This window comes from Pseudonaja textilis, chromosome 2 (assembly GCF_049901715.1).
Source record: "Pseudonaja textilis isolate UNSWEBS1 chromosome 2, rPseTex1.2, whole genome shotgun sequence".
Classification (NCBI taxonomy): Eukaryota; Metazoa; Chordata; class Lepidosauria; order Squamata; family Elapidae; genus Pseudonaja; species Pseudonaja textilis.
The window spans coordinates 171,323,464-171,395,552 of NC_141991.1; the positions used below are offsets into that span (position 1 = coordinate 171,323,464).

Sequence of the window (72,089 nt, forward strand, 5' to 3'; positions counted from 1 at the left end):
TTTGGGCTTTTTGCAAAACCCAAGCGTTCAGGTTTTCTCCTAAGTGTCCTGGATTTGAAGGAACCCTTGTGTTTTGGAACAAAGCATCGCACTGCTGGTTCCACCTATTCCCACTTGGGAGTAAGTAGGGAAGAAGATGGCAGCATGAAAAGAATCTCCCAGGAGATGTGGAATAAGCTGCCAAGATCAGCCACATTAGTGCTGACACGCGCCAGACAAAGGAGCCCAGATTCTATAAATGAGACAGCAGGCTAGGATTGGCATTTGGCTGGATTGTCAGGAAAGAGGCTCTGGCGATTTGAAGCTGAGAGACCTGAGGGCTACGAAGTGGAGAGGCTTGCTGACTTCAGCTGCTGTGAATATTTCACTACAGCCAGCCTGTGTTTGTTTGGAAAAGGTAAGTTGCAAACTGTTTGTATTTTTCCCACCTTTTTTTCTTCAGTATTTGGGGAATTTTGTCTTCTGAAAGCTTCCCTAAATAAAGACGTGCTCAGGGTTTTCAGGTTCACCACAGGTTGCAGCATTTCATGTTTTCCTGGAAATGCCCTTTGCCCTCACTGCATGTTTGTTTTTTGTTTTTTTTAAAGCGAGGACTCTGGTTTTCCCTATGTTGACATGTGTGATACAAAACCCCAGTGTGATCTTGCTGAGGCAATGTATGAAATGCCTCTGCTTAACTGATGATTGCCTGCCTCAATTATTTTTCAGATTGTTGTTGTAAATGCTGTAATTACAGAGTTAACTAGTTATAGGTCTGACTAACGTCCCATAAATGGGTACATAAAGATAAAAGAGCAACTTTAGGAAATCACATTCTTAAGCTTAAACGGTATAAGAAACCTCTTAAGATTTTGTCATTCATTGCATAAAAAATGAACAAACAAGCCACTAAATGGGGAAGCAATATATATATATTTGTGGATTCAGTATAATATGAAAGGTGTATTCCTCTTATTCACAGTTTACTAATTATTTTATGAGCCTATTTTTTTAAGATGAAACCCTTTTTTACATTTTATTATGAAATCTTGTTAGTTCATGTCTGTATATTTACAGTATTTCACCTAACCTTTAAATTATTCCAAGAGATAGAATATAAATTTGTAATGTGGCATTTCATGTAAATTCCTATGAAGCTGTCCTGTTAAAACCACTGTAATAATGACTCTGTATGAAATTAAAGCTATTGAATGCTACTGAAACAATGCTTATTCTTTTGAAGCATATTTCTTTATTAAAAGAATTGTGCCCTTCTGATTAGAATAATAATTTTAAAAAATCAATATCTATTCCATCAACAATATCTATTCCATCAATCAAATTTAAAAAGTAAGTTAACAGCCCCCAAGCTATTAAAAATGTACCAATGACAACCAAACAAAGCTATATTTGGAATTTTGCCTCACAACATAAAAGCAATCAAACAAAATCCATATTTACTCAAAAGCCATTTTGGTATTATAGCCAAAAAATGGCAGTGCAGAGGTGCTAATATAATCACCAACAGCTTATTTTAATGGAAAAGCATGTCAAAATATTTGCCTTATAGCAATATGTTATTACAGGCGCATAGGAATTTGCTGAATATATGCCACATAGTTTATCTAACCAAGAGGCATGATGATTTCAGTAAGTATGATTTAAGCCCATCTTTAATTCTCTCCCTGAAATCGATGGACATGAACAAGAAATTTAATATGGCAGAATCTTCTCAACACCTTTCCCTAAATATCTTAGACTGGCTTTGCTCATCAGAATTCTAAAACCTAAGCCTGACCTATTCACAAAAATACCACTTCTAGAAGTATATCTAACTGAAACCTGGTGCAACTGGCAGATTATGAAGGTTTGTAATCCAGACACTGCAGGACACCACATAAAAGCACTCCTGCTGCTCATTGCTTTGCTAAGGAGAACCAATGTTAGGCGACAGAATAGTAATTTTTATGAAGAAAAGCATGAATGAGGAAAGGATTAAATTCTACCTCCTATATCCTGATCTTGATATGAATCTCTTCCACTATACACATACCTGAAGCTGAAATTTACAAAACTCTTAAAGGAAATATTATTGTATCTTCGTAGTCATAGTTTTTGTCTGATTATACCTGAGTTGAATTTACATATGATTGTGGTATGTGTTTCTTTGAGGTCAAAGATAGCCTAGTTTCAAATTCTGCTGTTGGAGACAGAGGTAATTGTTCCCTGGAACTACTGTATATAAATAGCTTCTGGGGATGATTTGGTTAGAAAAAAGGAAGAAAGTTAAACTACTTTTCCTCTACATTGGAAGCAAGAAGGGGGCTATATTTCACCTTGGTTAGTTATTCTCCTACTCTTCTTTGTTCAGAAAAACTTTCTTCTGCATAATCAACATTATTTTGAGGAGGACTGCATGCTAATTTTGATCAGTTTTGTACTTTTATATGGATCAAATAATAAATTTACAAAAAACAAAAAACAAAAACCCAACCCCTGATGGAAACAGTGAAGACATTATTTTTGAATAGAATGGATTTTCAAAGGAACATTTCTTCTAAACACTACCAAATGACTGGTTTCTCTTTTCTTATAGAGTGAATGCTATTTTTTAAAAAAAAAAATTCAGCTTGTTTTGCCAGGTTTTAATTGGTATGTTTCTGGTAATTCAGATAAAAGCAGGCCATTAGGTGAATTTAAGTATCACTTTGAATGCAGTCCCATTAATTTCAGTAGCATTTAATTGCTGCATGAGGACCCTAATCCAAAATTCTGCAAGCTTTTCTTTTTTTAGTATACCATGGTTCGAAGTTGAGGTACAAATTCTGAAGCCTTTGACTTGAAGAAAACATATTTCTTTTTTATTTTTGTTTTAGATTTTACAATGTAACTGCTTAAAAATCTATTCTTATAATTTGTACCTTATTTTTATTATTTGTTTCTAATTAAAATATAAATTCAGTTAGATTTCTATGTTTCCAAATCAAGATAAAATAGGAATGTAACTAAAAAAGAAGCATGCCTCAAGAGCTGACCCTACGAAGAACAGCTAAGACTGAAGTTGTGGTTGGATCTTACGTAACCAGCATTCTCAGTGATATGGGCCCAGTTTGACAGTGTTTTACCGACAGAAGAGAAGATATGTAGCTCAGAGCTTATCTGTGGAGTCCTTGGTACTCTCTGAGATGGCAGTTTGGCTACTGACTTTTCATTATCCAACTAGGTAATATCTTCAGTGTTGGAAGGGAATGGCGGCGGGGGGTTGTCTCCTCTTTGTTTATATACAATAGCTTGCCCTGTCAGATTTAGTGTGGGTGTTGTTTTCTTGATGGATGTGTTGTGTTCTATTTCCATTCTCCATGAGGATAAACAGGGGAACGTTTAGTGGTGGCTTCTCCAAGGACTTTCAGAGGAGACACAGGTGCAGACCATCCTTCTGGGTAATCCCAGGCATGGCTCAACATTTTTGTTCTCAATCAGATCATATGCTGACTCCATGGGCCAGCTCCTGGGTTGTTATTCAGGCAGAGCAGACATCTCCCTACCTTGGTGTCCCTCTCCTCTCCTAGGGTGCTTGGATTCTCATTTGGGTGGCTCTCCATCTGTTTGCAATCTGCTCAGCTAAGGAGTTCTGTCAGCCTTGCATTTTTGAGCGTAGGGTGCATTCATTGTTGCTGGTAGGCTCCTGTGATGGCGCTGTACGTATGTGTGCAGCATGCCATAAGCTAAATCTTTCCCACCTTCTCCTTAACTCTGGGAACTACTAGGGACCATTAGAGTGTGTTCACATTGATGAAAGTCTGTCACTTGAAAATTCATAAGTAGAGTAACGTCTACATATATGACAGTTACATTTTGTTATACAGTATCAAGTTGGTGTTTATTGTTAAGCAAGTGGATATACATAGATTTTCTCCAGAAGATCTGTCCTTAACCCGGTCCTTCAGGTCTTTTACTAATTAACCCATCATAACTGAAAATGAGTCCATCTACCTTGTTATTGATTGTACTCTCTGTCTCCCCCCGCCCCATTTTTTCCCAGCATTAGAGCCTTCTCCGGAGAGTAAAGTCTTTGTATAATGCATGTGGAGTAGGATAATTTGAGCCTGATGATTTGTGTTTTGAGATAAAACTCTGGGTTGTTTTGTCCATTTGTTTGCTTTCGTGGATGACCATGGTATTCTCAGGTGTCTTTTCCAACATAAAAGTTCAAAATCACCCATACTCATTTTATCTTGCTTCTTTAAAGTCCAGATGTGATTTCCATGGTTTTGATTACATTGTGATTTTAAATTGCTTTCTGCGTTTTAAAAATAGTTGCTTTTAATTGTTTATGGACTGGTTCTCTTGCAAGAAAGCTGTTTTAAGGAAAAGTTCCTGGGATGTATCTTTTAACTAGATATGCCCTCAGTTGCAATTTAATTTTTCGGGCTTCGGTTGTGTTTTGTGTCTGGGAGTTTGCTGTTGGCTATTCAGAACAAAAGAATAAAAACAGTGTTGGGATTTGCTGAGAATAAACAATTCTTCCTCGTTGATGCTGCCCTAAGAATATTCAACACAAGTTCCCTTGATCTGTGTCTTCAGGAAGAAAAGTGGGGAATTCCATAAAATTCATTCCTTCTTTAAGACACACAACTAAACACCCTTTTCTTCCAGGGATTCCCGTATATGTTCTTCCTTGAGTAACCTCTGCTTTAAAATGTATGATAAAATAGGAACAACTTCCCTGGAGGGCCTAAAAGGGTTATGTATGTATATCTGTTGGATCGGTTTCTCCTCCCTGACTGCTTTCATTCCAACAATAATCAAGGACTCCCCAGACTGTTAAAGTGTTCAATTTTTATTTATATTATTACCAAAGATGTTTTCAGAGTTGAATACTTGGCCAGTAGTCAGCTAAATGCTGCTACAATATTTTTACTGAACTGTGAAGCAGAACTTGTTTCACTGTCATATTTTGCTGCGAATATGGCAATCAAAGCAGATAAAGTGTTTTATATACTCTGTGTTTTTTTATAAGGAAAGCAAGGGGCCCTGCCACAAAATAGTGCAATCTGAATATGTTGCTCAGACTTCTAAACAAGTCAGTCTGTATTATCCATGCATTCTGTTTGCCCCAGTTTCTGTAAATGCGTAGCCCATTTTTAATAAAATATGGGTTACATGCATCTAAGCACAGCCATATGCAGTCAAGAACTAAAGAGCCCTAGTGTACAGCTTCAGTATAATGGAAACCACATTCTGGTTCTTGCATGTTTGCTGTGTTAACAAATCTCCACATCATTCTAATAATAAGTCATGTGTTCTCATGAAGGTTAACACTTCAATAATCACATTATTTTGTGGCAGATTTTCAAGAACATAAAACCCAAGGAAAACGAGGAATGAATGTACAGCATGTTAATTTCTGTGACCTTCCATTCAGCTCCATCATTCCCATCTGATCTACAGTTATTTAATTTTTCTATAGTCTCTGACTATGCTCATTTCTCTATGAGTTGTTCTGGGGTGTTTTCTGAATCTGTTCCCTCTGTATGTTATTTATTTATTTATTTGGATATTCAGTATTGTTGTTGTATACCCCACCCCGATAGAGGTTAAGAGAGGTATGGTACTCTTTTGGTTCCTTTGCTATTGAGACCAGAATCAGTTTGGTGAAGTGTTTAAGACACGAGGTTAGAAACCCAGATACAATGGGTTCTAATCCTCCCTTAGGCACAAGTCAGCTCAATGACCTGGTGCCAGTCATTCTCTCTCAGCCCTAGGAAGAAGACAATGGAAAACTATTTCTGAAAACCTTGCAAAGGAAACTGTAGAGACTGGTCCAGGCAGTCTCTCAGAATAAGATATCTTTGAAAGGGATAGAAAAACATGCTATTTCCTCTTAAATAGTTTCAGTGTCCCTCCTCCTTAAATGATATTTTAAGGGGTTTGATGAGCGAACTGGGTAATTGAAGTACAAACTTTATGTAGGCTTTGGATCTGGGTGGTAGTTCTGGAGAACTTCCCTGTCTTTTCTTTTGGCTGCCATATAAACCTTATTGTTTAGTTTACTTTATTGGTTAGCCCTTGGGCCGCATCAAAGAACAGAGTTCCAGATATAAATTATTACTAAAATCTGATAAAAACAATTTAAAATGGAATTGGATAAAGTATAATTTAAAATCAAATTGGAATAAAATACAGTTTAAAATGAAATTAGAATAAAGTACAATATTTTAATATATAGATAAATGAAATATGATAAAATTATATTTTGATGTCACCCCTACAATCTACCCCAATCAGTCCCCCATATGCTGATCTCAACCAAACCATTTTGCTTAAGTACTGTGCTGTGTTAAATGTTATTTTCCGATTCTGGCTGCACATAAGGTAAGTTGTTTTGATATGGGGATCCCAATGGGTCATTTGTTTAGCATATAGACCAAGGTACTTGTCTCTCACCCTCTTATACAGGAAACAATCAAATAGGATATGAGCCATATCTTCTACCACTGCCACTACGCAAATGCAGAGATGTCCATTGTAGGGTATAGAATGGAACCCCCCATATTATAGAGAACTCTTTGAAACCCTTGCCGGATGTCTTTTTTGGAGGGATTCTCCCTAAAAAGAAGACATGGGCCTGAATTGTTGAGATGCTTCTATGCCAGTAAAAAACCCAACCAGACTTCCCAGCCATTCTCTTGGTGTGGAATCTGAACCAATACAAAGAATACATGGGCAACACTTTACTAGAATATATTGCATGCTATTAGCTTTTAATGAATACAGTTAAAGGTAAAGGTTCCCCCGCACACGCGTGCTAGTTGTTTGTAGCTCTAGGGGCGGTGCTTATCTCTGTTTCTAAGCCGAAAAGCTAGCGCTGTCCAAAGATGTCTCTGTGGTCATGTGGCTGGCATGACTAAATGCCGAAGGCGCACAGAACGCTATTACCTTCCCACCAAAGTGGTCCTTATTTTTCTACTTGCATTTTTTACATGCTTTCGAACTGCTAGGTTGGCAGAAACTGGGACAAGGAGCCCACTCCGTTACGTGGTGCTAGGGATTTGAACCGCTGAATTGCCAACCTTCTGATCAACAAGCTCAGTATCTTAGCCATTGAGCTATTGCCTCCCTTACATTTAGATACTGTCCTTCAAATAAATTGCTTTTAGAGTTCATAAGGAGTATTTGTATAGCCCAGCCTATCTCAATCTTATTTTTGTTGATGGGATTCTAAATTGGCCATAATTAATTCTTTTTATGGTGTTTCTCAGGAGTAACATAATTTGAATTCTAAATTTATTACAATTATAATTTTGAAAATCAGCACCACAATAGAACAGGGAAGCAGAATAACAGCATCTGTGGGGATTGCTCAAAAGACCCCCAAATAACCAACCTAGTTTAGACCGTGTTGGAGTCTCAATGTCACTTGAAATTTACTGCATGATTTGGGATATATACTGTCGTTACTCTATGGTTTTCTGATGGGATAGAACAATAAGGCAAACTCACCATTTGTGAGTAGCTCAATCAGGATATGAATAAATGGTTTGGGTTTCATGCCTGGTTGCCATAAAAGTTCTTCTACTCCCATCTTATGAAAGAGCAATCAGGAACAGCTCTTTGTGAAAGATACCCAAGATGGGGAGAGAGAGGGTATTACTGTTTGCCAACCTTGTTCAAATGTCAGAGATACAAGGGTGCATTTTTTAACATGCCTTCTAATGAAGGAAATCACAAAGGCTGCTATTTGCTCACAGGGCTTGTATTGACAAAAGAAGGGCACCAAAGAAAGGAAGCGAGACAGCTCTTGCGGCCCTTCTACAAATAGTACTGCTTATACTGGAGTGCTGTGTTAATGGGAAGTTACAGGCTTTTCATTTACTACAGTATTTTATGTGTTTATGAAGCATATTAACTTGGCCTCTAAGCAAAAGAAGAGGGATACTGGCATTCTGGATTTCAGTTATAATTATTTGTTCATTTGTTTACTTCTCCATTGGAATTTGTGAGCCCAACTGTGCTGCACTGAACTGGTCTTATCCAGTGGTGGGTTTCAAATAATTTAACAACAGGTTCTCTGCCCTAATGATTTCTTCCAACCACCAGTTCACCAAACTGCTCAGAAAGTTAACGACCGGTTCTCCCAAAGTGGTGTGAACTGGCTGAATCCCACCACTGGTCTTATCCTTTCGGGATTAATCATATACATCCGTGTTTCTCTACAGATTGTATAAATCCATGTAACAGAGTCTATTACTGATGTTTTGTTCTATCATCTATCTATCTATCTATCTATCTATCTATCTATCTATCTATCTATCTATCTATCTATCTAATCTAATCTAATCTAATCTAATCTAAAAAAGTGAAGGTGGCAAACAAACCTAATACTTCTGCCTCCTATTTTCCTCTTTAGCAACAATCAGGTATAGCAGGGGTGTCAAACTCACGGTGTCATGTTATCATCACATGATGCATCATGACTTTTCCGCGTTGCTAAACTGGGAGTAGGCGTGGCCAGCGCGTGACACATCTGGCTTGCAGGCTGCGAGTTTGACACCCCTGATATATAGTAATTTGGGCCTGGAGAGACCGATTTGTGCCAAATCATCCAATCATCTTTCCGGCTTAAGGAAGGACTAGAAACCATGGTCTCCCAATTTCTAGGCTTAACCACTGCACCAAACTGGCTCTCAGTACAAACAGCTGTATGAACTGGTTTTTATTTTGTTTTGCTTTGGGGTTTTTTTGTACCGGAGGTGATTCTGAAACAATGCAAGACTGTCATGTTTCTCTAACAAGAGAACGCAGAACATGCAATAGTCTGCAGTGTTCCTCATAATTCAGATAATTTTTAGTAATTTATCACTTCACAAAGATTGGTACATCTTAAATATATTCCATTTCAGCGGCAATTCAGTGTCAGCTGCTATTAAGCAAATATACTTGACTAGTAGAAGCGAGGGACAAACAAGTGACAAACGTGAATGCAGGGCCTACCCATTTTGTTGTTGTTTAAGGTCGGCGACAAATTGTAATTTATACTGTAAGTTGTTAGCAACTGCCTCTTTAGGGACCATTGACAGTGATGACAGTGATGAAGAAGTTATTTTGTGACCAATCCTTGCATTTACAGGTCTGAAAAGCAAAGGAGAGATGAAGTAAAATCATAAGCATAGCAATGGCTTCACTTAACAACTGCTTTGCTTAAAAAAAATGAGCTGCTGGTCCCAACTATGATTGTTAAAAGAGGACTATTTGTACATTTTAAGAATCCTAGGGCACTTGGAGTTATCCCTGAACAACCCTTTGGTGGGGAACACTAGAAACTTCTTATATGTGATGTACCATTTCCATTTAGGAGTTGATCGTGGTTTAAACTTCTGGCTTAGTTTTGTACATCTTTGCATTTCCCTGAATTTTGCCTTATGAAGCATTCTGAGAAATTCTTTATGGATATTTTGCTGAAAACAGAAAGGAAACAAATTAGTGATTTATGGATTTGATTATTAAATAGGGTAAAAGAAGGGAATCATAATGTAACTTAAAGAGGAAGGACCGATAAATTTATTTAGAACTGCTCTGAAGATTGAATGCCATTTCTTTATATTTTTTTCTTCCTTGTTCCTTTACCTATTCACTAATTTTCTTCACTATGTTTCTCATTCTTAAATTTGTACTGCTTTTATTATTGTACAAAATTGTTTCATAAAAATAAATAAATACATCTGGAGAATGCTCATACATCCCTTTATGCATGTTGTTTGGTCTCAATAAAGGGAACCTCATGCTTTTTGGCATAAGGAACACTTTATCAGTTCTATATCTACAACATGCCTATGTGTAAACAGTAATAGAACTCTTTGGTTAGAATCAGATACCTCTGAATACATATGCAAGGATGATACTACATTTGCATCAGGTAGGGTATATCCTGTTGAGGGGGCAGTTATTAAGAAGCTTTCATTTATAACTACTCTTGGAGTCACACCTTCTACCTCATTTGCAGCTTAATGAGCCGTTTTGTCTTTTTATTGTGTCTTTTCTAATGTTCTCTCCCTCATCCTGTCATTCTCTTCCTAGTTCATTCAGTCTTGAGGATGACCAGAAAAATCTTCACCAACAGCAGGGAGAGGTGGAGGCAACAAAATGTCAACAGTGCCTTTGCCAAGCTGAGGAAGCTAATCCCCACCCATCCTCCTGACAAAAAGTTGAGCAAGAATGAGACTCTTCGCTTAGCCATGAGGTACATCAACTTCCTCGTCAAGGTCCTTGGGGAGCAAGGGTTGCCGCAAACAGGTGTGAATCCACGAGAAACGATACTGGGCCTGTTTCAGCAGAATCCACATTTGGAACACATGGAAAAACTGACTCTCCTTGAAGACTCTGAGGTCCCTTCTCCCAACACAAGCAGCAACATCCCAGAATGCTGGTCAGAAACATCATCTCCATAATCAGTCAGTCAGGGTAATCATCCTGATTGCAAATTGATAGTGCCCCTTGATATCGGTTGTGGTAGTTGTTTGTTTCTATACATGTTAATCTATTTATTTATTTATTTGGTCCATCTTGGTCTTTTAAAACTCAAATGTACTTTATGTAAGCATTTCTGAGGAAGAATATGGCTTTCAATAATTAAAAAGAATTCCAATGGTATAATTGGCTATAAAGGGCTTCCATTTTGAGTGCAGGGGACTTTGACTGGACTACTGAAAGTTGCCAATGCATCCCTTGCCCTTTATTGTCACATACAAGTGAAAATTGTCAGGTTCAGTAGCTTGTGGCTGAGTGACACTGTAAGTCTTAAAACAACTGACTAGGAGCTCTGGGAATTTCAGTTCCTGATGATTTGACTGCTGGATTGACAAAGGTTAATTGAAGATCTAAGTCAAACAAATTCTGCACTTGTGCCTCTTCTCCTGTGGTAGAACAAATCCCTTCCCACTTCCTGTAACATACCACAGTGAGCAACTGATTATTTCTTCCCCACTTCCTTTCTTAAGAGAAGAAACCACATAAATTGAGCAGCCACATCTACAATTACAACTGTGAGCATCTCATTGTGTCCCTTTCAAGAGATGTGATAATACTGCCTACTATAAATTGGGCATTTTACAATACTATAAATTGAATATTGTAAAAGAAAATATCTGGAGCTCTGGAGCCAAGGTTACGCATTACAAAAAGGGTTTTTTCCATTTAAGATACATTAATGTCAAAGTTAGTTGAGCATCGCTAAGGTCCTCTTCTTTGCCTGCAATGCCCAGGTCAATGCAATCTTCATGCTAGGATGTGTGCATTTCATTTACTATTTTTCCTCCAGTATATGTCAAAATCTGAGGGAGATACAAATTTAACCAAAACAAAATGCGTAGGGAATACATCTGAGCAGATGGGATCATGTCCACTATGCTTGCTCAGATATAATCAACAGTGGATTTTAGTTATCTCTCAAATATTCAAAGATGCCTACCTTAAAAAAAAATGATTTAACTATTATTTCAACTGGATTTATAATGTGAGGAAAAAAAACTCTTAAATTTGGCTGGAATTACACTTTACAGAACATTTGCACAGATAAAAACAATAAATAATTTCAAAAGCATAGCTTAATAGAAAAACAACTGTTTCATTTGTTGTTAGTGGCATTTTATAAATCAGAGGTGCTATGTAACTGTCTTTAAAATAAATATAGGACCACATGAATCACTTATGGAATTCTTTCTATGAGGCACCTTCTGTATAAACTGTCCCAAACTGGATGTCATTCATTCACTTAATTATCATCATTGGATACAGCTACTCCCAATTTTCTATTTTTTTTTAAAGACTTCATAGTTAAGAGCCAAAAGTCTTCTTGAGTTAAAAAAAACCCACCATTTGAACTCTAACGTTAGCTACCGATATTATGTATTTTCTGTTAAATGACAAAGAAAAACCCTTAAATGGGGAAGGGGGGATGAAACTCTGTGGCACGTGTGTTTCTAGATAAGTGGAGTTTTATTTTATCATTTTCTATTTCTTTCACTGCAACTCTGATATCATTGTCCCTGTCAAGGGCCCCAACCTTCTGTATATACATCATGAAAACTAGAGTTGAGAGGCAGAGGTGAAACTAAGACTTCAAGACACCAGGAAGTTGGGCAAAATTACTTATAAAGGACTTTGCCCCCTACAAAGTCATCTAAAGCCAAATGATAATACATATTCCCTGGCATATTTCTTTCATCTTTCATGCCAAGATTTTATTTGTTCATAGGCCCATTTGCTTTATGAAGGATAAGGATAGAAATGCATTTTTCTCAATAAAGGCATGCAGATTAAATTGTACGTTGTATTAACAGGTAGTATGCCAATAAATGAATTAATGAATTAAAGTTTGGCTAATAAAAAAAAAAAATCACTCCTAATACATTTTAGAACATATGTTCTCAGGCATAACCTTCAATCCCCCTGTAATTGTTTTATTTAAAAAAAAGCGCTTCGGGGTTGGGAAATAAGAGCTATGATAAGCTTAAGCCTAGAACTAAATTAATAGATTAATACTAATTAAGACTGTTCTACCTCACCAGTACTATTGTTACTGCATTCCAGCTGAGCCAAATGAGAGTTTAATTTAGTTTATTAAAATAGTCATAGACTCAATATACAGAAACACATTACAAACACATTACTCTGCATCCAATTAATATAGGGAAAAAAGCTATTCATGCCTGATGATATACATCTAGAAAAACAATCCAATCCAAAAACTTCTGGTTGATAAAGAAGTGTCACAAAATTTGTCTACACTTGTGGAGATTTCCCCATCCTGATTTTAAGTAGGCATGCCAAATTGTCATGTGAAAGCGGTCTAATAGTTTCTAATTAGACTGGAGATTAACTCTGTCGTCCAAAAATGATAGAACATTTCAGAAGCTGGGATAAGACTGACATGGTTAGGTTAGTTTTACACTGCTATCACGTGCTGTTGCTCCAGCAGTCCTGCCCATTATGAGAGGACCCACAGGTTCTGCACCTTTATGTCCTTGGCTGAGCAGGCGATGAGATGAAGCTACCACCTGTAAGATTATGGCTGACTACCAAAGTCCCTGATGTTGGGTGCTCACCAAGTTGCGAAGGCTCTTATAGGGCTGCTGCAATTAAAATAGTTTGCACTGATTATACTATCTGGTCCTTTCCAGCTTCAAGGAATGATTTTACATCATTTCAAAATGGGGCAAAAATTATAGGAGTAATAGCAAGATATAATAGGGGAAAGAGTAATAGCAAGATGTAATGGAAGGTTTCTTTGAAACTCCTCTGGCGCTCAACAGCTAGTGTTCTCTACAAGGAGAGCTCAGTAGACCTTTAACATGGATGTGGGATGAACAGTCATCATGTATTTTCTAACTCATGGCTTATGACTTAGCATTGTGGGCAAAGGAAATAATGATGCCTTCTTTCAACACACTATATATGAATCCTGCCACAGAAATTTCCTTCTTAAATTATTGTTAAAATTGGAAGATAAAAGGTTTAAATTAGTGGAGTGGGATGTGGGAAAAACTGGGAATAGCTTAAGGAACTCCCCTTTTGAGGTTTTCTGGAATTCTGGTCGCTTCAAAAAGGGCCAAGTTGACCAGGGCTCTAGTGCCAAAGTATTTTCTCAGGTTTAAAGCCTTCACCTACACTATTACCAGAACTGTGAGGATCTTAAAACACTGTCCCAGGGGGCCAAGGTCTATCTACAAAGACAGCAGCAATCCTAATGCAGAGGATTTTATTTCAGAGAAAATCCCACTGAATTAGACGTTAAAATTTTTGCATTTGAAGTAGAGATGTACTCCTGAGAATTGAACAGTGACTGCAGAAGTTATTATGACTGCATTTAAAAAAAGAACAAAAGAGGGAAATCTTAGAAACAACATGTCTTTACGTCTAAGAAGGAAGTTTGAGAAGGAAGGACAGCATGGTGGAGGGGGAATAGAATGGAATCATTGGCAACCTATGGAGCCCATCTCTTTCTTCCTTCAAGATGCACTGGTAGCTTTGTCCCAATTTTTCTCTCTGAAGCAGATTCCATTCATTTTGGAAGTTAAATTTTTTTTGTCATTAAAAAAAACAGTGAATACAGTTCAATTTTCGCAGAGTTACCCTACTGATGGATAAAATCTCAACACTTTTATATATTTTTCAGCATTTTCTTGTGTTGGAAATAATTAAAAAGGTTAATATATTATCATTATTACTATTACTATTATTATTATTATTGACTAAATACACTGTAGTCATTTGTGACTATAGTTAAATATGTAGATTTGATGTGTGAAAACCTAACAATAATTCAGGAGATTCTGGTAATTTTAGCAACAATGAAAAATGCAAAGAATTTATGAAGAAATTCTGAAACTGATGCTAGATTTATACATGGTACAACTTATTGGTTAAATGATTTGAATTATGTCTCAAAATATCCATGTTTGTACTGGCATTGTTCATTTTAACTTTTATTTCTGATGATTAAAACTTTCTAAATACACTAAACAAATGAAAAAAAAAATTCTCTTGGCAAAACCATGTTCTGATGAAAATATAAAAGGTAAATATTTCATGTTATAGTGAGAAAAGTAAATGTAGTATTTCCTAAGTATCCTGTCTTATTTCTGTATATCTTCTTGCTATTAATATACGTGTGTTTTTAACTAAATGTCTCTACCAAAGATTTATTTTGTTGGCACTTTTTATGTTTTGTAAGCCCCCTTTTTTTGGCCAAGAATCTTTTATATATTTTCTTGTACATTTCCCTATTTAGTCCTAATATATTAAAAAGATGTGCGAAATCAGTCTTTTTTATATTAAAAATGCAATGTCTTAACTAACATTTTGTTAAGAGCTGAACTGGTTTTCTATTTTCTCTCTGCTATTGGAAACAGCAGGAGCATGTGAATATTAAGTTATCTTTGCAAGGAAAAAAAACACAGGGTGCTTTTGCAATTTTTAAAAAGAAGTATACAGATTCAGTGGATAAGCAAGCAAGAAGACAGCATTAATTTGAAAGCAGCTTTGGTTCTTTGCTTACTTTCCTGGGAATTACTTTTGTCAGGCAGAAACCAATTATCTACACATTTCACATTTCTCCATCCTGTGCAATGAAAACAGATTCTTTTGAATTTGCTAAGCAGTCAAATAGGAACACCATAAAGTAGGCTAGATTAATAAATAATCAGCTTTCTCAAATACAAACTCTGCAGTCCATTCCTACATGAGATTTAAAGAGGGCTAATTTGTATATTCAAATAATGTTTATTAAATAGTGTTAATACTTTACATTACACATTAAATTACATTGAAAACAACCATGGACCCATCTTTATGACTGTATGTACTAGAAATCCACTTTTGAGTATAGTAACCATATTTTCGTGAAAAACATAACGGGCCAATCTGAAAAAAAAAATCAGAAGGATTAAAATGTTATGTTTATAACTTTGCTTCACAAAGGAAAATTCAAGAGCAAAACTAAGATAAACTTTACAAAAATGCATATTCTAATACAAATATCTAAAATTAAACGCTATTATGTAATTAAAAAAAAACCTGAGAGAATTTAGTCTGCATATTTTGCATAGTGGGGACTAGAATTGCTGTCACTAAGCAGAACAGTCGAAGACCAATGTCACGTGAGCAGGTCATTTAGCACTGGCAGTTCTGGTTGTCCCAGTTGCTGTCATTCAGAGAAGGCCACGCAGATCTTGAATTAAGAACCTTATGTGACTCCAATTTCTAATTTCTGCCAGCTTCCTCATTGGCTTTGCTTGTGAGAAGCTAGCAGGGAATCTTGAAAATCATGATGTCATATGACTATGGCTCTTTGCAACAGCTGAAAGTATGAGGACCTGTGATAAGTATCACTTGTTCAGCACTACTGTAAACCTGAATGAACGGTTGTATCCTGAGGACTAGCAGTAAAAGTCTGTCCATTATAATAATAAAAATCATATGGCCCTTGTAACTATAGGCAAACTGGGGAAAATGGATAAACTAGTAAGTATGAGATCTTTATAAAGGTTTGCAGTCACTAGTGCTAGATGAATATACTTTCCCCCCCTCCACTTTACATTACTGTTCTATTTTTAAAAAAATGGAAGTTGATTGCTCATAAGAGAAGTCAATCCATATTTTAGGCCATTTCAGTAATAGCAAGATCTCCAGATCTCTTCAGCAGCAAAATGTTTCAAATATTAGAAAGAGAACGAAAAGGCTCATCTGGTATTGCAATGATGAGGCCTGCAAGAGATAAGAATGTTAAAATGGAGGGTGAAGGGGGATATCGTAGCCGCTCAAATGACACTCTGCCTTGGGGTTGAAGACTGCACCCACATTCTCCCTAGAGCTGCAGGAGTAAAGAAACAAACTACCTTCCCAGGTTTTGAAAATATAAAATCCAGTTGTTAGTCAAACTCTTATGCACCCTGAAAATCAAACATCTCGGTTCCTTTGTAGGTGGCATAAAGGTATGTTTTGTATCTAGTGTATCTGGGAGTCATTTCAGCTGGTGTATTGGAGAGAAAGGTAAATAAAAAAAAGCCATCAAGAGAATTGTTGGAGATGACTAAGCGAGGATAGGAATAAACAGCACATATATCTGATATATTCTTTTATCATGCCACCAGAAGAACACAAGTGAATAGACAGCTTAACTTTTGACTCCCGAGGTCAGAGGTCATTTAAAAGTGACCTTGGGCATCCATAGTAATGATTGTACTTTTAAAACAGCAGCTGCTTAAACTAGAAATGGGAGGAGGAAGGTGAACTTTAATATTTAGATACATCCATCTTTGTATGTGTGTAGGATAGCCGGATTGCAAAGGTCAACTGCTGTATATTTTAACAAGCAACTGCATGGGGTTTTTTTTGCTGCTGCTTAGCAAACAACTATAAAATACTGCATAGGAATGGCATACCTCCGAAGCTGGGGTCTTCTCCCAATCATAGGACTGGAAGGGATCACTAAAAGCCACTGATTTCAATGCAAGTGAAAGCCCAAGAATGGCAAGGCTCCAGGTAAACATAGCTTCTTAAATAATATTTTTTTCACATTTTTTTTCCAGACGTATGCAACATATCCCAATATAACCCAATATTTCCCAATATTCACAGAAAGGTTATCTTCTGCACATGAATCATCAGAACACCTCTCTCTTTCTGCCTTTGTCTAGCTATCTATTAATAACCCTTCGGATACCATACACCCTAGAATAGTAGATGTAAGAATAGCTAATGTAAGCAATTAGATAACAGATTGTCTAACACTGATTACATATGCTATGCTAAGATTCAAATATAACCCATAAAAAGCATTTAAGTTGGCTTTTGTGAGGAAGGCATGAAGAAAGGGCTTACAATATCTGCGGGTGATTTTACCATTTGTGGCGGTTTGGCGATACAATTATTTAAATATGAGGTATATATTGTTGCATCTGGGTAGCTTGCTTTTTGCAACAAGGTTTTACATCTAAAAGAATAAAATGCCACAAAAGCAGAATCACAAAGCAGAGGTTAATCAGAAACTATGATTAGACCACAAATACCATGGCTTTCACATTAATCCCAATGCAGCTTAAAGTGCTGACTATTTCCTTCACTTTGTTTTTAAGGTACATAGTCTCCTGTTTAGGATTCCTCTCTAGGCTGTGCTGTAAGACTGTGAAATAGTGGAGGTGGTATTGCAGCCTTCCTCCCAAAATAACCCCCAACATAGAAGAAATTACACAAAAATACAATCCATTCAATTTTAATACTATCTATTCAGCTCTCTTATTCTATAATATACAGAGGGAGGCAATTTTAGAGGCTTGGAAGCAAGTCTGAAATATTGGAAATCTATTCCTAGTAGTCTCACATAATGGACAAGTAGGATTGTTTTATTTATACATCTCTCTCTCTCTTTCCCTCTCTCTCTCTCACTCACACACACACACACAAACACACACACACAAGAAACTGAGCAATGGTCAAAATAAAAGCACCAAACCAAAACAAATGCATAAACCCCAAATAAAACTACACTGAAGTTCAGTAAAAGCCCAGAATCATTAATCACATACATCTACACAAAGCCCCTATTATTAACATCCCAACTTTGCTGCCTGCGGAAAGAGCCAATCTTCAGAGCCTTGAAAAAAACCAAGTGTTGGGACCATCTGTATTTTGGGTGGGAAGCTGTTCCATGTGGGGGGGCGGGCTCCATCAGAGAGAAGGTACATTTCCTGGGACCCATTACGTGACATTATTTCACCCACCATGCCCTAAACAGATCCACTTTGCTAAATTTAATGGGATATGCAGATACTACCAGGGAAAGACCATTTTTTATTTACAAAATGGTGCCATATCCAGTTACCAAAATAAACTGCAGAATTGTTGCTCTACCAATTTCACCTGCTCTTTAGCATATTTTTGACCATTCCCCCTTATCTTTGTTTTTTCTGCAGCCACTCATTACGCTTATCTTGAAGGAACTTCTGATGACTACATGACTCCCAAAGGCCTTCCTGGGCATACAGGCAATTCTAGAAGTTGATGCTTTGCTTTGCAGCATGAAAACTTACCATGATTCTTTTCTGCACATTATCTAGTTTAGGTATAGAAGAATCGAAGTAAATTTAAATGCAGAAGTTTCGAGTAATAACGCTACTCAACTTTTCAAGAGGGGTTAAGACAATCATTCTTCGTAACAAAACAGAGTCAATCACTCCAAAATTAGCAAGTAATTAGGGCTATTTTGCAGAAACTCTCCAAACATGTTTGACGCCTGAAACCTTTTTGGTATAACTCAAAATATAAATATTTTTTAACACTGAGAAGCTGCTTTCTTTTTATTGGTCTCCTAACATCTGTTGCCTGAAGCAGGCAAGCTTGCCTCTGTAGTCCTCCTCTTTCTTTGGCATTTTAGAAGTTTATTTTTAAGACACAAAAACAAAGCAAGGAAAACAAAGAGCAGGGAAGAAGGAGAAGAAATGATTTTGTCCTGTCTTATGATTTTATTTGGATAATTTCTAAGTTCCTGGCTAGAAGTTTAATTTTCCAATAACACCAATAAAAATGTAATTCTTTTTGTTGTTCTTGATGTTGTGTTATTCCTCGACGAATAAAAATGATTATGGTAATTATAAATAGAAGAATTATTTCAGCTCCGTTTGAAAAAAATCACACCAAAAATGCAGCTCTGAATGTCTACTGGGATTTTGGTATTTCTTATCACTCTGTTGCAGAGGCTCTGAAACTCTTATCTCAATAGACCAGATTACTTGGCTGATCTCCTCTCCATGCTGAGTAGAAATCACACGGCCCGTTTTACCACTGACAGCCATTTGCACATTTTCTATCCCAATAAATCAATTAATGGGATGCAGGCGGATTCATTCAGTCCCTCTTGCATTCAGCCTGTTTTTCTTTTCTTTTCTTTCCCTTCCTCCCTCCCTCCCATGTTTTAATACCATCTAAGGGTCCTTCTTTAGAAGAGGACTTGTTCACCATGCAGGTGCAAAGCATTCAACACTGCAGCCCAACAGCAATAAACCCTTTCTGTCCTCCTTAGGGTTTCCCTTTGTTGAAATACTTTTTTCCTTTTGTTTCTTCCACCCCTCCCCTTGTCCTTTTCAAATGTATAGCTCCATGCAGTTAATCTGATTATGTTAATTTGGACTTCATGATCCCAAAGACTGCGTTGGGATCTGCAGATAGTGCCCCATACCAGGCATAGGTAGATGGTGGTGGCAAGGGAGGACAATGTTGCTGTTAACAAGGAAGCAACTTCTGTCTTGGAAGACAAAGCTTCAGATGACGTTAAGAAGGTTCCAGACAGGCCAGAGTTCAATTTTGTAGGGAAGATGTGATGGTCAGCTCATGATAGGACGTGGGAGGTATAATGTTAACATTGTTTCCTGTTGGCATGTTTTTCCCTCTTTCCTTGGCATAAAAATAATATGAAGTTTATTCCTTGTCAACTTTCAGCATGTGTATCAGTGTGGATCAAAAACCAGATTGAACATTCAATCTTATTTAAAGATGTTCACATGTTTCTCATTGGGATAAAGGGAAGATGGCAACTTTCCCCATCCACAAAGGCTGACATCTTATGAAAGCACAATGTCTTGTGAGTTTTGATAAGGTTTTGTGTAGGAATACTAAAAGTTTGTTTCTGAAAACTACCACCTATATTTTTCCTTGGTGAGGCAGATGATATTAACAGCAAGAACAGTATCCGTTTTATTTGTTCTTCCAATTAGTTTCAATATATAGCAGAGGTGGCATTCAGCAGGTTCTGACCAGTTCTGGAGAACCAGTAGCGGAAATTTTGAGTAGTTGAGAGAACCTGCAAATACCACTTCCGACTGGAGATTTTACAGTATCCTTCCCCTGCCACATCCACCAAGCCACACCCACAGAACTGGTAGTAAAAAAATTTGAATCCCACCGCTGATATATAAACATAAACACACACACACACACACTCAAGGAAGTTTTTAATTTAATAAGTTGCACAACAAAATAAGAGAATATAATAAACAAAAAGAACAGTTGGATGCTAAAACAGAACTGGAACAACCCAGACAAACAATTGATGCCTGAACTACAAGAAACTAAACTAAATCTATCAAAAGAATAATTACTAAAGGAAATAAAATCTACATGCAGAAAAATTTCCAACACTTCTCTTTAAATTGGGTGAATACTTAAATCAAGTGGCAAACACGATCCAATTTAAATCTGTACACTAGGGCAAAACATCCTACGCATACATATACAGGTAGTCCTCAGCTTATGACCACAATTCAGGGATGGGCTGCTATGGGTTTGCCCAGGTTTGGGTGAACCCGTAGCTAATGTTATGGCCACTTTGGTGAAAAGCCAAATCCCACCCCTCCCCGCCCCAGAGTATCTACGCAGCCCATTTTAGATGCAAGGTAAGTGCAGGGCCTGCGCAGAACCTCCGGAGCCCGGGAGAGGCTGTCTTCAACCTCCCAGAGACTCAAGGAAAGCCTCCGGAGCCCAAGGAGAGCAAAAAGCCCCCCCCCACCGCCATGGTGCAGGAGGCCGACTAGGTCACTCTCATCCAGCAACCAGGCAGAGAAACAGGTGCTGAAATTTTTGAAGCCCCTCCTGCCGCAATTGAGCCCAAAATTTCCGTTGTTAAGTGAAACATCTGTTAAGTGAATTTTGCCCGATTTTACAAACTTTCTTGCCACTACAGTTAGTAACATGGCTGTTAAGTGAATTTGACTTCCCATTAACTTTGCTTGTCAGAAGGTCGCAAAAGGTGATCACATGACCCTGGGACTGGTTATAATAAAGCAATGGTTATAAATATGAACCAGTTGGCAAGATTTGAATTTTTATCACATGATCATGGGGATGTTGCAAAGGTCATAACTGTGAGAAATGATCACAAATCACTTTTTTCAGTGCTGTTGTAATTTGAATGGTTACTAAATGAACTATTGCAAGTCATGGGCTACCTGCACAATGATGGGATTAACATGAAAGAAGGGACCTTGGAGCTATATAGTAGGTATCGTATGGAATGTGTGATTCCATGCATGGCTGGAAACTGAAAATGACAAATTTCATGCTAGAATTCATTCATTTTATTCATTCATTCAATTTTTTTATATTAGCATAATCATTAGGAAATGGACTCAAAACTATCAAAGTTGTAATTCCTTATGCATCTGGAACATTGTATGCAGTTCTGGCTACCATATGTGGGGAAAAGGTATATACCACAGTTGGAAAATAAGGGCATCAAACTTAGAGGAACCAAACACAGCTCTTTCAACAGAAACTGAGAGTATTTGGGATTCTTCAGCCTAAAAAAAGACAACTGCTGGTACAAACTTCATTGATTTGTAGAACATCGCATATGACATGAAGAAGCATCTTATTTTATTTTGAAACATTAATTCCAGGAGCCTTCCAATGGAGCTGATTGGAATAAGATCTAGACCAGGTAAAATTATGCATATGGTGCACAATAACCATTAAGAATTCATCACCTCAAGATATGATGTTGGCTGTTTATTTGGATGGCTTTAAAGGAGAATTTTTTAATAAATTATTCATAGAACTCATATCTACTCAGGGCTATTGGTCCTGAAGACTTAACTCACCTTCACATTGGGGCAGCAGGCATTCAGATTCAGGAATGCAGGAGAAAGGTAGCTTTTCACCTACTTGTGAGTACAACATAGGTGTTTGCTTTGCTTTTGTGAACAAAATAAGATGGTCTTTGGCCTGATCCAGCAGGTCTGTTTTTACATTCAGATGATGACTTTTGATTGAACCAAATTAAATTATGTATATTGCCCATGGATATACTATGAGCAAATTACCCTCCTATCTCAACTGCTAGGATAAAGTGTAGTCCATATTTGATTTGATCTCAAGCTAGCAGGGTCCACATCTTTCTTCTTTTTGATCTTCTGCCTCAGCCTTGCTCCATCTGTGAGCAGAAGTTAGATATAATTGGATTTATATTACCTATGTGTACATCTATTGCCACTCAGTGGATGTCCAGCAGAACTGCAAAGAACATGATTTTATGCTTTTATATCTCTGCAAAATTTAATATCTCATATAATTATTCAAAATACACTTTGGAGTTATGGGTCAGGCTGGCATTGCAATTTATCCAATAGAAGGGGAAAGAAAGAATCCTGTTTAACTTTGCTGGGTAAAAATAAGTATAATTAATCAAACTGATTACAGATGAATCTTTCAAATTGACCTATAATCAGTACTCATGAAAATTAAGAGAATCTCCCCTAATAACAAACATAACATTTGACCTACAGTATTTTCTATGTTGATGGTTATTATGGTCATTGACCAATATTTTATTGGGGTTCATATCTTAAAGAGGTAGCTTCAATTTTTATGCAGAAATAGAATTTTAAATATGTGTGTACAAGAAGTTATTATGCTTTTGCCAAATGCTATTTATGCTTTTTAAGAGCATGTTCTGGAAGTACCCAGATTCCAAATTTCAATTGTTCACTTCGACAATAAATTATGTTGTATCTACATATGCAGTTTAGCAATACATTAGGGGTTCAGTGGGACTCACAGCCATTGCACAAATTCCACAATATAGTACTAGTGAAGTGACAAAAATAAGATTGACATATCATTTATAATTTTTATGATCTATTTGTATTCTAGGAGCTCAGTTATGAATGCATCTTTAATAGAGCTCGGACTATCTCTAACTAATCGCTATTGTGTTGGGAAAATGAGAAAAAAGGGGTTTCTGAAGGAATAAAGTACTATAGCACATCTTCCTTGTTGTTTCAGCCCGCCAGCTTCTAATTAAGTGAAAGCTTGTATCAGCAGCTTGTATCTGAGCCAGCATGCTGAGCGTTGTTTTGCATTTGTTAACGCACATCACTTTTTAGGTACTTAACCCTTTATTCATGATAGCCAGTTTGGAGTTGTGGTTGAAATACCAGGCTAAGTCTAGTATTTCAAATTCAAGTTCTGATTTAGGCACAAAGTTAGTGCAGTAGTTGAAATTCTAAGCTAAAAACCCCAAGTTCTAGTCCTACCTTAAACAAAAAGTCATCTGGGTAACCTTGCTCCAGTCCCTCTCACCTCTAGGAAGGAGGCAGTGGCAAACCACTTCACATATTTTGCTAAAAAAAAAAAAACCTGGAGGGACTTGTCCAGGCAGTTGCCAGAAGGCAACACTAATTTGAAGTCATTAAAACAATGACTTTATTCAGTGCTCTGCTGAGCAGCTCTGCTGTAAAAAAGAGTCTGTCTGGACTCAAGTCCCACTTTGCAGGGCAGAATGAATCTTTAGGCACTGCACTGAAAATACCAGCAGAACAGGCTACAGGACAGATGTCAATCTGTCTGTTATTTGTAGCCCAGAACCTGCAAAAGGCGTCAACCTAGTATAGTTAGTCAACTTACAACAGATCATTTAATGACCAAAGTTACGTCACTGAAAAAAGTGACTTATGATCATTTTTCACACTTACAATTTGTTGCAGCATCCCCACAGTCACCTGATCAAAATCCAGATGCTTGACAACTATCTCATATTTATGACAGTTGCAGTGTCCTGGGGTCATCTGATTAGCTTTTGTGACATTCTGACAAGCAAAGTAAAAGGGGAAGCCAGATTCACTTTAACAGCTGTGTTAACTAATTTAACAAATGCAATGATTCACTTAACAACTGTGGCAAGAAAAAGTCATAAAATGGCGCAAATCTCACTTAAATGTTTCATTTTGCAACATAAATCTGGGGCTCAATTGTGGTCGTAGCTTGAGGAATATTTGTAACAGAGTTGGAAAGGGACCTTGAGATCATCTAGTCCAGTGGTTGCCAACCAGTGGGGCACAGCCCACTGGTGGGCCGTGAGAAAATTTTGGTGGGCCACAGAAAAATCTCACCCCCCAGAGCATACCCCCAAAGCAATTAATCCAGGCTGCGCAGAAACACAAGGCTGCGCCATCCACATGGTCCGCAGGACCCCTCCCCACCCACTCACTCCTTACCCGGCAAACTTGCCTGCTAAAATTGCTATTTTTCCTTTTTCTGACCATCAGCTGTTCTGCTGTGCAGGGAGATTTAGATTAGCTAGGAAACAGGAAATGGTTGGATTTCTTGCTTTCTAGCTTTAGATCTTCTGCTCTGCTTTTAAGCACAGCTGAACCTCTCTTAGGATTGAAGTGCAGACTCACAGCAAGCAAATTTGAGAGACTGAGCTAGCCGATGGCAGATAGATAGATCACTGAACGATTCTGTGAGCAACTCAACCTGCCTGCCAGCTTTGCTTGATTTTGGGTAAAAGATGCTCTTTTTTAAATAAAAAAAATCAATATTTACATACATGGTGTGTTGTGAGTTAATTTTATGAGTTTGCTTGCAAGCAAATTTTATGTGACAGACTGAGCTAGCCAATGGCAGATAGATAAGATCCCTGAATGAATCTGTGATTCTGTGAGCAACGTAATCTGCCTGCCTGCTTTGCCTGGTTTTGGGTAAAAGTTGCTCTTTTTTAAATAAAAAAAAAACAATATTTATATAAATATTTATAATATTTACATCCAAGCCATGCCCAGCCAGTCACATGACCACCAAGCCACACCCATAAATTAGGCCATGCCCACAGAACCGGTGAGTGGTCCCTGGGATTTAAAATTACGAGTTTGGTGGTCCCTGAGGTCCAAAAGGTTGGTGACCCCTGATCCTATTCCAGGCAAGTGGTTGTCCAGTCTCTTCTTAAAAGCCTCCAGTGATGGATCACCTATTTTCCTTGCTTTGGACAATAGGTTGACCGGAGTAGTCTGTAATGCCCTGTATAAGGGGGGGTGGGATCTTTTTATACGGTATAAGTACGATTATTATAATTTTCGTTCTCTTAATCTCGAATTGGCGATATTCACTTAATTTCCAAGACGGTGATTGGCTAAACCTAGACCCGGCGGGCTTGCTTTTTCTCAAGGATCTCAACGAGATGCGCTTCCACCGACTACCGTGGCTCAAAATGTGCACTCCCGCTACCGGCAAACCACTAACCCTCGGCATTCCTACGTTCTCGGCACGCCTTACAAGCCTCAGCCAATCGCCTTTCAATCCTGGAGACGTTAGATTCGAGCCGGACCAATCATTCCTCCGCTCGTGGGCGCGCCTTTTTTTTTTTTCCTCCGCCCTCCCTGCTGACGGAGATTTGGCCTAAAGAGAGACGACGGGGCGGAGTTTTAATTTACCACAGCCGCATTCTCGCGCGCGCGGCTATAGGCCGTGAAAGAACGGGGAGGGCGTTAGAGTGCCCTGTAACCCCGCCTTATTTAAAATTTGGCCCCGCCCCCTTCTCGTGCAAGCTTACCTTCGCGTTTTCGCTGGCCGCTCGGCAGAGTTGGCGCCTGCGCACCAGCGTCTGTCGCGATGGAGCTCTTGGGGGATTTACCGCTTCGCTTCGCTCGTTTGCCCATGTTTCCCTTCTTTGACTTAGCGCATTACGCCGCTTCCATCATGTCTTTGAAGGAGCAGCGGGGTGAGTGAGTAAGTAGGCCGAGGCCTGGAGTACAAAACTTGTTTTTAGTCCTAAGGGATTCCGGGAGGAGCAACCATAGCTCCTGAGCATGTCCAGAGTCAACAAGCATTCCTTAGGTGCGACCAAAGGGCTTACAGCTCACCCCTGTTTAATATGAAGGCTACTAGCTTAGGCATTTTCCAGAAAACAAAAATTAAACTTCCTACTTTGGGTATTTGGAGGATTGTTTATAAGGATTGACAAAAATAGCTATTTTTATTTCTGCGCAGCATAATTAACGTATGAAATTGGACTCCATGAGATCGATTGATGAACAATCACTAGAAAACCTCTGTATTTGGTAACTTGCAGTTCTACAAAGGTTCAAATTATAATTGTAATAAAGTTATAATAAAATATTCTTTATAATGCATCAAAACTGCATTCCTATTTTTTTAAAAAAAGGGATCAACTGCTTCGGGAAATAACAAAAGTTTTTGTCTGATGTTGAAAGGATCTCAGCAATATTATGAAAGCAATATAGGCGACTATTTTTCATACACATTTGATGGAAAAAAATCTTTTAATGCCTAGCAGTTAAGTGGCTTAGCTGGAAGGATTTTATTTTGTTGTAAGGTGTCATGTTTTCTTGATAACAAAACTTCACATAGATTTTGCAAGCTATTAATTATTTGAATGTTTTTAAAAAGGAAGGATTAAAAGATCTGCAATGATTAGCCAACAGGTGGAAATTGCGTAGATTCAGTATAAAGTACCCTAAATGGCTTACCAGATGTATTTGGTGTTACTTTTAGAAGCAGAATATTGGGCAAGAGAGATTTTTGGCCCACTCAGTGGAGTTCTTTTTATATAACATCCACTGGGAACTAATCTGTGAGATAATTTTCTATTTTTAATGCATGCAGAGTATTAGCTTCATTTTTTTTAGCAGAATGACAAGGTAACTGTAATATCAGATGATAGCAAATTTGAGGGAGTTATTTCATATGTATAGTCATACATTTGCCTGCTTCATCTCTGAAAAAGGTATATTTGCTTTGATTTGATTCATTTTTGTCATTCTTTACAGCTAGTCCTGAATTTAGGACCACAATTAAGCCCAATATTTCTGTTCCTAAGCGAGACAGTTGTTAATTGCATTTGCTCCATTTTACAATATTTCTTGCTACAGCTGTTAAGCAAACCATTGCAGTTAAGTTAGTAACACTGTTGTTAAGTGAATCTGGCTTCCCCATTGACTTTGCTTGTCAGAAGATGGCAAAAGGTGGTTTATATGACCACAGGACACTGCAACCGTCATAAATATGAGTCAGTTGACAAGCTTTGGAATTTTGATCATGTGACCATGGGGGATGCATCAACGGTTGTAAGTGTAAAAAATGGTAAATTGTAAGTCGAAGACTACCTGTATTGTACTGGATGCATATGCACACACCCCAGGCACAGTTGTTTTTCGGAAGGGCCCTAAAGATGTTTGTGAATGGAGATGGAACTGCCTGATCTGTTGTGTTGTTGCTGCCCTCAGTGAAATTGAGTTTGACACCCCTGACATATAGAATTGAAAAATACAAAAAAAATAATCAGTTATTTCTATTTCACTACCCATCATTTTTTATTTTAAATTTTAAAACTTATAATATTTGAAGTTGCAAGGATATAAAAAGTAACAATTGTTGTACTACTAATTTAAACGTATAATAGTAATGTGACATTTTAATGTCCACCTTAGGCATGAAAGTCAGCTGGATGATTTTGGGCCAGTCATTATCTCTCGGCCCAACTCAAATTCACAGGGTTGTTGTGTAGAAAATAGGACAAGTATTAAGTATGTTCACTACCTTGAGTTATTTATAAAAACAAATGCAGAATAAAAAAATATATTAAAAAATTACAGTTCTGAGTTTTATGAATAGTTTTGATGTGGGCACTAAGCTATCTGAACAATAAAATAGAAACTGAATTTTAAAGATTCAGGTATTGCCATCTGTTGTGGATGCTCTTTTTATGCTAATGTAATTATTGTGAAAAATAATGTTCAGTGGCCTTTCCATTTCAGGTTCTAAAGTGCTCCCAAGTTGCCTAATGGCACGTGCAAATTTTTTGCAAGGGGACAGGACGCTTCTATCTTCTGTTTCATTTTCTAACATTTTTTCCAAATTGATAGAAAATTATTTTAAAAAGAAAGGATAAAATTCTCTCTCTGGAAGCCATCCCAGCACTGTTACACATAAATTTATTGGCAGCTGATAGAGATCCCAAGGCACAAATCTAAAGTTCTTCATAAATAGAAATGTTTCAGTTTTTAGAAGAATAATTTAGCAACATTAAGTTATCTAAACTATAATTTCATTTTAGTAATCCCTGGTTCACCAATATTAATAATCAGTAAGAAACCTGATTATTATTATATCAGGATAATATAGGAGGGCTGTCCAGAGCATTTGCACTAATATTTCTGCTATTCCGGCTATTTACTACATCTCAAGTATAAAAGGATGACAATCAAATTTTTAAACACTATTTCTTTTTTGCTGAATCAACCAGATTTTTAAATCATACAATAAATTATATGTGATATTTCTTTAAATAGTACATTTTTGTCCGAGGTGTTGATTTTCTGATATAGGATAGGCAAATGTACTAATGCAAAGTTTATGTATATTATTTAAATATATTTTTGCAATCTTTTAAAAATAATGTTGAACTATTGGTTTTGTCTCTATGAAAAAAAAATCTGCAAACATTCAAGTTTTTTACATTTCATAGACTGCTAAAGCATTGGGATTAAACAGAGAATTTAATAATTTATACATAGGGTGAGAACTAGCTAGCTTTTTGCCTGCTTTTGATAAATTATATTTGTTTTGTAATTTTTCAAAAGCCTTGAAGGTATTATTATTATTTGTTAACAGATTAAGAGTAATTTATTCCATTATTTCGTTTGTTTTTATTGCAAACTGATCTTGATAGTGAGCCAATTCAGTGGCTCTTAGCTAACTTTTGTATATAATGAAAGGGAAGCAGTTAAACGAAATAAGCATCATTAAAGTATTGAAAGTTACTAAAAAACAAGTTGTTAGAAAACATCCTTATTTTCCCCTATGAAATATTCAGCTGCAACCCTTGGCTTCCCCAACCATTATGGTGATTGTTGAGATTATTGCGATTTAAAAAAAGTGGCCAGTACTAATTGTAAATAGAGGATTTTTGACTTTTTAGTCATAACTAAATATGACTATCCCAAAGTTGCCCAGTTGATTTCCAGGTTTAAAATAAATCCAGAATTCATGGTCTCTTGGCTTCTATCTCTTTTCCTTAACTTCTACTGTACCACACTAGCTCATGTAGGGTGTGTGTGTGTGTGTGTGTGTGTGTGTGTGTGTGTGTGTGTGTATGTGTGTATAAAATACAACTTAACCAAAAAAGAACAAAATCCCTGTGAGACACACACACACACACACACACACACACACACACACAGAGGAGATATGTAAAAATAACATATCAGTGTTTGATATGGGATTATACTGATCAGTCTTTTCATTACATAAGTAGACAATTCAAAGTCTGAGAGTGAATATACCTGTACATTTCTGAATTTTAAATCCAGAGTAGTAGTTTCTTTCCAAAATACAAAAAATATTTTAGCTACTCTAAAATAGCACTCGGGATTGTGCTCTTAAATTGCAGCAAATTTTGCTTTGGAGTTTGTACAGCTTGTAAGTATGGAAATGGAAGTGTTTTGCTGCCATTCCCAACCTGTAGATTCTCCCAAAGGGGAGGGGAAATTATGGCTGTGCTTCTTCCAGTGAGGTCACTAGCTGTCTTCCTCAGCTGTCTACAAGGTTGGGAAGTTAAGCTGCTTCTTCTCAAGGATAACAACTTAATAGTAACTAATAACTGATCTAACTTCATCTTCAAAGGTTTTTATAAATAGAAAATAATCTACTAAGGTATCTTGGTTATAGACATCTCTATTGTATAGAATTTCAATATATTCATGAGTCTTCCAGAACAATGACATTCACTAACAATTTAGCCAGATTTAAACCCTATTTTTCCAGCACAATGACAATTTTTCTCAGCATGCTGGAGAAACGGACCTCAAATCTGGCAAAAATGTTAGCAAACACCATTATTCATATGATTGTTCTCCCCATTGGGGAAAAGGCCTGGGTCTTGTGAGTGTACTTAGAAGCCTGGGCTCCGTCCTTGCCCTACTATACCTGGGAGACCCGAATCCTGTCCCCTGCACTAGGCTTAATGACCTGTGCAATTGTTTATGGACCACCGTCAAGAGAGCCAGGATCATGATCATTGAACAAATCGTCCAACGAGATCGTTGGTCTCATGACATGTCACTTAACAATCGCTTTGCTCAGTGACTGAGATTCTGGTCCCTATTGTTGCAAATGGAGGATTACCTGTAGTAAAGAGGTATAATTTAACTGAGAGTGTCTAGTTCCAGTCCATTTCAATTTGCTAATATGTAATATGTCTTCATTTCATTCTTTACTGCACTGAACTTCCCTACCTTAATGGTTCTTAGGTTCCCTGTACTTATTATAGTTTTGTCTTTGCAGCATTCTTTTCATGATTGATAACATCAACAACTAAATACCTTGAAAATGTTAATCTATTCATGTAGATTTAGTACATTCAGCAGCCTGTCATGAAACCAACATCTGATTTTTCTTTTTTAGATTCTATTAGGCATGGCCTGATCAGTTGCAGTAACTATATCGCACAGTGTAAATATTTTGAAATTCCTCTGAATCATTCTTCTCACCATAAATCCGACAGAATTTACATTTGTCTACAAGAAACCCATTTGTGTTTGTCGAATCCACAAAAGGACTACTTCTGCCTAATCAGTAAAATCCCACCTGTCTATAAGAAATAAATGGGAAAATGATCACTTCCTGTGTTATTGACTTGGAGAACTTCCCAGCCACAATAAGACTGGATACATCTGGAAACAGTTTAATCTAAAGAAGAAAATTTATGCAGAAACAAATCAAACTGAGTGGGGGGGTTCCATTCTTAAAAAGAATCGACTCCAACTTTAAAGTTTTCCAACATTTCCCATCCCTCCTATTTGTTTCCCATCCCTCCTATTTGAGTTATCACTGCCCCATAAAGAGCGATGATGATTGAAATCCCCACATTAAACATCCCTTTGAATTTATCAATGGATGATTCAATCATATATCAAGCAGGAAACAGGAAATATAAACATTTATATGATTTTTTCAAAGGAATTCCCTCTGAAATTTCAGGTTAATCACGTCTGAATTGTTTAAACTTTCCTTCAAGAGAATATGCCCTCCTTCCCACAATGTGCTCTGTCTTTATGAACAACAGCATAATTTCAGGTTCTAAAATGCAAGATTTCCAGTTACTATGTCTCTTGAATACAAATTATATCAGTATGTGTGTTCCTCCTAGCTAAGCTCACCAGACCAAACTGTTCGTAAGTCAAGGTGATGGAAGTGTTTCTACAGACAGGTTTCTTAGTTCCCCCCAAATTTTTGCTGCCTTCAAAACAGCTTATCAAACTTTTTTCTCTAAGTTGTACAATTATTAATTTCCACAGCAAACGCTGCAGTAGTTAGTTTTTATTCAAGGACAAATTGGGATTGGATTTCTTTCCCCTGCAGCCTGAGACATTTAGAGTTATCTCTGGCCCTCTTAGCAGCCCTCACTCCCTGAGTAGCACTATGCTCCCTTTCATAATTGCAGCAAACTGAAGCAAATTGATCACATTGATCAAATTCATGTAAACTACATCTCCCACATTGTGTTGAACTTCATCACACTCCAGCCAAAGATCTCAAGGCAGCATTTAAATAGCATTTAGCATTGATTTATTTATTTTATTAATACACATTATAAACTCCTTTAATGTCTACATTAAAAATGTTGGTTTGTAAGTGAAACCATCCAGTGAGCCATTTTTATTGGATATATATTGGACAAGAAAAACACCTGTATGATGGAGAAATATAAGGTAGCATTAGGCGTATACACTATACACCAGGGGTGTCAAACTCAGTCATGTTGTGGGAGGATTGTGACATTGTGATGTTTTTTGCCTTTGCGGAGCTGGGGTGGGTGTGGCCTCCACAGGCCATTCCAGCCCGCAGGCCACCAGTTTGACAGGCCGGCTTGCTGTACACTATAGTATACATGATAGGAGTATATTATCATTAGTATACACTAAGTCAGGAAGCTTGTGGCTCTCTTGTGTTTCAAAAACAGATCCCCTCCTTACCTTCACTGAATCTAACCCATATCTATTCCACCATTTTTCTTAAGCCATACAGTCCTATGGTTTTGATTACTAACCTGCTCTCTCCATCCAAGGGTTCCCCTTTTTCTGCTTCTTCACCAGAGCTTCCTCCTCTCAGACCCCTTATTTTCCTTAGAACATGCTGCTCTGGTCTGCATAGCAGTATCATTACAGCTTAAGAAACAAGCCATAATTAAACAATATGCAGAGCTAGGTGAAGTGGTTAGAATGTAGTATTGCAGGCTAATTCACTGCTCACTGCCAGGAGTTCGATTCTGACTGACTCAAGGTTAACTCAGCCTTCTATCCTTCCGAGGTCAGTAAAATGACAACCCATGATGCTGAGGGCAATATACTGACTTTGTAAACCACTTAAAGGGCTGTAAAGCCCTGTTAAGCGGTCTGTAAGTCTACATGTTATTGCTATTAGTGTAAGCAATATACTAATGTACTATAGTGTATTAGCAGTAAGCTGATCAGGGAATTTTGCAGCAAATTAAAAACCCAAATTCCTCACAAAGAGCTGTTTGTATCTTGTTTTCAGGAGTAGTTGAAGTCGCCTATGACAGCCCACTTGCATGTTGGTTTAGTGCTATGCTTTACTGTTTTGGTGGGTCCATATTATCTTCACTGATGCTAGCAGAACCTCCAATTGCATTTCTTGCCAACACCACAGGTGTCCTCCTTGCCTCATCCGTCTGGTAAGTAACTTTTAATATATGGTGTATTTTTTGATAACTGATACATATTTTCAAAGTTATGGCTTCAAGCCATGGTATAAAGAGTTCATTTTAAAGTTGTCATCTGGTTAAAGAAATCTGTCAATGAATTTTATGATTGTTAATAGAGTTAATTTGCATAAACATGCTTACAGCTCTATCAGTAATTTGGAACGGAAAAAACCCTTTCCCCCTAGAAAAAGCCTTTTTTTTTCACTGGAAAGAACAAAAAGTCTTCTGATGGATAGATTTGTGGATAATTTAAACAATGTCTGATTTTAAATACAAGGAATTGTCTGGACTTTTAAAATAAATTTAGAGATTACTAATTATTTAATTATTAATTATTTAATTATAAAGTACTAACTATTAATTAGTAATTATTTAACAATTAACTATTAAACATTTTGGATTTCTAGGAAATAAATTAGGAATCTATAAATAGTAAGTGAACATTTGATACACAATGACAGACATAAAATCAACAATTAACAATATATAGTTAACCTCCAGATTGTGAAAATATATTCTGTGAATTTTGCACAGAATTATTATGAGGGAGACTGAAGCATTACATGGGTTGCCCCTCTGGAATGGTCTCCTGTTGGGTGTTTATTTTGGATCTAACAGTATCTGCCTTCTAGAAAAAACGAAAGACTGAACTTTCCCAGAGGGCTTTTGGGGACAAACAGCTATTACTGTATTGCATCTGGTTTTAATTGTCTTAGTATTTTTTTAAATAAATCTCTATCTCTGTCTGTGTCTCTATATCAGACACGCGCGTGTGTGTGTGCATGCATGCATGCATGCAAATTTTGTGAACTTTCAAGAATCCTCTGATTGCATGGCAATATCAATTGGGTTAATAAATGAATAAAATACATGAATAATCCTGATGGGCTGCCATAATCAGTCATCATGGGTGGTCCTCAACTTATGACTGTTGCTTATTAACCATTCTGTCATGCCCTTCTTGGAGTCTGACTCTGAGGGGGAGATTGAGGAGCTGACAGGGAGTGGGAGTATGGCTCTGGTAGCTGTGGAAGAAACGGGGGAAGAGCACAATCCAGAGGAAGACACAGGGCCATCCCCTCTTCATCCTAGGGCACGCAGAGAGGAACGGAGAAGAGAGCAACGTGTCTTATGAAAGAGGAATAGGCCCTGATCCCTTTCATTAGTTGCAGCTGGGAGAACAGGATATAAGTGGGGCATTTTAAATAGCTCTTTGCTGGAAGCAAAGCATGCTTTATCTTGGTCGAGGCTTATCTGGGTTTTGGCATCTTCCCAACTGTGGTTGCTGCATTATCTTGTGGAAGTCTGCAATTTATCATCCTGGTCTGCCATGTTAATGACTACAGTGTGGTTTGTGTTGGTTTTTATTTTATTTCTAATTATCTTTACTTTTGGTTCGCACTGCATTTACTCTCTTTGTAGACTGTTTTTGGAAGACTTTGACATCAAGCCGAGGATAATTGGACATTGGGGCCCAAGTTGGAGGCATTAAAGAGAATTTATTCTACTTTTGTGATTGTGTTATTTTTGTGTCATGCCCTGGGTCATCACACATTCAAAGTTAAGGAGGACTTATCTTGGAGCTACTTAAGATCCAGATTTGAAATTCTGATATTGCCCCCGGCCCACAGTCACATGAACAAAGTTCAGGCGCTGGCAACAGGCTGCATTTATGACCATTTGCATCATCCTGTGGTTACTTGACTGTGTTTTATGACAGTTTTTCTGAAAGCCAAAAACTGGTGTTCTGCTTTTTGGTAAAACTGTACCTATAGTGAACTGGGTTAATGACTATAGTATTTGCTTAATGAGCAAAGGTCATGAAATTGTCATGATTTTTGACAGCGATGGGCAGGCTTCACTGCAGTCATAAGTCAAGGACTACAACAGTCCAATGACAGCAAGACCCTCCCTGTTTCCTTCCTTCCTTCGCTCCATTTCTAGTAACTCAACATTGTTGTGCCAGTATAATTCACCTTTTTTTTAAAAAAAAAAAAGTGTGCACTGAAGGTATTTTGGATGCAGTACTTACTTTCTTTAAAACGGCCTCATGTTTCTAATGGGAGATGGGTCATTTAAGATAAGTTTTCACATGGTTGACGGGTACATCTGTCTATCAGCAAAATGGAGAACAAAAATGCTCAGGAAAAAAAGCATGGTTTTAGATTTTAGAATTTAAAGTGTGTTCATTGATGCTTTTCTTACAGGCTACTTAGGAGGAGCAAGTTCCAATTGAAACTCAGTGGTGTTTATCTTTCCATATTTGAAAATTGGGTCAGTCAGGCTGCCTACACCCATTCTTAGACTAAAAATGGAAGCCAGCAATCTGTTACCTTTATGGCAGTTACCTTTCCTGGGATTGCTTGAAATTTAACATTGAAGGCACAAAGAATAGAGAAAAGATATACCGTGTATTATAAGACGCATTGGACCATAAAACACATCTAGGTTTAGAGAAGGAAAACAAGAAAAATAATAATTTTTGCCCTCCGCACATCCCGCTTTGCCCTCCCTGGCATCCAGAAGCACTCTGCAGCCCCCAAATGGCCCCGTTTTTGGCCTTTTGAACGCTCTGTGTGTCCTGTTTTCAGCCTCCCTGGCGCCGGGGAGGGCAAAAATGGAAGCCATGGAGGCCTCTGGAGTGCTTCTGGACACTGGAGAGGGCAAAAACGGGAGGTACAGAGGGTTTGGGAGACCAAAAACAGGCCCATATTCTCTGTATAAGATGCACAGAATTTTCCACCTACTTTTTTTTTTGGGGGAGAGTGCATCTTATAGTCCAAAAAATACAGTGTGTATCTCTCTGTGTCTCTGTCTCTGTCTGTCTGTCTGTCTCTCTCTCTCTCTGTGTCTGCCTCTCTCTCTTTCCCTCTCTGTCTGTCTCTCTCTCTCTCTCTCTCTCTCTATATATATTTATATTTATTTTTTCTTAAGTTTTCGCGGGTACTTACATGTATGGCATTCAGCTTTGTTCGGGTATTTTCCCACGTCATTGTAGTCGTGCTTTTAAAGTTGTAGCAATGTTTCAGCAGAATCTCATCTGCCATCATCAGGCTTCTGTATAGTGTTCATAGGTGTTTGCCTGGCTTGTGGTGTGGAGATTTTTTTTTTAAACTCTAGCCACTATAGAAAACCCCAGCCACAGAATCATCAGAAAAGCCATAGAGATTGAAAAAAGAGCAGAAAGCATGAATAGAAGAGATGATTCCACCAGACTGTCAATCATTTGGAAGCCTGCATTAACAAACAAAAAAATCTCCACATCACAAGCCAGGCAAACACCTGGGCACAGACAGATCCCCCCTGATACCTCCAGCTCAAACACACCCCAACCAGGCACCCAGATGAAACCTAGCTTCCTAACTAATGATAGCCGTCCATTTACCCGGAGCCAAGCTGCACTAAAGGCCTCCAAGAAAGGAACACAATGTTGCCAGCCAATCAAGATACAAAAAGAGCTAAAAAACAGACAGAAGATATTAGAAACACCAATCAAGCAGAACACAGCAAACTCCCAAGACCAATAAACACAGACCAAGACTCCCAACCAATCAGGATGAAGAAAAAACCATTCTGGCACAGCAATAGGCTGCCCCAAATTTAAATCTGAAACCACTGTAAAAGTCTGACTCACAGATGAACACTATACAGAAGCCTGATGATGGCAAATGAGACATATACATATACATACACATATGCGCTAGTGATACTCCGAGCAAAGATTATGCACACTCCAATGTGAACTTCTTAACAAACAAAGAGACCCAGCAATAGCATTTAGGCTGCTTTGCAATTGACACTGATGTCCTATTACCCGTAAATAGAATACATGCTGTTCTTTTTAGGGCTTCTCATTAAGTAATAAACCTCATTAGCAGCATTGAATGGTGTTGGGATGCTTGAATCTCAGCCTTTTGCAGTTGTTGCAACATAAAACTGCTGAATTAACTTCTTGCTGCCCTCGTTTTGCTGAGTACATTTTGTTTAGTGCGGTTTGCTTTCACCCCAGAAGCTACTCCGCTCAAGAACTAATAATATGGACTAGTACTTAATGGCAGGGAGAGAATATGCTTTGTCTTAAGCAGTTTGGTTTGTGCCCTGACAGACAAAGGTTCTTCTGGGAAACATGTATCTTGACTTTGAAGTTTCCTTCTGTGAACAGTTTCTTTTAATACCATGGGGTTTTCAAATTATGTTCTTCTTTAGCTATCTATATATACACACATTCAGTATGTTCTTGTGGGCTGCCTAGAGATGCTGGGGGATGTCTGTGGGTGGTGGTGATCATGGTAGGAATGAGATAAAGAGGAAATTGCCAGATTTGCCTCCTTCCCATTTTCATAAACAGAAGAACAACTTGGAATCTGAATCTATGGGTTGCTAGTTTTGTCACAAATAATTGACAAGCTTAGATTTATCCCAAGCTGCTGAAGCCGGAATGTAGATACAGCGAGATACGCTTAGAATAGTCTTTGTGTATAAAAGGCTGCTGATTGGAGACTTAAATAATTATGATTCACAATGTTCTAACTTTAGCAATTAGAGACCAAGGTCAGTGGACATCTTCAATCCCTGCCTCTCCGAAATTCATATGTTCACATCCCTCTACAAGGGGAGCATCATAATGTTCACAACAGAATAAGTGAAGATTATGTGGGTTGAAACAACTATAGATAACTGGCTTATGACTTGTCCCTTTATTCTATCTTGGAAAAACTCATTTCCTAATTTTTATCTCTGATGTCAGGGTCTTTTTCTTTCATCCATGTGATCAAGTTTAGAAACAGTGATTGTCTAAAAATTGGATAAATATATAATGAACAAGGGAATAAATGATGGTATGTTGTTACAAGCATTCATTGTAAATAATGTCATTATTCAGGCAAATCATTATCAAGGGAAAAATATTCATGTTGAGTATGGTTTCATACAAAGCAGTTTTTCTAAATTCATATGCATTAATGTTCTTTGGCTTGAATGTTAGCAATTTACACATATTTTGGTTGCCTGATTCGTTTATATGGGATTTAACCTGCTGCCAAGGAAAATAATGAAGTGTGTTTTCTTTTACATACATTGAGGATTATCAGTGTAGTCTTTGCTACACGATATACTAGCACCACTAGATGGCATTCAAGAATCTCCAAATTTCTAGTTTTTGTATTAAATATTGGTCCAGATTCCATGAGTTGTACAAATATTACAAAATCTCACTGTTAGTTAATTAGGTTTCATAAACTCTGGTCTATTTTAAAAAATGAATTGTATAATTCTTTTTGGTATCTCTAACATCAATGAAAATTAAAAAAAAATCCCTTCATCTCAATATGTTGCTGATCCTTGACATAGTTAATCTCTAGAAAATGGCCTGTGAAGCAACTTTTGGTTTGGAACGATTTTGTGTGAATTGAGAAATCAATCCAATTCAGTTTCCATAGATATTGTTGATGCCAATTGATGCATTTTAATTACTTTTAACATGTGCCATTGTGTATACAAGCCAAATGACTTAAGGTTAGCTTGTCTTATTCCATCAAGGGACTAAATCACGTGAACATGAGGAGAAGGAAGAAGAAAGTACATAGAGATTTTCCTAAATATTTGAAATATTAATTTCTCTGTATTGTTGTGTTGAAAGTCCCTGTTCCCTTCATATAGTTAATTATCTTGAGAAGACAGAGCTGCACAAAGCTTTAGGACTTTATGAGGAGCAGCTTTTGCATTGTTAAAGCAACCGTGTGATTTTCTAGGCTGGTGCAGCTGTTTCAAAAGCTTCCCCCAAGTTCTCTCTGCATGCATATAGCACATCCTTTAAAGTAGAGGTGGGGAACGATGTCCCCTTTATGACTTGTTGACTTCAACTCCCAGAATTCCCGAGCCAGCATGGCTGGCTCGGGAATTCTGGGAGTTGAAGTATACAAATCATTAAAAGGGCCATCATTCCCCAAACCTGTTTTAAACAAGAGAAAGAACACTAAAAGTGCACAAGTGGAAAATATTAATTCCATCCTAAGTCTCCACATTTGAAGCTTCTTCAATGACGTGACTCATAAGTGACTTTGTAACTAGTGACATCCAATGGTAAATTCTTAGAACTATCATCTCACAATCAGCAAATGAGTAGTTTTTTTATCTACAGTTTCTTGTATATTAATTAATTAATTAACCACAGTATAAAACTGAATATGCCAGGTCACCTATAAAGCTAGTTTCCAATAAAAGAAACTATAACATGAGTATAGATTGCAACTCTACATTAACATTGATTTTTAAAAGTCACTGTGATAGGCAGGTGAAAATGGAACTGGATGCTCCCTAATTGATCTTGAACAGAGCTGGTTTAAGTGAGAGGGGTTTTCAATATATACAGCTGTATTGGGCTCAGAAAAGAGTGTACTCCTAAACAGAGTAGCCACAGCCAGAGGTTGGCTGTCTGAGAGTAATGTGAATGGTGTAAAAGCAAAAAAGTTATAACTACTTGCTTCTGTGGTGTTGCTTTTGAGAGAACAGTTGGTGTTTGGCTTCAGCACTGGGGTTTTCAGGCAGGTAGGTCCAACCACAGGATAGCTCAAGTCCAGATTAGCCAATGAATCTATTGGACCTGAGGGGACGGTGGGAGGTGGCATGAATTCATAAGCTAATATAGCACCATACTGTATTGACTGGCAGGTAGTTTAAGCTAATGGGCTTTTCAAAAGGGGCATGTCCAGTGTGGGGATTCAAAAGTTCCCGCCACCGGTTCTGTGGATATGGCTTGGTGGGTGTGGCTGCAGGAGAAGGGTCGTGCGACTTGCGTGCACGCACGCACACCAAATGCACGCTTTGTGCATGCGTTAAAACAGTAAAAACTAAGCTACTGTGCCTCTCAGCTGTTTAGCACAGCAATCCGCTCTGCCACGCCAACCAGCTGAGAGGTTAAAAGGGACCTAGGAACAGGGGTGGGCGAGTGGGCCCAACTGCAGAACATCGGAGAGACTCAGAGTGAACCAGTTCTCTGCCAGCTGATCTTCGGCGCTACCAGTACGCTGGAACTGGGCCAAACCAGTAGAATACCACCACTGGGCATGTCCATCTTTAGGGTAACACAACTACCGTTTGTGAATTAATGGGGAAGCCAGGGTTTTAAGCGAGGTTTTATTGTGTGGTGCATTGTATTGTTCAATGGGCAGATCCTTTTGTCAATGCAAAGGCTTATTTCTCCTGAAATGCACTGCCTCCGCCTCCGCCTCTTGCTGCTGCTGCTGCTCCTTCTTCTCTTCCTCTTCTTCCTCTTGCAGCTGCTTCTATCTCGACAGTTACTGTAGAGGAGAGAGCTTGCAAATTTGGTATTGCATTTAGCCCCCAAGCTGGGCCTGAGCCCCAATTAAGTGCATGGGCCACTTTTTAGAAGAGTATTTTATTGCAAGAATTTCAAGCTGAATATGGAAAATAATCACTTAAACCAGCTCAATTTCATTTCGTGACTGTTGAAAAGTTACAATAGCACTGAAAAAGATTTGATCGGTAGACATTTGAAATACATTATTTGTAAGGTTTTTTCAACAGCTTATAAAGATAGTTACAAAGCAGCCCTGCCTTCAAAGTTAGAATCTAAAAATCACAAGAAAAAGGAATTGGGAATAGAGAGGAAAAAAATAACTCTTGGCCATAATGTATAATAGTTGGAAAAAAAGGAGCCAAAAGTCAGTAACTTGTTGGGTAGTTTTTTGTTACTCAAGTGATATCATCTTTCTTCTCTTTCTTTCTTACCTACTTCTTTTCGTTTATGCATCTTGCCACAATCGTATCTTTACAATTAATGCTTTAAATTAGAGGTGGGGAACTATGGGCCCTTTAGGACTTGTGGACTTCAACTCCCAGAATTCCTGAACCAGCTCAGGAATTCTGGAAGTTGAAGTCCACAGGTCATAAAAGGGCCCATAGTTCCCCACCCCTGCTTTAAATGAAAAATAAAAATCTAAAGCTTATTTAATTAGATGATGCTATTCCTGGGTAAAAGGGAATTATTAGCTGGCCCAAATACCAGGATCGTTTGGAAGTTCAAACTTACAGGGGAATGGATTCCAAAATGGGGCAAAACAAAAAGGTGTAGAATTTGCGGAGACCAGTATGGTGGAGGCAGAGAAGAACTGAGTGAGTTTATTGATTACAAATATTAGTGGAGAAGATGGAAGAAAACGGGGGAAATGGCATGAAGTCGTCTAAAAGAAAGATAGTAGAGCTCAATTTCAGAAAGGCAGCAGTTGATATTGTGACATTTGGCTATAATTTTGAATGTACTGAACCTTTCTGCACTGAGGGAAAAGCTGGAGCATTTATGATGTCTCTTCTCCCAACCGTGAATTTTTCCTTAAAACTAATATGCTTTTCCCTCAAGTAGACTTATCAGACTTACCTAATTTTGTTTTATTTGGTAAACTGTTTTACAGTATAGTACAAAATAGTTCCATTCCTTTTCCAGTAAGGAATAAGAGGAATTTTGTGAAGGGCAGCACTTGAAAAATGGAAGCAGAACTGTATTTTGTTTTCTATATTGGATTCCTATTGCTGTTCCTTTCCCTCCCCGCTGAATTGTTTTTATGCATCTGTATGTCCTTTTCCCATTTCTTATTTGTACTTGAATTTTGTGTCCCAAATTCCACATATGACTTGGAGATCTATCTATATCATATACATATTAGTTTTCATATACATATTACTATATACATACTATATTATATACACACATATATGTATGAAGGCTAGGTATCCACTATATAAGTTCCCCAGACATAAAATTTGGAAAGTATGTAGCAAGAGATAAAGCTAACATTTTAAAAAAGCCTATAAGGAGCAGTAATAGTTAAATGAATGTTTAAGTTGCCCGGTATCCTAAGATAACAGATATTGAAACTTAATTTATTGAAAGTGTGACTATACATATTTAAGCAGCCTGTAGCCTCATACTATTATTTCTTATCATTTATGTTTAACAAGTTTTTTAATTTGGGAATTTGTTTCATGCTTGCATAGTTGGCATGCTTTTGCTCTAAGCATCTTTGGGAGACTGAACCTTTTCCTCCTGATTGTTTAGGTATCTTATATTTTATTGCCCGCATGATCTACTCTACCGCAGTTTATGTTTTACACCTATACGACTGATGATTGCAGGAATGAAGGAAGTGACAAGAACATGGAAGATAACAGGTGGAATTGTTCACGCACATAAACGCTTTGCAGATGCCTGGCTAATCATGATAGGAGTCGGTTGGGCCAGAGGTAATACATGAAACTTCTCTGTTCTGAAACTAATTTTTGATCTGTTCTTTACTTGCTTTTATGGAGGGTGTCTGGGACCATTTGGAGAAGAAAGGCTGACTTCATACAAAACTGTTCAGGGTTATTTATTTTTGGCTTCTCAGCCCTCTGAAAATCGCTAATTAGAAATAAATTCCTTTTATAGGAAGCATCAACATGTCCAGAGAAGCAGTGTTAGTTTTATGGTGCTATTTCATAGCCTTTTGATAAAATCTGCTGCAATGGTTAACATTGCTGACCTGTAGAAACAAGTTTTCTGTATCTCAAATCCAGGGTTACAGTTTGCTCCCCCCCCCCCCGTCTTATTTTCCTTTCAGTTATGTTGAAAGTTTCTTTTAATATGATTAAATCCTTTTTCTTAATTTTCTCTTTTTCATATACATTTTACTTCACATTTATATCTCAATATAAATAAGTTGAAGAACTTAAAGCCGAGAACCTTTTCACATATCTGGTGTTATGCCTTTGCATTTAAACTGAATGTTCAGCAGAAAGTTCTGCCTAGTAAATGTGTGTAAAATTAACTGGTATGTGGGCATACTACCTGGGTTAAGCTATTCTTTTAAAGTATTTTTTTTATTATTTTAAAACAAGCAACAGAAAAGTGAGCATAACATATAAATGAAGTTATAATTAAAATAATATATAATATTGTATGTGTGTTTACACAATCTAGCCACACTAGATTCAAAGTTCTTCATTTTATATCTAGTCATTTCTGACGTACTGAGAGGAACTGAGGAAAGCTCTCCAAATATCTGCTACAGCTTCCTGTCTGAAGCAATTTCTATTCATTATTGAATTCTCTAACCAAAAGGGGCCATATAGGATTAGGATACAGGCCAGCCTGGGTAGTTGCATTTGATAAGCTGATCACAGGGAGGATTTTATCCTTTATTGGGTGCAAAATTGGGCTGGGTGGATTATTTTTATACTCTGAAGTCACTTTTTTTTTCATTGAAAATGAAAGCTGGAAAAGAAAGGGTTCATAATGGTGTCCATTGGGAATGGGCTCTGTGACATAAAATAGCCTGTTGACCTGTCTTGCCTATTGGATTATAACAGGGTTGAGAAAAGTTCAGTCCTTCTGTGGCCTCCTTTCAAGTTCTTAATTTGTGCGCATTGGTCTCATGTTATAAGCAATTAGTTCTCCTTATTTGCACCAAGCAAGTTATAGCCCTGTCTTCTTTTAAAGCTTACTGATTTCTTACAGTAAGTATAAGGCCATTACAGATTCTAGACTTCAGAGTGAAGCTGCTGCTTCCTTTTTTTTTCTAATAAAGATTAAACCTTTCCATCTCAGAATAGGATATTTTCTAAAGAGTCTCAATTTGAGGATCCAATTTCAATAACTGTAAAATAGGTCATTTCATTTCTTCCTATAACTTAGAGGGCCCTATCTTGTGCTTCTGAAAGTAATGTGATGGATTTGTAGTTGTCCTAACTGGAAGTGGGATTGAGTGTGTAAGATCTTTTGAACCAATTTAAGCATGTAATAATTTGTATTGAATTACAGGAGCTGGTGGCGGTCTAATATCCAACTTTGAACAGTTGGTGAGAGGTATATGGAAGCCTGAAACTAATGAACTGCTGAAGATGTCATAGTAAGTCAGTGAAAAGCACATAACAATTGGCAGTTCTGGGAACATTTTTTTTCTCTCATTGGAAGATCTGTATAAGTAGCTCTTCAGTAATGTAACTTTAAGCAGTATTATAAAATGATTTTTTTCTATTTTTTTTTCCCTTAGAGAGGATATTTCTCCACACTAATTTGGTATCTGAAAAACCTTTTAAGCACGTGACATTGAAACTTGGCATATTGCAGAACACTGTGATGTCCTTATAACTTTGTAAAAATTGAATAGTGGTGGAGCCAGATAATCCAGGAATCTCGGGGACATCAACAGTGGAGTTTGTGGGGGAGTGTGTATAACTGAATTCTATTAAATCATTTAGTGACAATGAGGTTCTCATTATAACATAAGACTATAAAAATGTGCTCCTTTATTTACTAAATCAAAATCTTGCTGTCATATAAACAGACTGCATCTAGCAACCTAGCAGAATTCTGCATTAACTGGAAAATGGGCAAATTTGAACCCTCAAATAATTATCCCCAAAATCTTTGTACTGCTCTTCAAACAGATATGAATAATGATGATAGCCAGATACTTTGGCCCAGTTCTTGAATTAAGTGGATGTCTTATAATACATTCTTTAGGTTGTATATTGTAGAGATTGTTGGCGCTGGCAAACACATTTTTCCTAGAATATAACAACAGAAGAATAGCTGCAATAGCTAAGATCTGGCAAAGCTCATTTTAGCCCACCCTTTTGGTTCTCATTCTGCCAACCAAATGCCTCTGAAGGGAGCCAGAAAGATATCCCTCTCCCATCATTGCTCTTTTGCAATCTGGAGGCATGCTGTTCCTCCTGTGGGGGCAACATGGAGATTTCAAGATCACCAGCCCTTGAAGGACCTTTCTTTCAAGAATTCCTCTACCCCAGGAGTATCAAATTTTGGCTGGGGAATTCTGGGAGTTGAAGCCCACAAGTCTTAAAGTTGTCAAGGTTGGACACCCCTGCTTTATCTCCTTTTAAAGTCATCCAAATTAATGGTTCTTCCTACATCTTGTGGGCCTGCATTTCCCAGAATTAACTGTGTGGTGTGTAAGTGTCTCCATTCATCTGTTTTAAATCTTCCAATTAACTTTTTGGGTCGCAGTACTGGTCTTTTTAAGAGAAGAAAATAATTTCTCCCTGTCCATTTTTCCCACACTCTGCATGACTGTAAACCTCAAATACATCCCTCATTGATCACCTTTTTCCAAATTGAAGGCTAACATTCTACCCTTGTACTGAAGAAAGTTGTTAAGAGTCCCCTAATCATTTTGATAACATTCCTTTTCACACTTTCCAGCTTCGTTATATTACTGTTTTCATTGTGACGATAGAGCTGTACCCAGACATGCAGGGGATGTTTTTCTTGTGAAATGTATAAAGCTCAAATTCCATCCATGGACAGCTGAATTTAGATAGGTTTTTTTTGCCCCAGTAGGCTTCATTTTAGAATTATGTAAATTAAAGTGATAGGCCATTTAGCTAACCATTTCCCCAATTTAACAAAACATTTCTGAAACTCCTTTTACAGATACTCTTGCTTTTTACCACTCTGAATGGTTTAGTGTCACCTACAAATTTAGACGGTTCACTCTAAATCAAAAACTGTTATGAATAAGTTAAAAATCTTGGAGACTTAACTTATTATCCCCTATTTAGAAATATGTCCATTTTATTGTATTGTTTTGCTCTTCTAAAGTCAGTTTTTAAAAAAACTATTGACAAGGAATTTTGTAAAAAGCCTTTTGAAAATATAAGTACAGTGTCGATCCTGTTGAAAGCTCTTTAATAGGTTGATGAAGCAGGATTTATCCTTGCCAATTCTTTAACAAGGCTTGTTCTTCCATATTCATAGGTTGTTCGTCTTTTTAAAAATTGTACCCATTAGCATAAAATAGATGTTAAACTAATTGGCCTATAATCTGCAGGATGTCCTCTGTCCTGTTACTGTCCTGTTACATATAATTGCTCAAATTTTACATTTGAGTTTTTAACTAGTTCACATTGTTATGCAGTGTAGTCTCTCAAACTGTCCTATAATATTTTCTCTTGTTACTGCAGTTCAGATATTAGGTTGTTTTCTTCTTGAAAAAAGTCAGTCTGCATTCAGATATCTATCTGCCTTTTTACCTCTGTGCTTGCTTATTTTTTATTAGATTTGTCCACTCTTGTAGAATGTGCAGGTCATTGAATTTGCTAGTTTCTTCTGTGCTTTTTTAAAATTCAAAATTAGCCGCTTCTGTACATGCTTCCGTAAATACAGAGACAAAGAATTCATTTAGCTTCTTGGTAATTACTGTCTCTTCTCTGAGGATACATTTCCTTCCTTTATCATTTAATATCTGACTGCCTTCCTGTTTTTTTTTTTTTTTGCTTCAAATATTTCTAAAGATCATCTTATTCCCCCCTTCCCTTTTTTGTCATATATCTTTCAAATGCTTCCTCTTCTTTCTCCTTAGCACGTTGCACATTTTCTGCCAGAATATCTGCTCCAAGTCAATAGAATGTATTAGATGATTTCTCCAACTTGTCTTCCCATCCACCTGTCCACAGCTAATAATTTTCCAGAAGATGAACAGAATGGGTTAAAATGTGCTATGGTGAAAAAAATATATAGCAGAAAAAGAAATTCACTTCAAGATGACCTGGATCCAGCTAGAGATGTGGAGAAATTCTCCTCCAAAATATCCTACTTGGGAGTTGGATAACTGCTTCCTCTTGGTTATGTAATCCAGATCTGAAATTCTATAGTCCATCCCAAAGCAAACATATATAGAAACATGCAGTGTGGTGATCTAAGAGACAGCAGAAACACACACACACACACACACACACACACACACACACACACACACACGGCATCTTGTGACATGGGATAAGTTATAGACATTTCCTATGGCCACTGCTGGTGAAGAAATTGGAAATAACATTCAGAAGCCAATCCTCGCATGTGTCAATGATATCGTGCAGATCGTGGTCACTACTTAGGATTAAGACCTAGGGTTGCTTCTCCTTGGTCAGCTCTGAGGTAATTTATTCTAAGACAGAATTATTTAGGATATATAAAAATCATGACTTGAAAACATAGCCAGTCTGTGTGAAGGAATTCGTCATTATTACAAGAATGTCTCTTATGCATGGCCACCTTATTTATATAAATATCTCAAAATTGTCCTTAGTATTTTGATACCATACCTATGAATCTATCCCTAAATCTAATTTACACTTGAGATCAGATAATTGCCAGACTAGGTCATTGAATGTTTTTTCCTCAGGAATGCTATCTCCAAGGAACAAGTATAAGACTGCAGTTAGAAAACCATCACTATGAACTTTATTTTAACATTGCCTATTTTGCTAAGAAGAGGAGATGATGTGATTGCTTTCTCCAAAAATATTTATACAACTACTACTTTAAAGCTTTAAGATTATAAAATCAGTCCAGCACTGATTACAGTAATAAGAATATTGTAGGCCACGAAGCAGCCCAATTTGAATTTGTGTGGGCAAAATCCAGATAGACAGAGCCTGCTATGAGTAGAACCACTCTCTGTATTCAGCTTATCTTCCGGTCATCCAGTTATCTTTCCCCACAACTATATTACTCCACTTAGAGGGTCATGTCTTCTACTCAATTCTGTTTTTTATTCAATTCTATTTTAATCAAAGCCTGGGGTCTAGACTGCAATGCTAATAAGTACACTGACATTCTTAGAAAGTAGCAAGGAAAAAGTCATAGGCTGGATGTGGTCTTGATCCATACAAGATGATTTAGGGATTTTAGTAGTAACTAAACTTGGAATAGATGGTAGCTTTTTAACCAAGTTCCACTCATTCTGTGTGTGTGTGTAATTTGCAGATCTTTTTCTGCTGTAAGGGCAGTGTTTCTTTTAGCAATAGCTGCTGTTCTTTCTCAGTTTGCAGAACCAGTGACAAGTGCCTTTCTTTTTCTGTTATATATTGAGACAGAGCCAATTTCATCTGGTAGATAAAGTGCTGGATTAGAAGCCATAAGGCTGCGTTCTGATTCTGCCTTAGGCACAGCCTGGTGCCTCTCAATCCTAGAAGAAAGTACTAGCAAGCCACTTCTGAACATGCTGTCAAGAAAAGTGCAGGGGCTTGTCATCAGGAATCAGAGTTTGACTTGATGGATCACAACAGAAATAAACGATTAGTATCAGATCCTGATTAGGAAATTGGATGAAACCACAGTTACTAATTCAGTTATTTTTGAGAATGTATTTCTTCTGTTTCTTGTCCATTCTAGTGAATTCTCAAAGCGGCTAACAAAATTAAAATATAAAATGTTAAAGGCTTAAAATATTAAATATAATTCACTTTATATTGAAGTGGTATCGATTTGATGTTTTAATATGGAAAAAGAGACGCATCTTTAGAAACTTTTTTTTTTTCTGAACACCAAGAGAGTGAGGGCCAGACACAATTCCCACAAAAGCTCTACAAGAGAAGTACTACACAGCCTCTGCTGTCTACCAGGTCTCTCAGAAGAGGTGCATCTTCAGAAAGACCTCTCTTGAAGAGCTAAGCTGATGGCTAAGTTCACAGTGGGAGAGATTGGCCTTGAGCTATTTACCGCTTGGAAGGTTAATACTGAAGCAACTTCTTAAATTGTGCTTGATAAACAAATGTGAAAAATCCAGATCTTTCAGTACAGACAGTAAGTGTCGTCCCCATCCCCCGTTTTTTTTCTTTTTTTTTGCATTAATCCCTGGTAGAAGCATCAAAGCTATCATCTGAGTGCAAGGAGGAAGCAAGACCGTAAGGCTTATGAAATCAGATCATCACCTTTGAACAAGTCTTTTCTGCGGATTGCTTTTGGAGTTTAGTGTTAAGCTGTTCCTATATATCAGTGATTCCTTTTCAACGGGCGTTGGCAGGGAGTCTGCAAGGAGAAGATTATTGGAACAATACAATCTTCCTTTTGACCCACTTTATCGTTGGAGGTCATTTTTGCATAAGGAATAACCTTCACTCCCTCATATTGGTGAAATATCTATGTAAGTTTCACTTTGGGGTAAGAATTGCACGGAAGATGTGAAGATGATCTGTCCCTCAATTCTGAACCTCTTGCCAAGGCCTGTATTTTTTAGTACTCCGTCTTTATCTTTTGCCATCCACCAGCATTTCGCTTTGTAGTGATGGAGAGGAGAAGGTCCAGGTCCAACTTCAAAACAATATTAAGAATAATTGAGAATAAGACTTCACCGAGTAAGCTAAGAGGAACTTGGCAGCAGAATTCAGCAGGGAGATTTAAGAAGGGGAATCTTTAATCTCAAATCTCTTTTCTAACTTGACAGCTGGTGCTTAGGTAACTTCAGAAGAGAGCTAGGAAAAAAAACAATCCTATTTGGTGGTTCCTGAATAAACGGAAGTGAAGAAGAATGCCCATGGTTTACAGGCACGACCTAGAATGCTTGTGTCATGTTAGTGTATTGCCTTGAAATAAAAATTGGCATAGATTTGCAACAAGTGCAAGAGCATAATTTTGTTTGAAGAAAATACACGAATATTCAATCAATGCATTGCCATATTTTAGCTTATAAACTTACCATTATTCTTCCCCGCTAATCCATTTGGGGAACAAATTGCACTGTCAAGAGCAGCTACAACGGTATCAGCATGACTTTGAAGCTCTAGGAACAGGATTCAAAAACTGGGCACCCCAGAGATGTTTTTATACTTTCAGGCTATGTAAAAAGCTAGAGAGGGGAAAAAAGGAATACTGCCGGAGTATTACTAGCTATGGAAATTATGCAGATGGGAGCCATCTGGTTACTGGTACCATGGTCTGAATTATCTGGATGATGGATTGCTGGCACAAAACGGATTGCATCTCACCAAAACCCTTTACTATAGACCTCCAATGAAGATTTGAACGGAATGGGAATGCCGCTGTAATGGGACCTATTAAACCACTCAGTGAAATATAATTCAGAACATAAAAGTTAATGTTCTTTGTACATTAATGCTCAGAGTGTGGAAGATACACAAGATGAACATAATTCTTATTATAGGAAATGTGATTCCATAGGTATAAGAGTCCTGGTGGAATGAGTACCAGGATTGCAGTACAGTGGCTGAAGGACGCAATTTGATCAAAGGAACAGAAGCAATAGAAAGGAAGAAGTTAAAAGTATCTATTTCTACTAAGAAATTTAAAAATAACCTGATGATGGAGGTAGTCTCAAATTATGACCACAACAGGGACCAGAATTTCTGTCGCTAAGAAAAGCAGTTAATTGAGTGTGACCTAATTTTTTTTTTTTTTTTTTTGCTGTGATTGTGAAGTGGATCACTGCCCTTAAGTGATTGACGGAGTCACGAAGGGAATTCAGTTTCTCCCGTTGACTTTGCTTGTCAGAAGCTGGCTGGGAAGATTACAAATGGGGACCCCGTGGTCCTGGGACACTGCAACTTTAGTAAATATATGCCAGTTGCCAGGTGCCCAAATTTTGATCATGTGACCACGGAATGCTGTGTGAGGATTGGCTGTAAATATGTTTTTTTCAGTGCTGTTGTAACTGCCAAAGGTTGCTAAACAAATGGTTGTATGTTGAGGATTAAGAGAGACTGGACCAGTCCCATAACTGGCTAATAAATAACTAAGAAAAGTGTGAAGAGTTGGATAGAGAAGCAGAACAAGATTGACAGAATCCTGGTGAGGACATTTTTATTGGGATCTTGGAATCCTAGGGGACAGTCACTTAAATATGAGCCAGCAATGTGGTGCAGCTGCCAAAAAAGCCAACACAGTCCTAAGCTGCATTAACAGAGGAATAAAATAAAGATCATGTAAAGTGTTAATACCGCTTCATAATGCCTTGGTCAAACCATACTTGGAATACTGCATCAAGTTTTGGTCGCCACAAGGTAAAGATGTTGAGACTCTAGAATGAGTGCAGAGAAGAGCAACAAAGATGATTAGGGGACCGGAGGCTAAAAAAGAACGGTTGCTGGAACTGGGTATGTCTAGTTTAATGAAAAGAAGGACTGGGGGAGACATGATGGCAGTGTTCCAATATCTCAGGGGCTGCCCCAAAGAAGAGGGAGTCAAGCTATTCTCCAAAGCACCTGGGTGTAGGACGAGAAGCAGTGGGTGGGAACTAAGGAGAGAAGCAACCTAGAACTAAGGAGGAATTTCCTGACTGTTAGAACAATTAATCGGTGGAACAACTTGCCTCCAGAAGTTGTGAAGAGATTGGACAATAATTTGTCTGAAATGGTATAGGGTTTCCTGCCTGAGCCGGGGCTGGACTAGAAGACCTCCACAGTCCCTTCCAACTCTTGTCATTCTGTACTCTGAATTTACTTTGAGTATAAATTTTAAGGGCCAGATAAATTGCAACCTAAAGTACTATAGAAACTTGCTGCTGGACTGGTAAATCCCTTTATGCGTTATCATTAAGAAACTGAAGAATGGGTGAAATGCCAGTTGATAGGAGAAGAGGAAATATTTTCTGTTGATATCTTCAAAAGAATAAAAAGTATCAGGAAGTCTACACACTAGTTGGCCAGACTCACCATATTTCATTTTTATATTGGGTAAGCCTCTTAAAGGAGAGAATGCCGTAGACATTTGGTATGATAATTAACTAGATCAATATAGCTGGCTTAGAAATTGTATTTGAAGCCTGCTTAGCAATGCTTCCTCATCGGACTAGACTACCAAGTGAGAGGCCACAAGGTTCACCATTGGGCCTTACATTCCTTGCTACTATTAATGACTTGGCTAAAGAGGTGGAAGGAAAGCTAATCAGTTCTGTGGGTTGTACAAAACTGGATAGGATGACTCATGCTTCCGAAATAAAATTAATAATGAGCTGAGTTAGAGAAATAGGAAGAAAATAAGAACATGAAATTTAAGAAGTGCATTCACAGCTGTTTTGCTGTGCTTTCCTCCAGTTTGATGTTGATGGAAACTACACCACACTCAGAAGTATGTCCCTCATTGGCATTTGGGACAGGGCATGCTGTGCTGCAGTCTGCAGAGTTTGTATGTGAAGTGGCATGTAGTGAGGAAGTGGATCCTCAGGAGGGAGGGATGTAGTCCAGGGGAGTAACAGGCAACTCCGCTCAGATATCCTATATGAGAGAAAGAGGGTGAAGACAGCCCTTCGCTAATAGTTCTCAGCGTATACTGCGTATGCAGAGATAGTAGAGTTCTCAGTCTGGCAAGGTCTTTTGTCTATAGGTGTGAAACAATAAATAACTCAATTTGGAAGAATTACCACATATCATTCTTGGGTTTTGGCTTGATAACATGTAAGATGCTGTAAGATTCAGTTTCCCCTGACTGAAATTTTTAAAATTTCTAACATTGGGAAAACCCACTACCATTGTAAGGTCTGAATACTCTATCCAATTGTGTTCTTCTATTGTTTTCCAAAGGACTAATGATCCATCACCCTAACAACTACTCTCTTAATTTTAACATAATAGTTGCTTGGATTTGTGCAATCCAGAAGTGCAACCCATGTGGTGTTTTTTTTAGAGTCAGAGTTCAAGAAAGAGATTCTGATATTCATGAGAGATATTGGGCATATCCACACAATTTCTCCAGAACAAACAGTTAATCTGCCAACTAGCTGATCTAGTGATCATTAGATTTGATTTATTCTCCATAGCACCTGAGGGCAGGACAAGCATATTAGAGGTAGATTCAATTTGGAAATGAGGCATTTCCTGACGGTGAGAACGATTAATCAATGGGATAGCTTGCTTCCTAGAGCTGTGGGTGTTCCATCATTGAAGGTTTTCAAGAAAAAAATAGACAACCATTTGTCCAGGATGATGTAAGGACTCCTGCCTTGGGCAGGGTATTGGACTGAAACAGGGACTAAGAAATGGTGATCCAAGAACCTTATCTGAAACTAAGTTCAGTGAAGAAGGATTGAAGGATCTGGCTTGAATGTACAGCCACGAGAAGACTGAGGGGAAACGTGAGGTGTAGTCTTATACGTGAGGTGTAGTCTGAGGGGTAGTCTTATTCATTTTACTTTATTCTATTGAATTTGAAATCTCAATTATTCTGAGCAGCTTACAATTAAAAGAAAAGAAATAAGTAAAGGAAAAAGAAACTACAGCTGACTAGAAGACCAACTCTATAATAGATTTAAGTCACAGGAAGGCACATTCTAATGGAAGGCTAATGGTAAGAACAATTTGACAGTAGAAGCTGTTACCTAGAGAAATGGTGGACTCCCTCTCTTTGGATGAGAGGCGGGAGAGCCAGTGGTCACAGCTACTCGATTTTCAATTCTTGTTCAGAGCTGGGAGTTGGCCTCTGTGGCTAAATGGCTCCTTCTAACTTTTACAGGAGTGATATTAATGTGCTGTGAGAAACCCATTCGTAGCACACAGGGCATACTGCTTGAGTTGCAGCATCCAGCTTGGCCTCGCAGAAGCAAAATTGAGAACATTAAATTGCTTCCACTTTTATTTCTGCCATAGTAAGTCAGAGCTGTAACTGGCTGGCCGGCCACAGCCTACTGCTGGAAGAGGTAAATGAACTCACGGTGGGCATTTTAAGGTCCCCTTGCCCTGTCTGTCTGACTTCCTGATGAGCTTTTTTGTGGAAATGATTATTTTGAAAACAGGGCTGTGACTTCCAGTGTGATAAAAGCAGCAGGGGCATTGAAGCACTTAGGCACCCTGCTTCCATGGCACTATCCTTGGTAATAAAGAATGACAAGAGAGAAACAGAGAAATTCAAGCAGATTTGTTGCCAGGTAGAGAAGAAAAGAATACAGTATGCTTGGGCGTATGAGCTGAATCCTTCAGCTATGATGAAAATTATAATTTCTGTCAGTTGAATTTACCACAGATGTGTGTTTTTTTTTTCTGTTTTAAAAATATATGCTGGCCAAGAAAAAACAGCTTTAAATATTTACAGGCAACCATGTAAAGCTGATGAAAAAATAAATATTTATAAAGAGCTCATTTTGTTGCAATATTATGGATTCAAGGCATTGTTTTGTGGATTTTCTTTTTTGTAGACGTATTGTTTTTATTTGCAACGTTGTCGGTATGTGTGTATGTGCTATTTGATGTAGATGGCTCAGAGTTGCAATTATGCGAGTTGGGTAGCTGTATACTGTAATTCTAATAAACACAACAAATTTAATAGGATGTTAAAAAGAATTTTACCTCATGCAGATACAGAACCCAGCAATTTAGTGTTGATTTAAATGTAATCTTAAATCATGGATGTGATTGTTAAAGATGTTGCAGAGCCACAGAACCTAGCATGGTTCAAAATAGGTTGGGACTGCTGGATGTTAGTTCCCTATTCCTACTCCAAAGCATGGCATAATCAAGTAAATTGAAACCAAGCTCAACACCACATAAACTCATTGAGACAGATTGCACATTTCTGATATTAAAAAAAAAAAGTCTAGGATATCTCAGCAAGTGAGTCCTCTTGTATGTTTTAAGACAGTGGCCCCCAACCTTTTGGGCATCAAGAATTGATTCCATGAAGAAAGGTTTTTTTCCCCGTGGACCAGAGGGTCATGGTTTTGCATATTGCCTTCATCCTCCGGATTGGGCTTCACTTGTTTGCACGGCCTGGTTGCTGGCATGCCGTGTCCTGGTGCCAGTCCATGGACCGGGGGTTGGGGACCCGTTTTAACATTTTTTCTCGTTCCTACATGTCTGGAATACCTGATCAGTACCACAAGAAGCAGGCCTTTTAGCACATCTGCTTCCAAGTGATTAATTTACCTCCTTATCTTAATCTGCAAGAGAAGATTCCATAAATAAGTTGTTTTATCATTCCTTTAGGATTTTTTTTTACAGATTCTATTTTTATTATAAGTTTTTAATTATTAAATTTAATTCTACCCAATTGATGCGTCTCTTTAAACATGTTCTATTGCCTGGTGTAGAATAGAAGTCTCACAAGTAGTATGTATATTATTTAATACTCTACATTTTAATAGAGGGTTTTTTTAAAAAAAAAAACCTGAAGAGAAATTAAAACAACTCCAGTGTATTATTAGAAGAGAGGTCCATGCTGAATTTCTTCTTTTCTTTCTTAATAGCATAGCATAAGAGAACCAAGCGTCTTAGATGATAATACCATATTTTCTTGGGCATTAAGTGTTATTGGGATCAGTTGGGCCTAACTCCTTGCTGCATTAAAAATTCAACAAACATAATTTGAATTGCCAGCCAGCTAATGAGCATTGCTCCCTATAAACAAGTTAACTGATTAAATGTCTGAAGGAAGCCCTGTTAATGATCCTTGGTATTAACAGCAATGATGAGTGAATATGTATTTTGAGAATAGAGAATTGGAAAATACACCTTGCCTTTTCTATGTTCCTTTTTCCCCCCAGTCCCGTGAAAGTAAGTTTGATAGGAGCAGTGCTCTTCACAATGCAGTGCAACTTTTATCTTCCAATAACAAAGAACAATCTCATGTTGCTTTATACCATGTTTTTGGTGGTCACAAAGGTAAGTTTTTCTGGTTTCTATGGAAGTGTGTTCAACATACTTTTTATCATGTTACAATAATATCTATTAGGCACATGCATGTGGCAGATATGATAGTTTGAACATTAAATAATAATACTAATATGATCCTTTCCAGCTTTGATTGTATATGTCAGCCTTTTTCAGTCCGGTACCCTCCAGATGTGTTGAACTGTAGCTGTCATCATTCTAGTTCACATATATTTTCTGCATCTGTCTTCTATTAGGACCTAAAGAATAAAAGGGAAACCAGTCAGGAACGTGTGAGAAAATCATCACTTCCATCACTTTAATTTGAGACAATTGGGCATTCTAGGGAGTGGTTCACAGATGTATTGTAGGATTATTGCACACTATTTCTGTTCACTGCCAAACCAACTATATCTCCCCCTAATGGCAATTCATGTGATTGTCATATCTTGGCTTTGTTTTTATCATTACAACTGGGATCCCTGTGACAACATCTGCTAAAGATTGGGCTAGCTTTTCCATATGCATGAACAGTGCCCCTCTGTAAATGTACTTTACTTTTGTATTGGACTGTACCACAAGGATTGACCACTTGACCACAAGCCAAGGTTGGACAGAATCCATTTTATGCATATTTCCTTTTGCCAGAATCAGGTCATGTTCCCCACCACCACCCGGTCCCCCTCCAACCGTTATTTATCTTCTTTTCCTTGGAAAGGCAGAACTAATAGGGAAATGTTTAAAATTCCTCCTTGGGAAGAAAATACCTTCAATACCAGAATGTATCATTAGCGTGTCTGCTTCTTCGTTCATTCCACCAGCTCAACAGAACGTTGAAAAGAAATTATGTCAAGGGAGTCAGAACTCTTGTCTATCAGCAGGATAAATTTTGGAAAACCAAACAGAATGGGCCCCAATTTAGCACTGAGGAAGAAACTGGCAAAAGAAAGACCATTTTTGAAAAGATGACTTGAGAACTCAGGGAAAATTATTCCGGAATTAATTTGTCCAAAATCATTATGGGAGAGGCAAGTGAGCAGTGGCTGAAAATGTTGCTGACTGCTTTAATCTAAACCTTTCTTTTGTCTTTTTCCTAAACAAGTGATCCAGAGTATTCAATGTGCCTTCCAGTGTGCACATATACCCAAATACAAGTTTGTATATGACATAAGGGAAGAGCAAAGGAACACAACCACCCACATTACTTTGTTACACAGGAGAAAATATAGTTTCTTCCTGTGGTTTATTGCTGCCAAAAAGATGGGAAAGAATTCCAGAACTGTACTCTGTGTGCTTTCCCCACTTTGTTTATTAAAACTCTGCTGAATTTCAAGAAAAGTGGGGGTAAAAGTATTATAATAAATACACTGGTCACTTTAATTGGCCCAAAGGTTTGCATTGAGTTGTTGGAAAGGTATTATTTAGGCTGGCTTTATCCAGTTTTAGTTGCAGAGCTGATGCCCTTGCTGTGTGTTTTCTTGCAGATAAACATGATGGTGACAGGATGCACAACTTCTCCATTTGCTTCCCTGGAGGAAACAATGGGTCGCCTCTTTTTTGGCCAGAAGAAGCCAACTGATTCACAAGCTGTGAATGAGATCAAAGGACCCTTAAATGGCATCTCCTCACCCTGTGCCTGTCTTCTTGATGGAGAGAAGAGTGAGGCAGTCCAAAAGAAGCATTCAAAGAAAACTGAATAAGAACCTCAACAGTGCTGAGGACAGCCAAAACGGCTTGCTTGTGTGTGCCCATAAAAATGTAGTATTTCTCTTTCTTTCCAAATGATGTGAAATGACAATTGTGCATGAGGTAATTTCTGTGACAAGAGGATAGCTGCACTGGTCCTTCAGAGAAGTTTTCAGCACAAACAACAGTTCAGTGAAGCTCTTATATTGCCCATGAACTGCTCTGATTGTTTACGGCAGCAGTTCCTGTCCTGCTGTCATTTGGACATTTTAGGATGACAGTTCCCATAATTTTTAGCCACCACAGCCCTGAGGGTACCAGATGAGAGAAAGCTTGACTAATTCCTGCCCTATGGTCTGTGTAGCTTCCGAAGTTGGCTATGTTTTTTAAACTAAAAGTCATAGTTGAATAAGATGCATCATGTCAATTGTTTTTCTAATTAAATTTATTCAGTTTAGATGGCTGACCGTCTCACTATAGTGACTGGGAAACTAACCATATTTACAATCAAAATACAAACAACACAAAGCATCACAGAACATAAAAGAATGATAAAGATACTGTGATCAAATACTGTGAGTTTACTCATTTTTAATCGTTTTTTATTTAAGAAAATAATGCCTAACATAAAATTTGTCAAAGTATTTTCTCCCTTTTTTTCTCATAGTGGCAATATGTAAGAACCAGATTTTAGAGTATGGTTCATCCAAAGTTGGGCACTTTTAAAAAGCAATGGGAGAGGCTTCACAATATGTATGTTTGGTCTGTATGTTTCTTATTGCTTCCTTATGACTGAACTGATACGTTTTTCTTTGACAAAATATGCTCTTTCAATATTTCAATTTACAAATTTTTTTTTTAGGGTTTGTGGGATGTATACTTTTCTGATATTTGTACCTGTTAATTTTAGATATACTAATGCCTGATTTGGAAGCACAAATTCTTAAGTGTTTGCACTTGGCTTGCATCACAAACTAATTTATATATTTTTCCACCAATTTTTCATACTAAATTTTAAAATGTTTGAATGTTAAATGATTTGTAGATACCTCTGCTGGATTCTTGTGCAGGGCAATGACATTTTCTTGAGACCAAAATTCATATGCAATGTAACTTTGAGCCACTCTTTATAATTTTGAAAATGAGTATTATTTGGAATCTTATCTGAGATTAAAAAAAAGTCAAGACAGGGATTTACAGCTCACCTGCCAGGAAGGTTGGTGAGAATTGCAGGGAAATCTCCTTTTCGCTGATCACCTAACAGCCTATAATGCACAGTCAGTGGCCTACCCTTGTCTCAATCAAGCTGCCTCCATTTCTTTGGTTAATATTTTTCATAAGCATTTTCAGGCTAACATTTGTAATCTTTTATAAACTACTAAAAATTTATATCCAGGTTAAAAATGAAACAGAAAATGGATTTTTTAAAAAAAGAATAACAACTATTTGTCATATCATTTAGGGCAGTTTTCACTCTAGATCTTCTATTGTAGAAGATTAGATCAAGAATGCCCAAAAAGTGAATTAAAATGTCCTTGTAGTGTTATTTTGAACTTGGTTTGTACTGTACATACTTGGAAAATACTTGAGTTGGACGCCAGCAGCCAATGTGCTTCAGAGGTTTATGAGACTTTTTTTAATGCATGCTGGTAAAATCACTGATGTCTTTGTATGGTTGGGCTGAGCTTTTTGATTGGTATGATTAGTGTTGATGCTTTTTAGTCCAAGATTTTTTTGTGAAATGCCTTTGGTACTCTTGTCAACAGGCTCACAGTAATTACAGTGTAGGCTTTATAGCATACATAAATGTGAAAATGTATTTAAAAATGACTGTAAAATACTTAGAAGATGGTGTGCCTTGCATTTGAATTGAGCATTTTAAAAACCTGCTATTAAACAATGGAAACAGTTTGGCTCTCAGTGTGCTAATAATATAATCAGCAAATACATGGACATGAAAAGTTCAGTGGCTAACACATTCTCCTTTTTCACCCAGAAAAGCCTATGTTCTTTCTCTATAGCAGGGGTCGCCAACCTTTTGGACCTCAGGGACCACCAAACTTGTAATTTTAAATCCCGGGGACCAATAATATGAATTTTGACTGACGGTGGCTTGCTGACAGTGGGAGAGAGAGAGATCTGATCTAACCTCTCTCTCTCCCTCATACACACACAAACACACAGAGGCAGGGGTGGGATTCTAATTTCTTAATAACCGGTTCTTGGGTGTGGCCTAATTTGTGAGTGCAGCTTGTTGGTCATGTGACTGGCTAGGCATGGCTTGTATGTAAGTATTATAAATATTTATGTAAATATTGAATTTTTTATATATAAAAAGAGCAGCTTTTACCCAAAATCAGGCAAAGCAGGCAGGCAGTTGCTCACAGAATCAGATTCACTTAGAGATCTATCTGAGTCTGTCACATAAAATTTGCTAGCAAGCAAACTCACAAAATTAACACACAACACACCAGGTATATAAATATTAATTTTTTTATTTACAAAAGAGCAAAAGCAGGCAGGTAGATTGAGTTGCTCACAGATTCACTTAGAGATTTGTGGTTTTGCCATCGGCTAGTTGAGTCTGCACTGCTTTAGTCCTAAGGAAGGTTTGGCTCTGCTTAAAAGCAGAGTTGAAGATTTAAAGATTAGCTAGAAAGCAAGAAATCCAACGATTTCCTGCTTTCTAGCTAATCTAAATCTCCCAGCACAGCAGAACAGCTGATGATCGGAAAAGGGAAAAATAGCAACTTAGCTGGCAAGTTTGCCAGGTAAGGAGTGAGTGGGCAGGGAGGGTTCCCATGGAACATGTGGGTGACGCAGCCTTGTGTTCCCAGGCAGCCTGGTAATTTTTTTGGGGGGCGGGTGCTCTGGGGGTGACATTTCTCTGCAGACCAAAATTTTCTTGCGGACAGTTGGCGACTGCTGCTCTACAGGACCTGAAGCACATTTTGTTCCATTTAGAATATTTGCATTTGCTTATTTTTAATTGAAATGGCAATTAAACCTTGAAAAATTTGGATTTGTTTTATACATGGATGAGACTACTAGGGCTTATAATAGGTTGTGAGAATAATCTTGAGAGACAGGAGGAAGAGCTACAATTTGGACAACAGTACTTTAATCGGCTTGGTTTTCGTTTCCTGGCCCGGCCTATTTTGAAAGGCCATTCATCAGGATAAACTTTGGTAAGTCATTCTGTCTTGCTGCCAGGAAAAAAAAACACCTCTACATGGATATTTCCCTGAAATCACCAAGAACTGAAGAAGACTTTTAACATTTTTATATCGTAGAACATTTCAGCTAGCCTAGACTATGAGAAGTGTGGGACTGAATTCTCTTTGACTGACCAGTTTGATTGCTCTGAACATTTATTCAGCGCCCAATGGAGTATTGGTAACAAACATCGCTGCAATCTAACCACAAGGCATTTATCTTGAGATGTGGAATAAGAATGGTAGCAGGCAGAAATTTCTGTCATGCCTTCTCCGGTTCTGGTCTCTATATTGATGGGGAAGTCAACATTGAGATCTACCACTAAACATTTGGTTCATCTCTGGAATCTGAAGAAGGCAAAAGATCTATATTCTGCCCCATTATTTTTGTATTTTTGACACTGAACCTTGCATCAAGTAAATCTTTTTTCATAATTTCATGCATGAGTGAAGCTCAAGAGCCAAATATGAAGAACAAGCTGAGTGATATTACTTAATTTTTCTCTTTCTGACTTCTAAACAGATGCTAAATTCAGAATTCTGGATTTACAGTAAGCAAGGAAGAAATACACACACACACACACACACACACACACACACACACACACACACAAATAAATAAATAGAAATTTTGGGTCTTTGGTTTTCCATGTGATTTCCAATTTTCCATGTCATTTCAAAATCACCCTATGTATAAATGAAACAATACTCGATACCTGTATTTAGCACACTGTTTGCATTAACATTTGATAGGCCACATTTTACTTTGCCCATCATTGGTGTCATTTTGCTAAATAATTGGATAAAAGCCTATTCTGTACACATTGGAGGGGATTTCAAAGACCAATGATCTGTTTATCCCTGGATTACTTTTTTTTTTTTAATAAAAGGCCATGTCAATAGATGTTGAATGAAAGCAAAGGAAAAGTCAGTTTTGAGTCCTTATTCTTTATTTCAAAAGTTTAACGTCCATGCAATTCTCTGCCTTTAGGCAACTGCATTTTCCCTCTCCTGCTAGTATAAGAAATCATGACCTTGGGAGTGAGAAAAGAGGGCCTTTGATTGGAACAGCCAATCTCAGTGAGCTTAAATACGAGGGCAGAAACTTTGAATTGTTCTGAGGGAAGAAAAAGATTATTTTTCAAGAGTAATGCTCACACCAGCCTATTGAACTGAACAGCTGGGATGCTGTGGTCTGGACTTTACTTGTGTCAGGCTGTTTTTCCTTCATTTCTAGCACTACCCGTATAGTATTAAACTACCCATTTTTTAATCTCCATTTATGAGACAGCCACTTAAGCACTTGATTTTGCTCTTTTGGGGTCAGCTGTGAGTCTTAAACCTGAGATCAGAGGTAACCAACCTTGGCAACTAAGACTTATGGACTGCAACTCCCAGAATTGCTCAGACAGGACGGGGAATTCTGGAAGCTAAAGTTCACAAGCTTAAAGTTGCCAAGGTGGGACACTCCTGCCTTTGAAGATGTTATGTATGTATGTATGTATGTATGTATGTATGTATGCATGCATGCATGCATGCATGCATGCATGTATGCATGCATACATACATGTATGTATATATACATGGTTTTGTAGATTTTCACACATACAGGTATGCAGGTCTTGGCATGTTCGGGTCTTTTCCCGTGTAAGATTGAGAGTATCTTGGCGACGTTTTGACGAGGTCATCGAAACGTTTCCAAGATGCTCTCAATCTTACACGGGAAAAGACCCGAACACGCCAAGACCTGCATATATATAAATATATACACATTTTCATCCTTTTTTAAAGAATAAATGTCTGTTTCAATCTGCCTGTGTTATTTCTTATTTATGTCACCGTAGGTACTTTTATGAGGCTGACTGAGGCAGTAGACGTTTAAGGAGTACGCTTGCTTATTGTGTGTTTCGCTTTACAACATTTCACTGTTGTAAAGCTGCCATTTCCAACAAAATCTCAGACTGCCTTGTTTTTAAAATATGGTGAAGCTCATCTCAAGCGGACATGGAAGCCCATCCTTCTGTTCCCTCTCGCTATATGAGATGTAAAAGGCCAGCTTCTGAGAAATGGAGAGTGTGGCTATTTGCTAGGTTTCTTTTAGCAGAGTTGAACCGAATATAAAATAATTCCTTCCCCCAGAAGGAATTTCCCCAGTATGGAATAACATCTTTAACCAAATAATCACATGGGGAGATCCACTTTGGTGTGGTTCAAGGTAACCTAGGATGGCTAGGAAGCAGGCATGGACAAATCAGTTCTGAAATGTTGCCCAGAAAACTCCCATAACATCATGAATCTGACTCAAAGGCACATACAGAGACGTACAGTAATGGACTCTGACAATATTTCTTAGGCTTTGGTTCTCTGGGGCACATTCCTCACTCACTTGGGTTTTCTGCTTTTGATGTTTTTTTACTCCAATCCCAATATTCTTTATATTCTTCCAAATCTAGGATGAAGATGTGCTACTGTTTTAAAATTTAGGTAATTCTCACTTAAACCACCACAACTGAGCCCAGAATTTCCATCATCATTATGGTTATTAAGCAGGGCACCACATAATCCAAGTCATTTTTACAATGGCCATAAAGGGAGTCACCATGAGGAAACTATCACTGGTACAAAGTGCTATTTGGTGTGCTAAAATCTTGCCTTTTTTATTGCCCTGTGAGATAATTGCTGGATCTTTCTTTGCTAGTTTGGGGTAAGTGTATGCGAAGTAGCATTGGCAGAGAAGATGAGAAGAATACACACCAAAGAATCAAAGAATTAGAATGGAGCTGGAAAGGGACCTTGGAGGTCTTCTAGTCCAGCTCCTTGCTCAAGCAGGAGACCCTATACCATTTCAGATAATATTTTTTTTTAAAAAAAAAAAACCTTCCAGTGATGAAGGACCCACTTCTGCATGCAAGCTGTTCCACTGGTTAATTGTTCTCACTGTTAGGAAGTTTCTTCTTAATTCCAGGTTGCTCCTTGATTAGTTTCCATCCATTGTTTCTTGTCTTGCTTTCTGGTGCTTTGGAAAAAATAAGTTGACCCCCTTCTTATTTGTGGCAGCCCCTCAAATACTGGAATACTGCTATCATGTCAACCCTACTCCTTCTTTTCTCTAAACTAGCTATACCCAATTCCTGCAACCGTTATTCATGTTTTTTTTTTTTTTTGTCTCCAGGCCTTTAATCATTTCAGATTTTTCATTCACCCTTCAGATTTTTACTGATCTGGAAACAGCACCTGATAGGCCGACAAAAAAAAAAAAAAGAGAGGGTGGGGGGAAGGATGATGACTCTTCAGCTGCCGGTAATTCAGAGATTTCTTTGCCAATAAACACACAGGAAGCCTAGGTCTCCAAAACCTCTTGAAAGATTTCCGCACCTCATGTTTCAAGGCCGTGGATTGATGGAAACCTGAAAGGTCTACCCTACACTCCAGCTGCCCTTCTGCAATTTTGAGGCTATATAGCAGGGGTGTCCAACCTGGGCAACTTTAAGACTTGTGGACTTCAACTCCCAGAATGCCTCAGCCAGCATAGCAGGGGTGTCCAACCTTGGCAACTTTAAGACTTGTGGACTTCAACTCCCAGAATTCCTCAGCCAGCATAGCAGGGGTGTCCAACCTTGGCAACTTTAAGACTTGTGGACTTCAACTCCCAGAATTCCTCAGCCAGCATAGCAGGGGTGTCCAACCTTGGCAACTTGAAGACTTGTGGACTTCAACTCCCAGAATTCCTCAGCCAGCATAGCAGGGTGTCCAACCTTGGCAACTTGAAGACTTGTGGACTTCAACTCCCAGAATTCCTCAGCCAGCATAGCAGGTGTCCAACCTTGGCAACTTTAAGACTTGTGGACTTCAACTCCCAGAATTTGCTGGCTGAGGAATTCTGGAGTTGAAGTCCACAAGTCTTAAAGTTGCCAAGGTTGGACACCCCTGCTATATAGCTAGGCTGCCAGAAGCACTATAAAGTGGTATATAAGTCTAAGTGCTATTGCTATCCCTGACCCAACCATAAGCTATAGAAGGTGAAGGGGCAGCACGAGAATGCCTTTATTGCCTATTCTACTCATGTAAATTTTCATTCATGAGACTGCCTTGTAGTGTTTAGCCTCATAAGCAAACTAGAGCTTTTCTTTCTCTCTTTCCCCCCTCCCCCCCCTGTTTTTCCAGCATGTGTTTGTAAGCCCATATGGACCTGCTGAGGATCCAGCTGGAAGATTGGCCTCGCCTGCTGTATGGCTCCTGGCACATTCCTTCACACATTATCTCTCTGGGAAGGCTTTGGAATAAGGCAGGATTAAAAGAAGAGGTGGGAGGGGAAGATCATTGGCAATTTTTGGGTTAAACTGCTCCTGTAATTTATCTAGGATGCTGATTTTAGGGATTGAAGTGGTATTCCTCCCATTTTTGTCCAAAGTTGTCAAGGCAGAAGCTGTTTTTCGGTTCATTCTTTTTATCTCTTCAGTTTAGAGAGTCCAGTCACACTTTACATTAAATGTGTGATTACTTCCAGTACACTGGGAATCCTTTTAAAATAGAACCAGTGGCACAGAAAAAAGATCAGGATCAAAGGTATTGACGTTATATTGCAATTTAAGGATACATATAATCATATACAAACCCATCCTCATTCATTCTTCCTTCTCATTTTTTTGGATATAATATCGTTCCTTTTTTGAGGTGTGAAGTTTTAAGCTTTTAAGATAGCTTTTAAATAAAGGGAACACAAAAATAAGACATCCTAGATCTGAATGAATGAAATATTCTTATTAAATACTTTGTTCATTACATAGTTGAATGTGCTGACAACAAAATCACACAAAAATTATCAATGGAAATCAAATTTAGCAACCCATGGAGGTCTGGATTTGGAGTTACACACAAAATTAAAGTGGAAAAAAACACTACAGGCTGATCCAACTTTGATGTAATGTCCTTAAAACAAGTCAAAATGAGGCTCAGTAGTGTGTGTGGCCTCCATGTGCCTGTATGACCTCCCTACAATGCCTGAGCGTGCTCCTGATGAGGTGGCAGATGGTCTCCTGAGGGATCTCCTCCCACACCTGGACTAAAGCATCCCCCAACTCCTGGACAGTCTGTGGTGCAATGTGGCATTGGTGGATGGAGCAAGACATGATGTCCCAGATGTGCTCAATTGGATTCAGGTCTGGGGAACGGGCAGGCCAGTCCATAGCATCAATGCCTTTGTCTTGCAGGAACTGCTGACACACTCTAGCCACCCGAGGTCTAGCATTGTCTTGCATTAGGAGGAACCCAGGGCCAACCAGCATATGGTCTCACAAGGGGTCTCACAAGGGGTCTGAGAATCTCATCTCGGTACCTAATGGCAGTCAGGCTACTTCTGGCAAGCACATGGAGGGCTATGCGGCCCCCTAAAGAAATCCCACCTCACACCAGTACTGATCCACTGCCAAACCGGTCATGCTGGAGGATGTTGCAGGCAGAAGAACATTCTCCACAGTGTCTCCAGAACCTGTCACATCTGCTCAGTGTGAACCTGCTTTCATCTGTGAAGAGCACAGGGCACCAGTGGCGAATGTGCCAACCTTGGTGTTCTCTGGCAAATGCCAAACGTCCTGCATGGTGTTGGGCTGTAAACACAACCCCCACCTGTGGACGTCGGGCCCTCATACCACCCTCATGGTCTGTTTCTGACCATTTGAGCAGCCACATGCACATTTGTGGCCCGCTGCAGGTCATTTTGCAGGGCTCTGGCTGTGTTCCTCCTGTCTCTCCTTGCACAAAGGCAGAGGTAGCGGTCCTGATGCTGAATTGTTACCCTCCTACGGCCTCCTCCACATCTCCTGATGTACTAGCCTGTCTCCTGGTAGCGCCTCCATGCTCTGGACACTACGCTGACAGACACAGCAAACTTTCTTGCCACAGCTCGCATTGATATGCCATCCTGGATGAGCTGCACTACCTGAACCACTTGTGTGGGTTGTAGACTCCGTCTCATGCTACCACTAGAGTGACAGCACCACCAGCATTCAAAAGTGACCAAACATCAGCCAGAAAGCATAGGAATTGAGAAGTGGTCTGTGGTCACCACTCCTTTATTGGGGATGTCTTGCTAACTGCCTATGCTTTCCACCTGTTGTCTACTCCATTTGCACAACAGGATGTGAAATGGATTGTCAATTAGTATTGCTACCTAAGTGGACAGTTTGATTTCATAGAAGTGTGATTGACTTGGAGTTACATTGTGTTGTTTAAGTGTTCCCTTTATTTTTTTGAGCAGTGTATATAGATAGGAATTTAGTGTTGCAATTAAATAGTGTTTCAGGAAGTCACAAAATCTGTATTTTAAAACAATAATTCCTTTAAAAATCATATATTTAAATGCATTGTTACAAAATCCATACCATTGTAGAAAGTTAGCACCCACCCTCTCCAAGAAGAATGAAATATTTTAGGAAATATTAAAAAGGCAGAATATATTTCCCTGGATGAGAAATGGAGAAACATGTTTTTTTAAGAGGCAGGATGCAGACTCACTCTTCATAGCCCAGGTCAGATGTCAGCACTTCAGAGATAAAGAGCTTACTGAGTTCTAGGTAGCTCTATTCATAGGCAAAATACTGCAGGCAGAAATCCATTAAAGACAGGATATTTTGAAATTCCCTGCAGCAAGTCTAAACAAAGGTAGGATTACCCCTCAGCTACAAATAGGAATTGCTCAACAAGCCCCTTCATTGCATCAGCCCAACCTTCAACCAAACTTAGCTCAAACTCCTAGGATTTGTACATGGCCCCATGGGAGACTGACACTAGCCAATAGAATACATGTACATACACAGGAACAGGAAGGTCAAGGGCAAAGCCCAAGAGAAGGTATAAATACCCGCCATTCTCAACTCTATGTGGTCAGCTACACCAGAACCATGGGCTTGGTGGTTCTGCTTTGTTATTAACCATCTTTCCAATCAGCCTCCATGTTTCCAGTGTCTTTCTCTCAGCTGGAACTGAACCAGATGGATATTTCTTCCAATACTATTTTTAAACAAGTTTTAATATATTATAAAATATATTCTATTTTACAAAAATGGCTTGTGTAAAGTATGGCTTGACTTTATTTGCCCAGAGTAAAACAAGACAAAGGTAGCAGACAGGCTGGCAAGCTATGTGAAATAATTTTTTAACATTTCAAGGAATTTTTTTCTAACTTATATAGTCAGATAACTATTTTGAAAAATTAACACTATCTCAAAAATTGGAAAACGTGGAAGAAAAAAAAAGTTTAAAAACACATTGGCAAAAAAAATCCTTTAATATGAACATTGGCCTGATTTTTACTTGAATCTTGTCCCTGAGGTTTTTGTCATGCAGCCGATAAAGCAAGCAAACAAATCAACTAACCTGGTTCTCAAGCCATTTTCAAGTAAAAGCTGAGGTGAGTAATTCCTTTTCCTCCTAATTACTACTCTCCAGATCATTTTAAAGACATAGGAAGACACTGCTAGTCATGGACAACCGTACCCAGGAACTGGAGCTGTATACATGCCTTTGGTTTAGATTTTCAAAATGGATAGTTATAAACATATAAACACAGATGCAGGGATGAGTGATAATCAGAAAATTTCCAGGCTTTATAAGAATGGAAAATTTTAAAAAATAATATAGAAGGTGGCAATGGCAAATAGTTTCTGTATCATGCTCAGCCAACTGCATGAATATGTCCATGCTAAGTCAACAGGCACTTGAAGGTGACTTTATTTTACTCTTATTATGACCAGCTGGGAATAAAACAGTTCAGTAGCATAATAGAATAGCTTCTGGCTAGGCATGAAGCCCAACACAGCTGGATTCTCGCAGAGGCAATGTGGACGGATGCCAGCATGATGTCAAGCAGCTACAATTGTTACAATTCTCATACCATATCAAATTTGATTGGATTATATTCTCTTTCTATACAAGAGATTGTATACAAAACATGTCTTTTAAAAAAAGTTTTATATGTTGCTCTTATATGGGATTCCTTCATCCTATGAAAGAGATGGGAGCCCCTACAGATTCTTACCTAAAAGGTAAAAATCAAGTTCATTTCTGCTCATTTGAGCAGTTTCCAACTAAGTAGGTCCTCTCATACATTTGCTACATTCCATTGGTACATCTCCCATAAGAGAAGTGATTTATAGGTTTTGATGGCATGTCCGCAGACCAAGGAGTACAGTAGCCAATGAAGAGTGCGGGCTCACCAGGAAGGAGGTCTCTGATAGGCTGCTGTTCCACCTTACTCCTTAGCCCCACCCTTTGCCCTAGGAGCTTGGATGAGGCCTTGAACCTGTCAATCTGTTGCCCGCCCAGTCATTTACAGGCTGCATTTAGGCCGTAGCATGTGGCTCATGGGCCATAGTTTGCCAATTCCTGATCTATGTCAACAATGGGCAGCCATATTGGCAGTAGCTAGAATCTCTGAACAATATTAAAATCCACTCAGGCAGACAATTTGGCCTCTCATGCTGATAAGTCTTTTTGATAGTCTTCTGCTGATAGTCTTCTCTGTTGAAGTCAACAGAGGTGGAGGGATAAGACACCACCTATCCCTAATTTACAATGCAATCATTTTACCTATTCCAAGAAGATTCCACACTTCTGTTTCAGGTGACCCTGAAGCCACAGATAAAACCCCAACTAACCACAAATGCTCTCAGAGAATATTAAGACCGGTTCACTGCAAAGGAAACAGCAACGCCCCCTCGAGCTGGAAACGACTAGCATGCATGTACAGGGGAAACCTTTACCTTTACAATAAATAATTTTGCATGGTGAATGAGAGTAGTTGCTAATGTCAGCAAGCTGAATACAGGCTGTCTTTTATATATCACATAAAACAATAACACTGGAGAATTACATTTGCAAGAATCGACACTCTGCCAAAGGGCTCTTCAAAACTCAGAAACATTTAAAGAAATTAACAATTTCTGGGACAGAAAAAGGGCATCTGGGTATTAATTACATTTACATCCAGCAACAATACTTTTCAGATCAGTGTTTCTTCTCTTGGCATCAGAAAGCCCATGGCAGACGAGTCCGATGAGAACATTTCTGATCCATCACTTTCAGAGATGAAATTCCAATTCTCTGAAGTCCACTTTCTCTTTCAGAATGAGGCTCCACTCTTCTTCTTTTGCAGGGCAATGCCCTTTGTAACAAAATAAAAAAGAAAAGTAGGAAACAGGCTTGAAGAGAAATCTTTATTGAGTCCTATGTTTTGAAATGCTTGCGGCTCTGGCTTTTCATAAAGAAAAATAAAAGAAGCATTTTGATTTAAGGATTGGTTTTGTGCTTGCTTCTTTAAGGAACACTGTTCTTTGACAATTTTGATTCTGGCAGAGAACAACTGCTCGGTTGTCTCCCAATCCGTGATCTAACGCCAGTGTGCAGTAGCATAAAGCTATAACTCGCCATCCCAAACAGTTTTATTACCAGACAGGTAATACCACCACGGTTTGCAAAAAGAACTTTTCACCACCCCTCTTCTTCCCTGCAGAGGTGTCCAAAGCACACCCCAGTGGGCTGCCACACACGGGCTACAAACTAGGTAATCCTAAAGAGAATACATCCCAAATGTTTCCAACCACAGGCTGTGGTTCTACTCCAAAGGCATATTAAGCCATAATTACTTTAACTCAAAATTCATTTAAGTGGATTTACTAAAGTATGGTTACTCTGAGTTCAATAGGCTGTGCAAACTCAGAAAAAGGTTTTAGTTTTCCTTGATCAGCAGCAGAGCATCCAAATTCTGTGGAAGTGGCCAAGAAAGAACCAGGAACCATTATCATATACTAGATATTATTGTGTCCTAATTTGAGTTAGATTTGTTTCTATTTAAAAAGTTATATCCTTGCAATTGGCATTTAAACTCTTGCCATTCCAACCTTGAGATCTACTGTAAAATTTTTAACTACCACAATCCTGAATATCCTTGTCATCAATACACTAACCTGCCTTTTAAAAGCTGCCTTAATATAAAAATGCACCTGTTCCTTACCCTCTCCAAACTCTTTAGCTCCCCAATGAAGAATCGCTCCAAATGAGGAATCCTTGGTGCTCTCTGAACTTGTTTTCTTGCACAAGTTTCATTACCCAAACTAAGTAAAAACCACCAGCAGAAGTGATGATGTTACCTGGTTAGGGTAATGAAACATCTGCAGGAAAACAGAGATCACCAAGGACCCCCTCATTTCAGCCCTAAGCTACCATACAAATATTTTCCTTTATTGAGACCGCTCTAAATTTTGAAACCCTCTTCTTCTCAGGCCATTGCACGCGTGCGGAGAAAGGCGTTATTTCGGCCCATTTTCAAATTATTATGAAATTGCTAAAGGAAGAAGACGGCGCCATAGGATCGAGCTATAAGCCAAGGAGCGAAATAGACTTATCATCCCCGGGAACAAAACGCCGGGAAACTCTGTCACCGAAAGAGTGGCGACCTGCCAAAATAGACTGCTCCTTCCCTCACCGGTTTCGTGGTGAGGGGTTTAATTTACAGCCGCCGGCGGTGTCGGCGAGCAAGGTTGTGACTCGGTAAAACAGTAGTATTAGCAGCCGCCACAAGCGAGGCGCGCTCTTTTACACCGTCGGCGATTCCCGACGCCGTGCAACGCCAGCGGGGGCACGGGTGCGCCTCAGGCGATCTCTCGGCTGGCACCAAGCGGGCAGGAGCTTTGCGCTCCCAGCAGGAAACTTAAAAAAAAAAAAAGAGAGAGAGAGTTTGATAACCTGATCCCCGTTGGGGCGCGCTCGGCTTGGCTCCTCCGGAGGGAGCCCACGTGGTCCTCTGAGCTTTTCCACGCCTCCAGCGGAGGGAGGCCTTCTTCCCGCCTTTCCCACCCCGACCGCTCCCCTTCTTGCCGGCAGGTGGCTCTTTCCGACCGCTGCTGTTCAACACGCCGCTTGAATGGCGTGACGCGCGCCAGGCCCCAAGAAGCACTTGCACGCGCAAATGCTTTCTCTCTTCCCCTTCCCCCTTTTTCTCAAGCAAGCGTGTAAATACAATCCCGCGGAGCTGCGCTCCACTCGATTCCCCCACACCCCCCTTTACGTCTCCTTTCGGGCTCGGGGACTTCGCTTCTCGCTGGCTCTCCCTCTGCAAGGAGTAGTAATTACTCTTTGGACCTTCGCGGCTCTGACTTGCAGCCTCCGAGACCCTTTGTTCTTCTCAAAGTGTCAGGACGCCGTAACTCCCTCTGCAGGACAAGGGTTGCCGTTACACTGATTGACCCCGTTTATACTTGGAGGCAGGCCAGACCCTCGAGAGGGTTGCTTGGTTTTGGCTTAGAGTCTGCCGAAATTCCAGCCCTTTGTGGCTTATAAAACCTGGTATTTATGCTTGGCGTAGGAAGTGAACTTAGCTAGTCGTAGCTAAACAAATAATGGTTACTCGGACCATTTCTTGACAGGGCATGCTACCACTTTATCCTATAGGAAGCAGATATACCCCACCTTATGCTCCTTGGGGACATAACTTAAGATTTAAGGCAGCAGGTTAAGGAAAGGGTTGTGTGTTTCTGTCGGAACAAAGGTGCAAAATCTTGGTAAGAGGCTTTGCAGTGCACATGGGAGTGCAAATGAAGCCTTGAACCATTAAAACGGCTGCCTTGAGGGGTTCCCTTAGAGCAGGGGGGTCAAACTCACAGTGTCACATTGCCATCACGTGACAATTTGCAATGGTTTTTCCTTTGCAGAGCTGGGACGGGCATGGCCTGTGTGACACATCCAGCCTGCGGGTTGCCAGTTTG

At 38.5% G+C, this 72,089-nt stretch overlaps 2 protein-coding genes across 4 annotated transcripts; both read left to right on the plus strand.

Moving 5' to 3' along the window:
* Positions 1 to 10,060: 10,060 nt before the first annotated feature.
* Positions 10,061 to 11,081, plus strand: TAL2 (TAL bHLH transcription factor 2). The gene has a single exon (XM_026718574.2). It carries the CDS (start codon positions 10,074 to 10,076, stop codon positions 10,425 to 10,427), a length of 354 nt encoding a protein of 117 aa, XP_026574359.1. The 5' UTR covers positions 10,061 to 10,073; the 3' UTR covers positions 10,428 to 11,081.
* A 14,767-nt stretch (positions 11,082 to 25,848) lies between these two features.
* On the plus strand, positions 25,849 to 59,022 carry TMEM38B (transmembrane protein 38B). Of its 3 annotated transcripts, none has more exons than XM_026718549.2 (6): positions 25,849 to 26,023; positions 32,860 to 33,016; positions 42,120 to 42,304; positions 43,860 to 43,947; positions 55,324 to 55,441; positions 56,914 to 59,022. In XM_026718549.2, exons 1-6 carry the CDS (start codon positions 25,915 to 25,917, stop codon positions 57,127 to 57,129), a joined length of 873 nt encoding a protein of 290 aa, XP_026574334.1. In that variant the 5' UTR covers positions 25,849 to 25,914; the 3' UTR covers positions 57,130 to 59,022. The 3 variants fall into 3 exon arrangements, with proteins under 3 accessions (XP_026574334.1, XP_026574335.1, XP_087782592.1); XM_026718550.2 differs by having other exon boundaries at positions 25,872 to 26,031; XM_087926466.1 differs by having other exon boundaries at positions 25,880 to 26,139.
* The last annotated feature ends 13,067 nt before the right edge of the window (positions 59,023 to 72,089 follow it).

Excerpts from the sequence above, each read along its gene's own strand:
- TAL2 (XM_026718574.2), top strand. The coding sequence starts at position 10,074 with ATGACCAGAAAAATCTTCACCAACAGCAGGGAGAGGTGGAGGCAACAA.
- TMEM38B (XM_026718549.2), top strand. The coding sequence starts at position 25,915 with ATGGAGCTCTTGGGGGATTTACCGCTTCGCTTCGCTCGTTTGCCCATG. Across the intron at positions 26,024-32,859 it reads GTCTTTGAAGGAGCAGCGGG|GAGTAGTTGAAGTCGCCTAT; the intron begins GTGAGTGAGTAA and ends TCTTGTTTTCAG. Across the intron at positions 42,305-43,859 it reads AGGAGTCGGTTGGGCCAGAG|GAGCTGGTGGCGGTCTAATA; the intron begins GTAATACATGAA and ends ATTGAATTACAG.